Source organism: Daphnia magna, linkage group LG8 (genome assembly GCF_020631705.1).
Source record: "Daphnia magna isolate NIES linkage group LG8, ASM2063170v1.1, whole genome shotgun sequence".
Lineage (NCBI taxonomy): Eukaryota > Metazoa > Arthropoda > Branchiopoda > Diplostraca > Daphniidae > Daphnia > Daphnia magna.
The window spans coordinates 10,476,292-10,536,936 of NC_059189.1; the positions used below are offsets into that span (position 1 = coordinate 10,476,292).

The following is a 60,645-nucleotide window of genomic DNA, read 5'->3' on the forward strand; positions in this document are numbered from 1 at the left end:
CGCAAATTTGATTCATGTGCGAAAGTGTGAATCACTACACCGACCATTAAAGCGACAAATCTACAGTAGTGCATAATGTGCAGGTGAGTGATCTACTGAGCTGGAAAGGGAAAAATTGGGTTTGATTCTTTTGTCATTGAATAGCCCAAGGTTGTTCGTCTATGAAAGGTCATTGTACGAGATTGGGTCAAAAGAACGGCCATATCTCTGAAATCACGTGGAAATCTTTCGACCTTCAAAATTATGTTCCTCTACCCTCAACTTTTATTCCGGGAAACCAGAATGCAGAACGTGTCAACGTGTATATAAGGCGGTAACCAACTTTTTATTTCACAATCGTGCAAGGGTCTTCCACTGCATCTGTACTGTTGCTTCAACCCCATCTCAGGACTTCGCTTGCTTGGTAAGTTTTAATCTTTGCTGTTTGTTTTGTTTGTCTTTAGTAGTAACAAGTTCACATGGTTGTACTTTGAAAATTCAAAGGTCGAAAACTATGTAAGCTCAAGTGCTTTTTAAACTACATCCTTTTATAATGTAATTGCCAATTTATGAAAATTTGAATGTTCTCAATTTAACACTGAATTTTGTTTAAAATCACGAATTTTCATTCCAGTTTTTACAGGCCCCTTCAGTGCTGAATTCCGACACTGATCTTGTGGGACTTGCCATTCGTCGTCAACTATAATTCAATCATCCTTTTGAAAATTCCTTGTTGTTGGATTGGATCCATCAATTGTTCGTCCATTTCATGTTAATGGTTAACTATTGGCTATTTTAAAATCCCATTGATTCATTTTCATAGCTGGTTAATTACCAACGTACCCGAGGATAGAAAGTGTGGTGGATTCTAAGGAGCGTCGATCTACCGATATCATGTCCCTGCCAAATCAAAGACAATCAGTTCCGGCAAAGCGTATCTGATCAAAATGCGAGTTCGGTCGCCACGGTGAGCTTAGTGTTCATTTACTAAAGTACGCCGGTCGGATGCAAAACGGCCCTCCACACTAGAGAAAAGTAATGTTTTACAATTTTTCATCCTTTTGATCTATTTTCATAGTTGTAGCTGGATTTCACATTTAGTCCGTGTATACTACGTTTCTCCTTCTGATAAACAAAATTAACTTAAATAAATAGTATTTCATTGTTAGGCAATCAATTATCCATATAATAATTTCAATGCTTTCAGGTCGTACCAAGAGGGAGAGGAATATTTATCACTGAATGTGAGTCTTACTTTGGACACAAAAGCAGGAAAGGTACATTCTACGACGATTCACGTCTACGCTTGTTGCTTGGACGAAAAGAACAAAGGATTTTTGATTCTGCATAAAATATACAACTTAAAACCGAAAGGATACGCCTTAATTTAGGGCTCGGCCCCACGATGTTCGGGCACGATCGTCGCGATCAGATTAAGCCTTAATCTGATGTCTTTGTACTATTATGAGAATCGACAGAAACAAACAGCAGTTTTTTTATAAATGCTATTACAGGAGCAAATTCCAAGAACTGCTATTTGAAAATCTCAATGAATTTTTTCTTGTCTACTTTCTTGATTGACCGCCTGAAATTCATTTTCCATGCTGAATAACTGTTAGTTCTTAGGGCTTGTATCCAATCTTGCCTACCTGTTGAGTATGTAACAAAGTTATATTAGTTTCTGGGTGTGCTTGTTGCCCCTATTTTATTAGCCTCAATTGTAGAATGTTAGTGTACAAAACTGCCCAGCATGTAAATGTCACTGTAAAATTTATAAAAATAAGATTATTAAGCATTTAAGTATTAGGAAAAGAACAAGCATTGAGACCAGTGTAGGTTTACTTGCTTATTTAATTACTTTATTAACTTTCTTGCTCTTAGATTTGTGATGATTTCCCAGTACGTTTTTGGCTTTGTTGTTATAGTATGACCATCATATTGTTACCAGAGTCACAATACTATTTCCTTATACCTTGTTTTGATCACATAGACGCCAAAGTTAAGACGTTCATGACCAAACATATTTCGTTTTAAAAAATGGCAATCTAATTATAAACCAAAATGGTAATTCATATTATACTGTATGTATGATATTTCAGGAGTAGAAGACATTTGTTTATTCTCAAAACCATGGTACCTGTACTTTGAAAAAAAAAATTACATTAAATTTGTTACAAGAAATGGTATAACAGTGTTCAGTTGGTGATTGCTTGAAATTGATATGCTAAAACATAGACCACTGGTTCCTCCACTATGGCTATTTTCCCTCTTAGAAAAGGGACAAAAAAGCGAGGGTTTTGGGTCGGGGAATGGTCGGGGGTGCATGAGTGATTTTCCGCCTGGTGGGACTGCCATCTCTCGACAAATGGATTTTCTGCGCGGAGTGGAACAACACACCCGCAAGAGGCGCTCTCACCAGGCGGAAAATCACTCTTTCGCCCTGACCGCCCCGACCCAAAAACCCGGGTTTTTTATAGTAATCCCCGCAAGAGGGTACCCCTTTTCTGAAAGGGAAAATAGCCATAGTGGAGGAGCCAGGAGTCTATGACATTTTTTGGATTTTAATTTAAAAATGCTTGTATAATTTAAAAAAATAAAAATGGTCCAAGAATTTCTGAAAGTCTTTAACTTTCCACTTCTGCTAGACTGTTCCACATTATATATAAAAAGCGGAATTTGTTCTTTGGAAGTGATTGCCATGGTGATTGCACTGCTCATCTCAAATAAATTGTTTTAAGATCAAACGACGACAATTTAATTATTATTATTATATTATAAATTAGGGCTGCAAACAATGGCGAATCGACCAGCCAAAATGTAAACAATCTACGTCCATTTACGAGACGCAAACGTCTGGACGCCAATTCGCCACACAGAAACCCGGAAACCATTTGCTCTTCCGGAAAAACTGACGACTGAGGCTGTGAGTAATCAAGTAGAGCAAGTTAGTTATATCGATGGGCAAACAGTTTGTTTAAGAAACGTTCAAACTGGACGAACTAGTGTCAAGTTAAACGTCATCTAGCGGTAGTAAATTACCTTTGGGAAACAAACAAATAAAAAAGAAAAAAGAAGCTCCATTCGGATTTTAAATTATAATAAGTATCTTAATCAGAGTTACGGGGAAAAAAAAAAAAAATAAAATAAATGAAAAATTGATATAGTTTGGCAACGCTGTGTGAGGTGCAATAGGTGTTACCTTAATACATATGTAGTGCGACCATGTTGATAGCCTCACACGGCCTGTGGAAAAACCAGTCCGTTGCCAGGCGACGCACAAAGCCCCGCCTTGAAAACAACTTCGCGGCCTGATTTTTCCCTATCTTCATGACCGACGCGCCATCTCTCTGAAAAAAATCTCCCAAAACTTCGAGTCGCTCTTAGATTGCTCCGTGTTCCTTTATCGTTGAGCCGATAATTGACACGACCCCTTCGTTAATCTCCGCGTTATCTCCTCTACAACATGACGTCAAGTTTTGCGCCACAGCATCTAAAATAAGAAAACGTATAAAAGATACGTACGAGACCCTGAAATCGACTCGAATGGGCCGACTAAACTGTTCCGCACTCCTTTGCCATTCAGCCGATAAAAACGGGGACTCGACCGGGAGCTGCTGCGTTATTTCCTCTACAAAAGGAGACCAATCTCAGCGGCACAGCATCTAAAATAAAAAAACGAACGAAAGATTTGTGTAGACACCCCTGAAATCGCCGCGCCATCAGCGCCATCTCTGGGGTAAAGTCTCACAAAAAGTGTCGGTCGATCCACCGGTCGTTGTAGAAGGGTAGGGTGCCTGTATCAGGGGGTTGGGAAATGCGAGTTTTGATAGAATCCCTATCGGGAAATTGCTGTACTAGGGGCCCTCACTCCGTTCAGGAAGTTCCCGATAGGGTACGGCATGGTCGCCAATTCGCCAAAATATCTCGGAAACCGTATACATGTCCTATGAGGCGTGCGCTGATCATCAACGCCTTCATCCCGCCTTCCCACTTTTGTCAAAATCGGCCAAAAACGACATCTCATGAAATTCTCCAAAAATCAGACGGCATAATCGAAATTGAACGCTGATTTCGATTTAGTCATTGGTTTTCTCGTTAAACTAGCCGTTTTAAAAATTAACGAAAACAGTGCTGTTGGCGCACCAACTTAATTTATGGTTTTTAACGTTTAAATAAAAAACTAAAAGACCGATAGAAAAATAAACCTGATTTCCGTGATTTTCATTCCATTCTGAATCGAAATCATGTATTTTAAGCAAAATTTGAAATTTGGCAAAAATTGAAAAAGTGGGAAGGCCAATAGGAAAAAACCTGATTTTCGTGATTTTCATTCAATTCTGAATCGAAATTATGTATTTTAAGCCAAATTTGAAATTTGGCCAAAAATGAAAAAGTGGAAAGGGTTATAGCCTTCCCACTTTTGTCAAAATCGGCCAAAAACGACATCTCTTGAAATTCTCCAAAAATCAGATGGCATAATCGAAATTGAACGCTGATTTCGATTTAGTCATTGGTTTTCTCTTTAGACTAGCCGTTTTAAAAATTAAAGAAAACAGTTCTGTTAGCGCACCAACTTCATTTCTGGTTTTTAACATGTAAATGAAAAACTATAAGACCAATAAAAAAATTAACCTGATTTCCGTGATTTTCATTCAATTTTGAATCTAAATCATGTATTTTAAGCCAAATTTGAAATTTGGCCAAAAATGAAAAAGTGGGAAGGGTATAGCCTTTCCACTTTTGTCAAAATCGGCCAAAAATGACATCTCTTGAAATTCTTCAAAAATCAAACGGCATAATCGAAATTGAACGCTGATTTCGATTTAGTCATTGGTTTTCTCTTTAGACTAGCCGTTTAAAAAATTAACGAAAACAGTTCTGTTAGCGCACCAACTTCATTTATGGTTTTTAACTTGTAAATGAAAAACTATAAGACCAATAAAAACATAAACCTGATTTCCGTGATTTTCATTCAATTCTGAATCTAAATCATGTATTTTAAGCCAAATTTGAAATTTGGCCAAAAATGAAAAAGTGGGAAGGGTATTGCCTTTCCACTTTTGTCAAAATCGGCCAAAAATGACATCTCTTTAAATTCTCCAAAAATCAGACGGCATAATGGAAATTGAACGCTGATTTCATTTTAGTCATTGGTTTTCTCTTTAGACTAACCGTTAAAAAAATTAACGAAAACAGTTCTGTTAGCGCACCAACTTCATTTATGGTTTTTAACATGTAAATGAAAAACTATAAACCAATAGAAAAATAAACCTGATTTACCTGATTTTCATTCAATTCTGAATCTAAATCATGTATTTTAGTATGTATTTCATTTTTTAAAAATGAAAAAGTGGGAAGGGTAGGGGAGACTGGAGTAAGCCAGGACGGTTTTCGTTTTCCCCCTATATCTCCCAAACTAATCATTAAATTAATTTATTATTTTGTTTTTATGTATTCCATACGGTAATGTTTAAAGTTTACTGAAACTTTATGTTGGAGACTGCCGAATCAGGTAATTTCTCAACGTATATTTTTATCTAATTTTGTTTTCTTTTAGGCCTAACACCGGAGTGTCAGCGTTTTATGTATATTTTTTCTGGCCTAGCACCGAAGTTCCAGCGTATGTATATTTATGTATTGGCCAACCTGTCACCTTATAGGGTGACAGTATAACGAAGAAGTTTGCCGTAAAGGACGGAAAAGAATGGCGGTTATTGCCGCGACACAGCAGCAATAATTATAGATCAAGAAAAGTTTAGAATATTATTATTATTACTTTTGAAGTCTTGAATTGAAGTCTTGAATTGCAGGATCGGCGGAGGTGGCAGCGTGGAAACAAGTCGTGGATGGAGCCGGAAGAGCAGCAACGGCGTTAACGAGTGACAACAACAATGGCGATAACCACACAGCAACAGCCGGGACGAGTGCGACAAAAAACCAACAATGAAAAGACAATCAAAAACAACAATACCAATGAAGTAGACGAAGCCGGGAAAATCGGTGGAAAAATAGTGTGTATTAATGAGGCCTATTTCAGGCCCCTTATATACCAATTATAAAAACACCGTTGACAGAGAATTAATCTAAACGTAACAATAATTTTGGCGCTGGCGTAGATGTCGTCTCGATCTTCTATTCTTCTTTCCGCGCGTGACCTTGTGAGGTGAATGAACTGAGAAACGAATTAACCGGTTAACCTTGTAACCATGGTAACGGAATAACCGGTTAATTATAGTTGCCGATCTCTATTTATTTGTTAACAATTACTGGTGGCGCCATCTTGTGGCGGGTCTTCTGATAATTCTAGTTTGGTGGTCTTGAACTCGATGCCACCTTGTCGAATCTTATCATCTAGCCGATACTTATGGACCAGTCCTAGTTGGTTATCTAACTGAGTCTATCACTAGTTGATGCGTATCAACTAGTTGATATTGATGGACTAGTTGAAGCGACTCCATCTAGTAGTCAGCTCCGATACCAGGTGCCCTCTCGGCAGGATCTTACTGGCGCCATCTAGCGTCGATATAGTAAACTAAAAGATATTTTGGCAGGGCGTTAGTGGCGCCATCTAACGTTGGATTTCTGAATCAAATACCCAGCTCCTAGTGGCGCCATCTAGCGATAGCTACCCGAACTATTTCTGAACTTAAATTCCGTGTGGCGCCATCTAGTGAGGAATACAGTAATTAATTTTTGACTAGATTCGTGTGGCGCCATCTAGCGACGATTTCAGGAACTGGTCTCTGATTGGTTCCGTGTGGCGCCATCTAGTGACAACTTCTCTTACTATTCTATTTTTTCCTGTTTTTGTATTTGAAACGTTGTTATGATCTTAACTTTTGTTATGATCTTAACTCTTTTATCCCTCATCTCACATCTAATTTCTACGGTCTTTTGTCTTCTTGTTACGCCGATCTATCTCATTACTTCTCCGTTTGACTTCCTTTCTAATTGTCCGTCCCTGAACCATCAGGTTCGGGTTCTGGAATTTCTAACATAATGTACCCCCCATATTTTTTATATAATTTAATAATAAACCATTTTCCCATATAAGACCTTTAAAGTTTTCTTAGATTTGTGGGAGGAGCCTATTTTGAGGGGTAAGTGAGGACACTAGGGTGGGTGGTGAGGGATGTCCTCCGTTTTCGCCTAAAAATTCATTAAAAAAATTTGTAAAAATTGAAATAGCGTCCCACTGCATAGACTCTAAAAGTTAATAAATGTTTCAATTTGACTATTGTGTTAATAAAATTTTTTTCTTATATGATAAAAACCCTTATTACAAGATAGGTGGGGGTTGGGCTTATTGTAATCGATTAATATGCTGAATAATCGATTGCTTGTGATCATCGTAAGGAACAGTAATGGCGTCATGAGCTCGGTGATGATTGATGGGCTTGAAGGCCAAACCCGCCCACTAAAGTCCCATTTTAGTCAAAAACAGCTGTCCCGATTTCCCGATAAACACTATTTTTTTAAAACGTTAATATTATCTACAGTAATTGATCGAAAATTATAATTTTTGTTTTTAACAATAAAGAAATGATTAAGCTTCATTTCCATATTAAATTTACATGCCATTTAAGATTATTTTTTTCTAGAAACATTATAAGCCAAATTTGAAATTTGGCCAAAAATGAAAAAGTGGGAAGGGAAGTGGGAAGGCCTTTCCACTTTTGTCAAAATCGGCCAAAAATTACATCTCTTGAAATTCTCCAAAAATCAGACGGCATAATGGAAATTGAACGTTGATTTCAATTTAGTCATTGGTTTTCTCTTTAGACTAGCCGTTTAAAAAATTAACGAAAACAGTTCTGTTAACGCACCAACTTCATTTATGGTTTTTAACATGTAAATGAAAAACTATAAGACCAATAGAAAAATAAACCTGATTTCCGTGATTTTCATTCAATTCTGAATCTAAATCATGTATTTTTAAGCCAAATTTGAAATTTGGCCAAAAATGAAAAAGTGGGAAGGGTATAGCCTTTCCATTTTGTCAAAATCGGCCAAAAATGACATCTCTTGATATTCTCAAAAAATCAGACGGCATATTTAGCAAATAAATAAACAACTTGTACTGCCATGTAGCGATTTCGATAGACGACGCCTTCAAGGGAGGAGGAGTCTACAACATATTGAATTTATCGATCGATTGTTAGGCCGATTTCGATCAGCATTGTATATTAATGAATGACAACTTGACGAGATCTTGACACGCACGTTGGAAGTGTACGCGTGTTTGCACCTCGATGAGCGTTGCACAATAACAAAGCTCCGTTGGTGAGCGTATTGATTAATAAAGGTATTTAAGGCATTATCCAATTAGTCATGCCATAATGTCTCACTTTGTTGGCAGCTAGGTGAAGTCCTTGAGTGCCTCAAGGACTTTGTTTTGTTTTAGCAGTATTTTTTCCTTCAACAATTAATCTTGCATCTCCAACCGTGGAATGAGTTACATGTGACTCGAGACAAACAAACAGTGCAATTGCAACAATATAATTAGTCAGCGGTAAACAACACATTCTATCTGAGAATAGTTTAGACTTTTTGAGCGTATCTTTTGTTTATCACATGTTGCATTTTAATTACTGTTATTTTTAAATTTATATCCATGGTTTTTCTTCGACTAGATATAAATTTGCCATATCTTCATGCCAACCACAAGGATTCTGCTTTTGCACACACCTTCATTATTAATGTGTTTCTTCAGGTATGGTCACTATCAGCAGCTTTACACACAGTGTGCATCGTGAATACATCAATCCCAGAGAAAACATTCCAATGGAAAATATTGAGAATTTCTGCCCTTCTATCCTGAACTAAACAATGCTGGTTTGTATAAATAGGCATAAAAAAACCTATCAACAGTATTTTTAGTTTGCAGTTTGCTTTAACATACAACTCTATGGCATGTTGATATTGTCGCGGGTGAAAAGGGAGATTGGTTATCTCTTCACAGAGATGAGTCATCCGCTCCTTGGACAACGCTGCGATCGTGGTGAAGAAATTATCGGGAGAAGTCCGCTCTAAGAAAGATACGCAGATATGCAGTCCGGGAGGGGAGTAATTCGCGCGACGGTATAAAACGCTGCCCCGAATCTGCGTTAGATGAGTCTCCATCGGGTGAGCTCCCGGAGCTGGGCTCCGTAAGAGGAGTTCCCTGGTTTCCCAAGAGGTCTTCAGACGCTTCTCCAACTTTTGGTAATGGTTATCCCTTTTGTTTGAGTTAAACCATTGTTTAGAATTGATGTCATCACTTGTTGTATTCGTTTGTTCTTGTCCAAATACAACTCGTGTGACAATATTAGCTAAATTTTTATTATTTATAGTATTAGACGGTAAAAAAATTCTTCTCTCGGAAGTTTATGACTTTGGACTTGCTTGAGATGACCCTTGAGCCAAGAAGCTTTTCCTGCTTTGTGTGGACAGGAATATTAGAGGCATTGATGTCTGAAACCAACAAGTGTCTTGCAAAGAAAGTAAAAAGAAACATTGATGTTGGTCATCCTCTAAGTGATGCTGAAGCCTGGTAAGAAGAAAGAAGAGTATGAGTATTAGTGAGTGGTAAAATACATGATTTAGATTCAGAATTGAATGAAAATCACGGAAATCAGGTTTATTTTTCTATTGGTATTATAGTTTTTCATTTACATTTTAAAAACCATAAATGAAGTTGGTGCGCTAACAGAACTGTTTTCGTTAATTTTTTAAACGGCTAGTCTAAAGAGAAAACCAATGACTAAATCGAAATCAGCGTTCAATTTCGATTATACCGTCTGATTTTTGGAGAATTTCAAGAGATGTCATTTTTGGCCGATTTTGACAAAAGTGGAAAGGCTATATACCCTTCCCACTTTTTCATTATTGGCCAAACTTCAAATTTTGCTTAAAATACATGAATTCGAATCAAAATTGAATGAAAATCACGAAAATCAGGCTTATTTTCCTATTGGTCTTATAGTTTTTGATTTAATCCTTAAAAACCCTAAATTAAGTTGTTGCGCTAACAGCACTGTTTCGTTAATTTTTGAAACGGCTGGTTTAACGAGAAAACCAATAACTAAATCGAAATCAGCGTTCAATTTCGATTAATCCGAGTGATTTTTGGAGAATTTCAAGAGATTTCGTTTTTGGTAGATTTTGACAAAAGTGGGAAGGCTATACCCTTCCCACTTTTTCATTTTTGGCCAAATTTCAAATTTTGCTTAAAATACATGAATTCGAACCAAAATTGAATGAAAATCACGAAAATCAGGTTTATTTTCCTATTGGTCTTATAGTTTTTGATTTAATCCTTAAAAACCCTAAATTAAGTTGTTGCGCTAACAGCACTGTTTCGTTAATTTTTGAAACGGCTGGTTTAACAAGAAAACCAATTACTAAATCGAAATCAGCGTTCAATTTCGATTATTCCGTGTGATTTTTGGAGAATTTCAAGAGATGTCGTTTTTGGTAGATTTTGACAAAAGTGGGAAGGCTATACCCCTTCCCAGTTTTTCATTTTTGGCCAAATTTCAAATTTTGCTAAAAATACATGAATTCGAATCAAAATTGAATGAAAATAACGAAAATCAGGTTTATTTTCCTATTGGTCTTATAGTTTTTGATTTAATCCTAAAAACCCTAAATTAAGTTGTTGCGCTAACAGCACTGTTTCGTTAATTTTTGAAACGGCTGGTTTAACGAGAAAACCAATAACTAAATCGAAATCAGCGTTCAATTTCGATTATTCCGTGTGATTTTGGAGAATTTCAAGAGATGTCGTTTTTGGTAGATTTTGACAAAAGTGGGAAGGCTATACCCTTCCCACTTTTTCATTTTTTAAATTTCAAATTTTGCTTAAAATACATGAATTCGAAACAAAATTGAATGAAAATCACGAAAATCAGGTTAATTTTCCTATTGGTCTTATAGTTTTTGATTTAATCCTTAAAAACCCTAAATTAAGTTGTTGCGCTAACAGCACTGTTTCGTTAATTTTTGAAACGGCTGGTTTAACGAGAAAACCAATAACTAAATCGAAATCAGCGTTCAATTTCGATTATTCCGTTCGATTTTTGGAGAATTTCAAGAGATGTCGTTTTTGGTAGATTTTGACAAAAGTGGGAAGGCTATACCCTTCCCACTTTTTCATTTTTGGCCAAATTTCAAATTTTGCTTAAAATACATGAATTCGAATCAAAATTGAATGACAATCACGAAAATCAGGTTTATTTTCCTATTGGTCTTATAGTTTTTGATTAAATCTTTAAAAACCCTAAATTAAGTTGTTGCGCTAACAGCACTGTTTCGTTAATTTTTGAAACGGCTGGTTTAACGAGAAAACCAATAACTAAATCGAAATCAGCGTTCAATTTGGATTATTCCGTGTGATTTTTGGAGAATTTCAAGAGATGTCGTTTTTGGTAGATTTTGACAAAAGTGGGAAGGCTATACCCTTCCCACTTTTTCATTTTTGTCCAAATTTCAAATTTTGCTTAAAATACATGATTTAGATTCAGAATTAAATGAAAATCACGGAAATCAGGTTTATTTCTCTATTGGTCTTATAGTTTTTCATTTACATGTTAAAAACCATAAATGAAGTTGGTGAGCTAACAGAACTGTTTTCGTTTATTTTTTTAACGGCTAGTCTAAAGAGAAAACCAATGACTAAATCGAAATCAGCGTTTAATTTCGATTATGCCGTCTGATTTTTGGAGAAATTTAAGAGATGTCATTTTTTGCCGATTTTGACAAAAGTGGAAAGGCTATATCCTTCCCACTTTTTCATTTTTGCCCAAATTTCAAATTTGGCTTAAAATACATGATTTAGATTCAGAATTGAATGAAAATCACGGAAATCAGGTTAATTTTTCTATTGGTCTTATAATTTTTCATTTACATTTTAAAAACCATAAATGAAGTTGGTGCGCTAACAGAACTGTTTTCGTTAATTTTTTAAACGGCTAGTCTAAAGAAAAAAAATGACTAAATCGAAATCAGCGTTCAATTTCGAGTATACCGTCTGATTTTTGGAGAATTTCAAGAGATGTCATTTTTTGCCGATTTTGACAAAAGTGGAAAGGCTATACCATTCCCACTTTTTCATTTTTGACCAAATTTCAAATTTGGCTTACAATACATGATTTAGATTCAGAATTGAATGAAAATCACGGAAATCCGGTTTATTTTTCTATTGGTCTTATAATTTTTCATTTACATTTTAAAAACCATAAATGAAGTTGGTGCGCTAATAGAACTGTTTTCGTTAATTTTTTAAACGGCTAGTCTAAAGAGAAAACCAATGACTAAATCGAAATCAGCGTTCAATTTCGATTATACCGTCTGATTTTTGGAGAATTTCAAGAGATGTCATTTTTGGCCGATTTTGACAAAAGTGGAAAGGCGGGATGAAGGCGTTGATGATCAGCGCACGCCTCATAGGAAATCAGGTTTATTTTTTTATTGGTCTTATAGTTTTTCATTTACATGTTAAAAACCATAAATGAAGTTGGTGCGCTAACAGAACTCTTTTCGTTAATTTTTTTAACGGCTTGTCTAAAGAGAAAACCAATGACTAAATCGAAATCAGCGTTCAATTTCGATTGTGCCGTCTGATTTTTGGAGAAATTCATGAGATGTCATTTTTGGCCGATTTTGACAAAAGTGGGAAGGCGGGATGAAGGCGTTGATGATTAGCGCACGCCTCATAGGACATGGATACGGAGTCTGTTTTGCCGGAAGAGCAAACGTTTTCCGAGATATTATGGCGAATTGGCGACCAGGCCGTACCCTATGGGGAACTTCCTGAACGGAGTGAGGGCCCCTAGTGAAAAAACCTGTCCGTTGCCGGGCGACGCACAAAGCCTCGCCTTGAAAAAATAACTTCGCGGTTGATTTTTCCCTCTCTTCATGACCGACGCGCCATCTCTCTGACAAAAAATCTCCAGAAATGTCGAGTCGCTCTTAGATTGCTCCGCATTCCTTTATTGTTGAGCCGATAATTGACAGGACCCCTTCGTTAATCTCCGCGTTATCTCCTCTACAACACGACGTCAAGTTTTGCGACGCAGCATCTAAAATAAGAAAACGTATAAAGGATACGTACGAGACCCTGAAATCGACTCGAGTTGGCTGACTAAACTGCTCCACACTCCTTCGTCGTTCAGCCGATAAAAACGGGGACTCGACCGGGAGCTGCTGCGTTATTTCCTCTACAAATGGAGACCAATCTCAGCGGCACAGCATCTAAAAAAAAAACGAACGAAAGATCAGTGCGGACACCCCTGAAATCGCCGCGCCATCAGCGCCATCTCTGGGGTAAAGTCTCAGAAAAAGTGTCGGTCGATCCACTGGTCGTTGTAGAAGGGTAAGGGTGCCTGTATCAGGGGGTTGGGAAATGCGAGTTTTGATCGAATCCCTATCGGGAAACTAGGGGCCCTCACTCCGTTCAGGAAGTTCCCGATAGGGTACGGCCTGGTCGCCAATTCGCCATAATATCTCGGAAACCGTTTGCTCTTCTGGCAAAACAGACTCCGTATACATGTCCTATGAGGCGTGCGCTGATCTGGTTAAAAACCATAAATGAAGTTGGTGCGCTAACAGAACTGTTTTCGTTAATTTTTTATGGTTTTTAACATGTAAATGAAAAACTATAAGACCAATAGAAAAATAAACCTGATTTCCGTGATTTTCATTCAATTCTGAATCTAAATCATGTATTTTAAGCCAAATTTGAAATTTGGCCAAAAATGAAAAAGTGGGAAGGGTATAGCCTTTCCACTTTTGCCAAAATCGGCCAAAAATGACATCTCTTGAAATTCTCCAAAAATCAGACGGCATAATCGAAATTGAACGCCAATTTCGATTTAGTCATTGGTTTTCTCTTTAGACTAGCCGTTTAAAAAATTAACGAAAATAGTTCTGTTAGCGTACCAACTTCATTTATGGTTTTTAAAATGTAAATAAAAAACTATAAGACCAATAGAAAAATAAACCTGATTTCCGTGATTTTCATTCAATTCTGAATCTAAATCATGTATTTTAAGCCAAATTTGAAATTTGGCCAAAAATGAAGAAAGGGGGGGGGGAAAACCTTTCCACTTTTGTCAAAATCGGCCAAAAATGACATCTCTTGAAATTCTCCAAAAATCAGACGACATAATCGAAATTGAACGCTGATTTCAATTTAGTCATTGGTTTTCTCTTTAGACTAGCCGTTTAAAAAATTAACGAAAACAGTTCTGTTAGCGCACCAACTTCATTTATGGTTTTTAACCAGATCAGCGCACGCCTCATAGGACATGTATACGGAGTCTGTTTTGCCTTTTTTAGCAAACGGTTTCCGAGATATTATGGCGAATTGGCGACCATGCCGTACCCTATCGGAAACTTCCTGAACGGAGTGAGGGCCCCTAGTAAAAAGTGGATCAAACGGCGTTCCGTAGTTGCCCCTTTTTATGTAGACGACCATGATCGAAACAATGGAGCTCACACGGCCTGTGAAATAACCTGTCCGTTGCCGGGCGACGCACAAAGCCCTCTCCTTGAAAAATAACTTCACGGCCTGATTTTTCCCTATCTTCATGACCGACGCGCCATCTCTCTGACAAAAAATCTCCAGAAATGTCGAGTCGCTCTTAGATTGCTCCGCATTCCTTTATTGTTGAGCCGATAATTGACAGGACCCCTTCGTTAATCTCCGCGTTATCTCCTCTACAACACGACGTCAAGTTTTGCGACGCAGCATCTAAAATAAGAAAACGTATAAAGGATACGTACGAGACCCTGAAATCGACTCGAGTTGGCTGACTAAACTGCTCCACACTCCTTCGTCGTTCAGCCGATAAAAACGGGGACTCAACCGGGAGCTGCTGAGTTATTTCCTCTACAAATGGAGACCAATCTCAGCGGCACAGCATCTAAAAAAAAACGAACGAAAGATTAGTGCGGACACCCCTGAAATCGCCGCGCCATCAGCGCCATCTCTGGGGTAAAGTCTCAGAAAAAGTGTCGGTCGATCCACCGGTCGTTGTAGAAGGGTAGGGGTGCCTGTATCAGGGGGTTGGGAAATGCGAGTTTTGATAGAATCCCTATCGGGAAATTTTTTTAGAACCACGAAACAAATTTCACATTAGAACAGAAGTAAGAATATATTATTATTTGATAGGTAATATTAATGAATTTCTTACCATTTAACGAATTTTATTTAGGATTAGCGAAATGCATAAAATTTTTACAGTGTTACTCAGCCAAAGCTTTAAATTTGCATTCAGTGTGTTGGCTGCGTTTTCCATCCACGTTGGGAAGTACACTTTTTTATTAAGAAGTTAATCTATTGTGGCATTGTAAAAAAATTAACACAATTATCAAACAGGTAACTTATTTCACAAAATTTTAATGTTATAGCCCTGACATCACTCTTTTATTTTCCCTTTTCCAGGTATCGGAATCCCACTAGGTTGACCGGGGCAACAACCAACAATTGAATAGTCAATTAGAAAGCAACCTTCTAAGCCTAGAATCAATAACTAAGAATAAACCATTAAAGCTAATTAGGTATTTTTCAATGTAAAAATGTAATTAAATAATCAAATAATCAAAACAATTTGTTCGTGTCACTCTTCACTCATTGTATTTGCTTTATGTTGTTTATGAATAAAACACTTGCTGCTTACTCTTAAAACACATTGAGTTTTTATTTAAAATGTACTTGTGTTTACATACATTCTTGGTAATTTAAAACGTTGGAATAATAATAATGAGAAGTTAGAATTCAAATTTGAATTACGCGCGTCATCAAAATGGCCGCCGCAATGGATGCCGGGAAGGGGCCAAGGGGGGTACATTTTATTGGAATTTGTGGTTCTTAAACTATAAAAATCGAAGTAAAATATAACATCAAAACATGCTAGAGATAATAAAGAATCTTAATAATATATTTTCTGTTTATTTTGGTGTATATTAGTAACCAAACAACGTACCCAAAAATGTCTGTTTTTGACCCTCCCCCCCCCCTAAAATGTCATAAAATAAAATAATTAATTACGTTCTAAGTTTTCCTTATGAATAAGTACTTTAGCATAATCAGATAACTTAAAAAGACTAATTGTGTCAAATAACTCATTACCGACATCACAAACTACACTACTCATGACATAAAAAACGAAAACAGTTTGACACTACAGTCACTAGTCACAGTCAATCACTTTACGTATGCTACGGTACATTGTAAACAAGTACCTTTCAAAAAGTTTCCTGGAAAAATAACAGCTTTTTTGGAGATAAAATAATTTGTATTATATCAGCACAGAGGTATAGTACACGATTCCAAAAGATTTTGTAATAAAACTAACTACAACTTAATTAAATATATTATTTTTCATTTCCCTCCCTATAGGGCCCGAGAGGAAAAATACCCCAGGTCGGAATTCAGCCTTGGCAACTCAGCATCCGATCTTGGTCTATTATGTATTTCCATATACGTTTCTTCCCTGAATGACCAATCGTCCCCAAATTTTGTACAAAATTCTGTCGAAATTTGATACGTGGTATAGTGGCTTTTTCATTTGATTCTATTCCAGTTTTAAAAAATTAATTTGCGTAATTGTTACCTAGCTGGTTGCCGAATCCTAGGCAGTGAATTCGCTTTTGTTTGCGTAACCTTATAACTGTCAATGCATTGCAGTCAGTGCAGAAGGCTGTATAACAATCACTAAACAGTAAGTTTTTTTCTTTAACGAAATGTTTTAAACAGTAGATTTTTATATATTTTTTTATATTGCAAATTTAAATATATTTAAATATATTTATTTATTTATTATATTAAAAATATTTAAATATAAAAATATGTAAATTAGTTTTTATAGTTGAATGCCAATTACTCTCTAATTCAAAACTAGTTTATTGGTCCAATAATTGACGCCAATAATTGACGCTTCTGCGAAAAAGCCTAAGTTGAAAGACTTGGCTTGTTATTACCGATTATTTTGATAACGGTGACGTCATGACTCGTAAGTGTGAAAGAAGACAAGACGGAGAACGAAGCAAACACTATAAATTGATTGAAATTTAGAAATCTTGGATCCAAAATCTGTTTATCTTTGGCCCACGTTACATGTCTATAGACAATTTTTTTCAAAAAAATTGCCCGAAGGACATTACCAGTGTATCGTATTTGGGTATTAAAATAAAATTATTTTAAAATAAAATACTTAAAATACGTATTTTATTCGGTATTTGTATTTGGGCTGTTTCTTATTTAAAGTATTTGTATTTGTATTGGTCGTTTACGCTGAAAGTGAATAGAATACAAATACAAATACAAAATACTTTTTTTTCAAAGATTTGAAGTTTGTAAATTGGCAACAGTGTATGAATCGAAAGTAACTTCATTTTGGCAGCATTATTGCACCTGCAAAACGTTTTGCAATAGCTTTTTCTAGTTTTAAAACTTTCAATTGCATTTTTCGTCGTCTGTTTGTCTCGTGTGTGTTTTCATTAAACCACAAGTTTCTTTAACGTATATCTCTAGTTCTCTACAAATCGGATGGTTTCTTATTACTGTGCGTTCTGAAGAACTTGTATAATACCCACGGTAAATGTTTAAGTTATTGAACATTCTTAAAATACGTAATGGCATAAACTAATAACTTGGCATATCCTCTGATTCAGTGACAAGAATGTCGACAAGACAGAACCTTGGACAGACAGTTAAAAATAAAGGAGTAAGAGGCAAATAAGAATGGAGCAGTTGGACATCCTACGATGCGCATTCTTCGCAAATGCGAAAATCAAATTTGTGTCCAATCTGTGGTACGCTGTCTACAGCGTCTTATGGGAAAACCAACCATTTCACTTTAAAAATATTGTTTTCTTCTCTATAACTATGTTTTACCTCGGTATAGCTGGTGTTTTGTTGTTCACTCTATAAACGTAAAACTTGTAAGTTTAACAAGATGAAATGTTGCGTACGAAACTGTGAAAAGAATCACAAGGATGGAGTTAAATTTTTAAGTTTTCCTAAAAAGAAAATTCACTGTTCAAACGAAGTACAACAACTCCAGAATTTGCGAAGGAAAGCGTGGGAGGTTTTTACACAAGCTAGCTAAAGAATTCGGGTTCTTCTGCTAGCCGGGTCGATCACAAAAAAGGACTCTTAAACAAAAATTAACTACAAATAAATTAGACTTAAAAGGAGATGGAGGGAAAAATTTGGTTATCACCAAATGAATTATAACCAAATGAATGACGAATCCACTGTTAGGTACAACAGTGAGGTAAAACATAGTTATAGAGAAGAAAACAATATTTTAAAAGTGAAATGGTTGGTTTTCCCATAAGACGCTGAAGACAGAGTACCACAGATTGGACACACATTTGATTTTCGCATTTGCGGAGAATGCGCAACGTAGGATGTCCAACTGCTCCATAAAAGAAAAAAAGTATTTTGTATTTGTATTTGTATTTGTATTTTATTTTATTTGGTATTTGAGGTTTTGGGAGAAAAAATGTATTTTGAAGGACGAGTATTTTAAAATATAGTATTTGTATTTTTAAAATACTCGTTTTTTTTTCAAATACGATACACTGGACATTACCGAAGGAATCTTGTTTAAAAATATTGTATTTAACATATCGTTATACAAAAAAGTGAACTATGTGGCTAAAAATATTTCAAAAAATAAAAAAAAATAAATTATTGTAAAAATTTCATTTCCTACTTAACAGAATTGAAAATACGATCATATTCCCTATCTCTCCCATGTAAAGTCGGCCTACTCTGGCAACTAGCGCCACCCAACGTCCTGAAATCGGGCCCAAACGGGAAGGGCCCAGTGGAGACACCTTCTCAACCTATTATACCATGCCAATACGGTGTGGCTAACCAAGTCAACTCTGTGTTGTACATTCGTGACTTTTGAGATTCGAACTGCTTGCAAGAAATTACTGAAGTTGATAACAAACAAGGAAACAAGTGAAGACGGCAGATTCATTAGTAGAATCATCTGTCATCTCAAGCAAGATTGTAACTATACAACTGAACAAGAAGTGAAGAGGTCTATTGAAGGAATTCAACACAAATTGGATATTCATGCAGAACATAGGAAAACCAGCTATTTCAAACAACTAGTTACTAAATACATCCAACTGACAGTACCTAATGGATTGACCCATCCAACATGAGCCATTTTATACCTGCTCATCAGATTAGCATATTGCTCAATTAAACATATTTACCACACATCAGATGGGTACATTCTGCAAAACCTTAACAGTGGGACTAACAAATATTTCCATCAGCACCTTGAACATGCTGAAACCCAACAAGTGTCTAGTAAGAAAATAACACAATCAATGCCTGAAACTGTAATAGTTTCTTGTTATTCCTTCACTTCAGAAAGTGAAGAGAATAACATGCAAGCTATCAAAAGCCATGAAATAGTTCATCAAAAATCATGTCTAACTGCAAGCAATATTCCCACATTTGCTAGACAAAAACAATGCTCCATCAAAAACCTTTCCTTGAATGGTTTATTTAAAAAAAAATATGGGAAGGATTCCACATCAAAAATTTTGACTGAATATTATGTACTGCATGAAGTTTTGTGGACTCTTCATCGATCTTGTGGGAATAAAAACACCACTGTGAAATCCACAGAAAGTGGCAATCACACTAAAGTGCTTACTGTTGCTGGCCTTCCATCCTTTTGTGTGAATTGTTTTAACCCTTTAGTGAAGGCCCTGGAGGAGATCAACTTCTTTCTCAACAACTCAGGCCCCCAAGAGCAAACATTAACTTATCAAGCATATACAGTAGCACTCAGTGATGTTGTAACAGAGTTCAATCAATCAGTTGCAGACTACGAAAAGGGTGTTGCTCAGCAAAAGGCTACAAGTACTATAAGTCAACTTTTGCTACGTCTAAAATCATGGACATTCACTATTAGAGCAATAGCTGCAATGCACACAACAATAATGCAAATGTCTTCGTCTGTGGCGGACAATAATACTCGCATCACCCACCTGTTATCAGTTGTATACGACTCAGCCCAAAAAGCGCAAGTTACCAACTACTGTACGCTTTATCCGGTTCTGCTGAAAATCCTATTTGCATCGCTGGAACCTTTTTTTAACATGGTTGATCTGTGGCTAGATCGAGGGGTAATCGTGGACCCTTACCAGGAGTTTGGCATTTTACGCAATGAAGCCGTTTCACCTCAAGATGAGCGTTTCTGGTCTAAAGTCTTTGTGTCTCGTACCACTCAACCTTTGATTAGCTTTCTAAAGCCTTTAATGGACGATATCTTGTTGGGAGGCCGTTCTGTTGAACTTCTAACTCAACTTAAAAGAAAGTCAATGCGTGTTAATGGTGGTTGTCCAGCAGGCACGCTGATGCAAACCTTTAGAAACCGCTTCAGTAGGTTCGCATCAGGCTATTTCGAATGTGGAAAACTTCTCCATTCGTCAAATGTCACGGTGACGACCAAGAAGGATCTTAAACAGGAAGTTAGGAATCCGCTCTTGGCCAAGGCTTTTGAAACTCTCCGGAATCATTCCAACCGAAGCAAACGTTCTAAAGATGACGGAGTTTGTGTACCATTGGAATTCTATCCCCTTTTACCTTTGCTGGAAAGAAGTCTACTGGAACCGTTGCGCAGTCGCCAGCGTCTGGTATGCAGGGCACTTCTCGATACCTTATACGAAGACTGTTGCCTCAAATTACACATCTTGACTATTCGTCGTATTCACTTGATGCAAGCCGGAGACCTAATGGGTCGCTTTTGCCAACAACTTTTCCAAAAGGTTCGATAGTTTAATTTAAATTTTTTTTTAAATTTTATAATTTGCTTGTTCATTTACTTCCTTTGAAAGTCAGTTTATAGTTTACGCTGAAATTATTTAGATTGCTTTCTCTGTTTTTGCAGCTCGAAACCGGTGAAAAGTGGGACAACGAATCAAGCCTTACGTTATCTCTGCTCAACTGTATCTCTTCTAGAATGGACCAATGTGGCTCCTACCTTTCTGTAACCATTAAAAGAGGAAGCATTCAACAAACACCAGCAAATTTGGTGGATGTACAAATCAATTACAAAGTTCCGTGGCCAGTCAACTTGGTTATCACACAAGATTCGATATTCCACTACAATAGCGTGCTCCGTTTTCTTATGCAAATTAAGCAAGGAATGTTTTCACTTCAACACTTATCGTTCAAAGGTAACCTTAATTAAAAACACAACTTAGCTGACCCCTCACAATTTCTGTCACATTCAGATCTCAGTTGTATGGACGTTGCAAACGTTACCCACCCAAGGCAACAGGAACTGTTATCAGCTAACCGTCAGCATAGATTGCAACTGTTACGGGCTTGGCTGCTTTATTTTATTTCTAGTGTGGACAACTACATAATGGAGTGTGTTTTAGAATCATCACATATTCGATTGGATATGCAACTAGAAAATGCAGTTCATCTTGGTCAAATAATCGACAGCCACCAAGAATATGTTATTTCTATACATAAACAATGCCTGCAACAACCGTCGGGGGCCTTTTTGCGCGATGCCATCAACGAGGTATAACAAGTGTAGAAGTTGGGAAGTACCCATATTTTCTGATCAGACAATTCCTACAACAGGTGTTATCCATTGCACGTGAAGTAGTGATTGCTTGGAAGAATGGACTCGAGCTGGAGAAGTTAAATAAACTTGAGGAAAATTACGTGAGGCATCATCAATTTGTGGCAGCTGTCCTGGGCACTGATAGCGTCCATTCCATGCTTCCTCATGGTAATTACACGTTTTTCGTTACGCACCTACAATGGATATATTATGATTAGATCTTCTTTATATTTCACAGTCGAAACCCTTGCAGCTGCCTTAATCCATAGTTGCCCAGCAACTCGGTAAACTAAGCCACTTTCATGATTCTACATTTTTTTCCCACCTAGTGCCTTTTAATTATTAATTTCGAAGCATTTGGAAACTAGATCGTACTAATCAAACGCAAATGAGCACTAATCGCTCAAATTACTCCCGAGGAATAAATAATTGTCAATCTCACATCTAAAATTAACTACTTTGGTAAGTGGTGTAATGCTCTACTTTCCCTCAATGAACTGGCGCTTTTGCTCGTGTGAAAGCAGCCGAAGTCCGATGACAGCTACAACCTTTACAGTACTGACGGAAAAGAAAGATGTTGTCTTGTTTTTCCTTGGGAAAAGCACCAACAAGTCCAAATTAAGTGATTTTTTTCCTCTCTCTTTGAATGGCGTGATTTGCATTTGTTCTTTATGACGGTTACGGACTCGTTTTTGTTCTTTGATTCGTTCACACTTATCTGAACTGTCTTTCAAAAGATGTGTGTGGGTACCTTACGTTGATAGAGGTATCAGAAGTTAGTTGAAAACTACCAATTCATTTTTCTCCGATCGATGATCGATGTTGCTAAACTAATTGCGGTATGTTCCCTACAGCAAGTTGATGCGAACGTTGTTGTTATGTTGTTCGTTTCTTACTCAACGCTTCCAACATGCGAATTCCATTTTCAACACAATATCAATAAAAAATGTATCCGGGTAAGACAAGTTATAAATTCAAAAACTGACAGGAAGCATCAGTTACTTACAGGAAACTCCTTCTTCTCGTAATCAAATCTTTTAAACTCAAACTTGAGCTCTTCTTAGATTATCTATCCAAATGGAAGATAGATATGGACCTTGCTCCCCTCCGAGCTCAGCTGGCAAAATTTCTCGCGATACAGCTTGATGCAAGATGGACAAGTTATTTCCACAGCTGAAAATCTAGTTAAAAGTTTTAAAAACAAAAAAGAAATTATTAACAACCACGTAAGGATGTAATTGAGATTTATGGCTACATTTTGTTGTCAGACTAGCTTTGCTTAAGTTGTTCTTTACGAATACCAGGAGGGATGAAAACTGGTACTTTTGTTTGTTCTAACTGATGTTACATGTCATTTAATGCACTCGGATAAATAGTCAAAGGTGCAGTTCGAACGTTCATCTGATGTTGTCTTAAAACAACTTGAAGAAACTTGAACGTGCACCTTGGGTAGATTAAGATGGCACTACCTTTGCCCTCGACGTTTCACGTAAGAATGGCTTCAGAAGCGACATAGCTGCATCGACGTACCACTGGATGGGATAAACACAATTTCAGGCACAATGGCTTCAACGATGATTTTTGGCTATCTTAAAATCAAAATGTTCTGCTTACAGGCGGCCCAACGCAGTGAATCGCTTTGAAACGCACCGGATAGCTATGCAAGTAAAGACATGTACATGTTTTTAAAAAAATAAGAAAAACGTGAACTTTGATATGCAATACGTAACATAGTACACTACCAATATTCCAATCCGTGGGCTATGGAGTGAAGGACAGCAGGCTGGAGTTTGCTATACTAGATTTTTATCATTTATAACATTACATATTAATTGACAGCTAGCTTATCAGTCCATTAAAAAAATAAAAAAATAAAATAAAAAAAATAAAATAAAAATGTCGACAAACCTGCCGAAAGGAAAACTGACTCCAGTCAATTATGAGAACTAAGCCTCTATCTTGAACCACTGAATCCTGTAGCAGCAGATCAAGTGAAATATGAATGGCCTGTAACATAAATGCATTTCGTTTCTTTTTTTAACCATAAAAGTATGTATAACTTAGCCTCTAAAGGCGTGACTCTGCTAGCGAACTCCGATATGACTTCACGTATAACATTTACTACGTATGTACTAAATACATTAACACTGTCTTTAGAGTGCTCTGACTGGTCTCTTAAGTACCGAGAGGTTGGCAACTCCAAGGCGATGTGTAGGTAACTCAGAAACTTTCGTTCATTTTGGCCACAGTTGCCAACCCGGTAAGTTACAAAAGACCACGTAAATGATGGCCTTTGTCGTGTCAGTTGACTACCTAAACTTCCAACAGCTGAAAAACAAACAAACAAAGCAATGAAAGTAGACCTAAACGTACCTTTTGTATAGTTGAGACCGAGTATCGGCTCCTATACGATGGAGACAAAATACGGCAACAATAAGTATTGGAATGCTAAAATGGGTATAGTTTCAAATAACGTTAGCCAAATATTACGGATCCCATTCAGCAGCGAACAAAACCATGATACGACGTCCTCGACGATCTCGCTGCTGCAGCACTCCAGGTAGCCCATCTTCCAAGGCTTGCTTTACCTACAGCGTGTCAATAACGCACAGCACATATACACAAACAGACAAAAGTAAATAAATTAAAATTATTATTGTAAATTAAATTCAGCATAAATCCTGCTAGCTGCTACCCATGCGAGGGCATTTTTAATAAATCTTGTTAGTATCTAATGTTAATATCAACAACTTAACATGTAACTCGAACATTTTTCAAAGTTTTAAATAATTTTTTTAAAGTGATTCCGCCTATAATTTCGGCAAGTTCAAACCTCTTAGTGCATAGCAGTCTCCCAGTAAAATGTAACCTGGTGTAACTAGAGATTAAACTGAAAATAATAGGATATGGGTCATCTTGGAAACTGTATAGGCTTTCACATTGAGCTAAACATACTCAAAAAGAAAAAAAAAATGTAATTACTGCAACTCAGGGAGAATTAAGTTCTTTTTTATGCTATTGAGAACTGGCACTATATACAATTTTCTTTTATTTTTCATATATAATTTTTTTCCCCAAAAAGTTGAAAGTAAAATATTAATGAACTATATGTCATGCATTCTATAAAACTCTTCTACTATACTTTACTAGTAGATTAGTAATACCTACCTCGACATTGTCGACGCCATAGTCAGAAATTAGTTCGTGATTGCGACGCAGGAAACTGTAGTAGTTGTTATACACCAGCATGGCGTCTGGAACATTCATTTTTCTTGCTGCCAGAAATCGGATTAGGAATTCATCATCAGATCGTAGACTCCCTATAAATGTAATCGACGGATTCGTTAGTTAAGCCTTTCAACTATGATCAGTAAACAAAACATCTCTGTTTGTTGATTTCTTTGGCTTCTTTGGCCGAGACGAACATTGATACAACGTAACGTATTGCTGTAGAAGAGCACTACATTTTTTTCACTCTAACTGCAGAGATCTTTAAGACAGGTTTTCTTTTGTTTGATGTTTATAAAATTTTTCCTGCTGTTATTAAAGATTTAGTTCTGGGTTGTCTGAATAGCCACAATAAATAAGTTTGTTCGAAAAAAACACTGACAAACAATAATAATAATAATAAAGAAGAAAACTGCGAATAACTCAATTTGCTATTACCGGCATCGGGACGAGCAAGAACTAAGCTTCTGAAACTTTCTAAAGCAACACTGCGTGCCAATGGTGTGTCAGTTGTTTCAATGTTTATGTCGAAATTCCTGTTTGTTTCAGCAGTGCCCCAGAAGAAATCGTAAAACTCAGACATATCGAAGTCTTCGTATCAGTTCTTTTGGCTATTGCCTTTTCATTTCACCCGGATTTCGAGGACGCGACATCTGTGTCACAACTTTCTCTGTCACGTTCACGAAAGAATGCGCTAGCACTCATCAATTTCTTCGACGAAATACTCCTAAATGACACTCTGCAGGCTAGCACGTACCACCTACCTTCCTGCTCACAAACAGACTGCCTACAGCTGAATAGAGGAGCCCAAGTGGAATCCAGGTAAGAAGCTAAATTTTGCTGTGCTACTTCTTTCCTTTCAACCAGACAATCCAACGGCCATCTATGGATTACCAAGTAGACGTCATACCACAACTTTCGGCATCAGGTTGGATTTGCGCCAGGTGGGAAAAAAAATCTTATTTTTCATCGATTTTCAAATTATTATTACGATGCGAATTTCAGTACCATGCTTAGCAATCACCATGGTAGACAATTACAGTGCATTTTGACTGACATGGAAACCAGAAACCAAGGAGACGTAATATTTATTTGTAAAAAGGGATGGTGTTCTGTTGTTCACGTACTCCCGTTGCGACGAGAACCAGTTTTTCAGCTTTTTGACTGGGATAGTGGGATCCCGTATAACTAGATGAATTTGTTATGTAAGAAATGTTGTCATGCTTGTGGAGTAATGCGATGTTTATTATCTAATCGGTTTTGTCTTGTTGCTATTAATAGTATGCCATAAAGAATGAACGTTTGTGTTTTATAATTATCATACACAGTTAAAGTTCTAAAAAACATTAAAATTGAGGCCCAAACCTTTTCGTTCTATAAATTATGTCGTAACCGACCTTTAATTACCTTTCGCTTCCCTTAATTATTATATTCACATGACCACCTGTACCTCGACGTCCATCCATCGATTTTCGATAGCTTTCTTCTGCCAACCAATTCTCTGCTTGGCTCGAATAATATCCTAATCTATCGTGAAACAAAAGGTGCACTTGTTTGTGTTAAAACCCGCAATAGTCTGAATGGACGTATGTTAAAGGTTCGACTATAGTTAAGAAAATATCAATATACAGTCAGTAGTGTACATTAATGTATACGTCAACATTGTAGCTAGACTATGATTTTCTTAGTTTTAATTTTAAAATGTTAGCATAATGATAAACATCTTGAGTGCATTTACGCGTAAAATTTGATGCTGTGATTCCAATGTCAATGGAAAAAAGTTTCAGGAATCAAAGTTTCTTTTTTATAGAGGAAGGGAAGCATTAGTTCTCGAAATTTAACACTTCCTTTGCTTAGCACGTTGTCGTTGTTATACGGTTGACGATTGTTTGACATTTCTTATTTATTAATTTATATTTTGTATGATTGCGCGTTATTGCCTGACTCGAGGGATTTTATTTTATGGTTGTTAGCCTATATGTATTTGTCGTTTCTGCTTCTTATTGCGAGAAATCATGCACGTTTTCGCGCTGTTTCTTTGCGGGATCAAACAAAAGAACTTGAACACTAGTCTACTCCATTGAAATAGGGGCCTTATCATTGGGTCCAAGAGTTAGTAGCATCCGTAAAACATAGTAGGCTCTGCTTGCCGTTCCAATAATATATTCAGGCCGAATGCAGTCGATGGAAGTTGGCAGTGCTAGTCGTTAGGGCAAAGTGCTTGGGCGATTGTTGGCCTTGGCTCTTACAAAACGTAGGCTATATTTGAGAGGTGTTGTTTGCGTAGGCTCAACAGGTGTCATCAATTTAGGAGAGAATCAAGAACTTTGAATTTCACCAGGTTTTGTTTTTATGTTGTAATTTCTGAGATTTTCATAACAACACTCTGTTGAACATTTTGCACTATCTCCATAGAATTGTGTTAAAAAAAGAATCAGAAAAAAGTAAGTGAAATAATCAAATAGATAAAAGCGGTAGCAATGTCTGATTTTTATCCCAATGTCCGTTTTTAGTGCTTTTACAGCTTTATTCCCTGATCATAATCAGCCTTGACTTCTGCTTCATGGTATGCAAAGCGTTAGTCATGTGGCTTTGCATCTTCTATCGAACCCTGTTTCCTGCTGAACTAAAACCTATTTCTGGAAAGATTGTTCTGGTACCAGAATCCTGCTAGTTATTTGATATAATATGATTTGTAGTTGTAAAAAGATAAATTTTATATTTTTTTGACAGATTACAGGTGCAGGACGTGGCATTGGCAGAGAAGTTGCATTACAATTTGCACAGCTTGGATGTTTAATTGTTTGCTGGGATGTCAACTTAGAAGCTGCTCAGGAAACTGCCAAAGAAGTTGAAGCTATCGGTGGCAAAGCATGTGCATTTCATTGTGATGTTTCACAACAGCAGGATGTTGAAGAAAAAGCTAAACAAGTAAAAACAGTGGTACCACATGTTGACATTATAATCAACAATGCTGGCATCATGCCTTGTCATCCCTTCCTTAGTCACAGCATCCAAGAAATTGATCGATGCATTGACATCAATGTGAAAGGTTGCATTTGGGTAATTGTTAGTTTTGTTACTCTATAGTTATTGAAACTTTCTTATGGTGCTATTGAAATGTCTCTTAGGACAGGCTTCTGCCCTTATTTTATAATTTTTTTTTGTACTGATACCATTACGTACTGATTTAATTTTATTTAGCCGATGAAAAAGCTACCATATTACTCAGAAAAAAAACCATTGTATTACAGTCAGCCAAGAGCTTCCAACCACTGTCCAGAAACTAAACGAGTTTATTTTTCAATGTTTAGGTTGTACGAGAGTTTCTTCCAGGAATGATAGAGCGTAAACAAGGTCATCTGGTTTCCATGTCCTCAATTGCTGGCGCAATGGGGTGTGAAAACGTTGTTCCATACAGCGCATCAAAATTTGCTGTACGGGGAATGATGGAAGCATTGACTGAAGAAATGCGACGGGACAGTCGCAATTTAGATATCAAATGCACTACCATCTGTCCCTTCGTTGTAGGTAGGTGAAAGGGTTTTATTAAATAGTAAAGTGAGTAATGCTTATTTTTATTTTTACTATTACCTGCAGACACAGGACTTTGTCAAAGACCTCGCGTCAAGTAAAATGAATAGTGGTAAATTTTAGAGCGCACGTTTGATTTAATATGTTATTATTGAACGTAGGTTTCCTAGTTTCTTACGCGTTACGAATGTAAAAGATGCAGCTAGCATTATCGTTCGAGCTGTGAGACGTGGAGATGCACTTGTTTTCATGCCCGAATATGTATATTACTTTTGGCTTCTTATCAAGTAAGTCATTTATAATATCCATGTAGTTTTTCTGCGTAAAATTTATACGGCTTCATCTCTAGAATCTTACCATCCCAAGTGTACGATTATGTCGTAGATTTTTTCGACACTGGATTGGAACCGCATGACGAATGAAAATTGTCGAATCTCCTCAATAATCTACAGATTTCGGTCCTTATCACCCTCAGCCAAAATTGGGGGTGCTGCTGGTCGCTCATTGTAATTTTAATTGTGTGTGTATTGTGGGTCCATCAATTATACTGCGCTATGAAATTTAATAATAAAATCTGACATGACCAGTAATAGGTTTGTAAGAAGACGATTCGCGCGTCGGATTATGTGGGGTAAGGTACAGTATCCTGCACAAAAAGGTGAACACTGATTTATTTTGAAAAAGCCATCTGTGGGTAGAAAATATTAATAGTTAACCTTTTTAAGGAGAGGTAGGGCGGTTTTGGCGCAAAATCATCATAAGGGGGGTTGGGTTATGTCAGTCCAGACACTTTTTTTTGCCCTAGGTATTAAATGTCTGGAAAAGTGTAGACTGTATCATCAGTAGACTCCACTACCCCCCGGCTATGTAGAACTATTTTTGCAATACAAAATAGAGTCTTTCCATTACTCGTTATTGTCATTATCGGGTCGGGTAATCGGGTAGCATATGGAAACACAAAATTATTTTTATTAGTTCCAACCATTTCTAAAATTGGCACAAGTAAATTCACAGTTCGCAACACAGAGTAATATTAAGCCTGGGACAGGACTGACACTTGACAGGTATGATAACCACTACTAAAAACGCAAAAAATACTAAACAGCATACCTAGCCTTTTACTTGAATTAATTTTCATGGATAAACTAGGGATGGTTAATTATTTAAAATGACTGGAGAAGACGCAGAATGTCTTAAAGTGTAGTATTCTAAAACATTTCCTGTATTGGATAAGTATTACTGGGTAAATAAATCAAAACTCACTTTTTTCCTATCTCCCCCTGCAATCGAAACCCCCCTCGATTTTTAAAAACTTTGCAACGCAGCATCCGAAACTGGTCTATACCCTTCCCACTTTTTCATTTTTTGCCAAACTTCAAATTTTGCTTAAAATACATGATTTAGACTCAGAATTGAATGAAAATCACGGAAATTAGGTTTATTTTTCTATTGGTATTATAGTTTTTTATTTTAAAGTTAAAAGCCATAAATTAAGTTGGGGCATTAACAGCACTTTTTTCGTTAATTTTTAAAACGGCTAGTTTAACGAGAAAACCAATGACTAAATCAAAATCAGCGTTTAATTTCTATTATGTCGTGTGATTTTTGGAGAATTTCAAGAGCTGTCATTTTTGGCCGATTTTGACAAAAGTGGGAAGGCTATGTTAGAAATTCCAGAACCCGAACCTGATGGTTCAGAGACCGACAATTTAAAAGAGAATCTAAACGGAGAAAACATGACGATGACCGGCGTAACAAAAGAACAAAGACCGAAGAAGATTAATTTGAGACAACGAACAAATGAGCTGCTCTTTTATGGACATATGACAACGTCCGGTTCAAAATATGAAACTAGAATAGTAAGAAAAACTATCACAAGATGGCGCCACTTGGATATGGTTATATGTAATCTAGTTCGAATACTCGCCACTAGATGGTGCCACTTTGATATAGTTATATATAATCTAGTTCGAATACTCGCCACAAGATGGCGCTACAGGGAACTCGTAAGACAACACGTGGTTCATGGAAACATCGCTAGATGGCGCCACCAAGAACTGAGTATCTGGTTCAGAAATCCAGCGCTAGATGGCGCCACAAAGATCCTGTTGCAAACTGTGGCTGGTGCCGAAAATGACCACTAGATGGCGCCACATAAGACTGACACAGTGCCATCTAGTGCGAGATCATTTAACTAGAATTATCGTAGAACCCGTCATGAGCCACCAGTAATTATTCACAAACAATCGAGATCAGCAACTATGATTAACTTGTTACTTCATCAACATGGTAACAAGGTTAACCAGTTAATTCGTTTCCATAGCAACCGGGTTCGTTCACCTCACAAGGTCACGCGCGGAAAGAAGAATAGAAGTTCGAGACGACATCTACGCAAGCGCCAAAATTATTGTTACGCGTAATTATTTCTTTGTCAACGTTGTTTTTGTAAACGGTAGGGGAGAGTGGGGGCAATTGATACACTTTTTGCTTTTTTGTATTTTTTGAAAAAAAAACTAAAAAGTTTAATATAAAAACTATATAGAATTCTAGCCTATTATCTCAGCTACTAAACGATATTTTTTTTATGAGAAAAGATTAATTTTAATAGTAGTAAATTGTAAAAAACTGAAGTCGCTTCGAGTGTTTCAATTGCCATGGTAGCAGGGCAATTGAAACGGTGTGTCGACGCAATCGCAACGTGGGTTTTCCCATAAGGAAGCTTCTTCATACCCACATAAAATGAAAATCACGATATGTCAGCAGCCACAACTGCTAGTGTGATCAAATTTTACCATTAGGTACAATGCGATATACAGATTTTTAAAATATGCTTATGGTATATCGTAATTTAGTTTAAAATTTTTAAATAATTAAATTTAAAAAAAAACCATTAAGCAACATGCTTTTTAAAATAAATCCCAAACAGCAAATACAAGTATTATAGTTGTGTTAACATGATGATTTACATTTGTTTAAATGAATTACGTCAAATACTTGCAAAAAAAAATGCAACCACTCGCAGACAGGGAATATAAACAAAGTGTTTCAATTGCCCTGCAATAGGGTCATCGTTACATTTAATTATTTTAAATTATTTAAGAGTGCAGGGAAAAATTAAATGACATTAAATTGTAGAAAAATGAATTTCAAATCATCTGAAACTAATTTTATTACTAAAACGTAGCGTTTTAGGGGTTAAAACAAAAAAATTGAAAACGCAAAATTAACAGACGGAGAACAAAAAACAGTTTTTTCGAGATATCTTAAAAAGTTTTAAATAAAAAAACTCGTAAATTTTTCTAAACTTGTAAACCCCCTCATTCTATTAACCATAATTTTTTCAAGAAAATTTCTCTTATACGGCGAGAGAAACAATTTTTGTTTCAATTGCCCTGTGTCTCAATTGCCCCCACTCTCCTCTATAAAAGGGGCTGTAATAGGCCTAATTAATACAAAAAAATTTTCCACCGATTTCCCGCCTGGTCTATTCAATGATAATATCACTGTTTAAAATCCATTACTTGTTTCGCTTTGCTTGCTGTTCGCCGTCTGCCTTTGCCGCCTTTTTTGTCTGTGCTACCTTTGCTGCCATTGCCGCCGAATTTGCGCCTTGCTACCGTTCCTCAGGCCGCCACCGAACATCTAGCCGGAATTATCCAGTCATCCGCACCTCAGATGAAAACCAAGCCATTAGTAATTTATAAAATTAATATTCTCATCTTTTCTTGTATCCTTCAGTTATCGCTGTTTGTGTCGCGGCCATAACCCGCCTTCGTCTTCCGTTCTTTACGGCAAATTCTTCTCTCTATACGCTGGCACCCTAGAACGGTGTTAGGCCAAAAAATATATACATACAGATTCATACGCTGACACCATCAAGGTGTTAGGCCAGGGAATAAACAAATTCATACGCTGGCACTTCGGTGCTAGGCCTAAAAAATAGACGAACCAAAAACATACGCTAACACTACGGTGTTAGGCCTAGAAAATATAAAATACACTTAGAGATACTTACCCTGAGTCGGCAGTCTCCGACATTAAATCTCACAAGATTTGACAGGCCCTTCCCACTTTTTCATTTTTTGCCAAACTTTAAATTTTGCTTAAAATACATGATTTCGATTCAGAATTGAATGAAAATCACGGAAATCAGGTTTATTTTTCTATTGGTCTTATAGTTTTTTATTTCAACGTTAAAAACAATAAATAAAGTTGGTGCGCTTTTAGCACTGTTTTCAATAATTTTTAAAACGGCTAGTTTAACGAGAAAACCAATAACTAAATCGAAATCAGCGTTCAATTTCGATTATGCAGTGTGATTTTTGGGGAATTTCAAGAGATGTCGTTTTTGGCCGATTTTGACAAAAGTGGGAAGGCTATACCCTTCCCACTTTTTCATTTTTGGCCAAATTTCAAATTTTGCTTAAAATACATGATTTAGACTCAGAATTGAATGAAAATCACAGAAACCAGGTTTATTTTTCTATTGGTCATATAGTTTTTCATTTAAATGTTAAAAACCATAAATTAAGTTGGTGCGCTAACAGCACTGTTTTCGTCAATTTTTCAAAACGGCTTGTTTAACGGGAAAAGTAATGACTAAATCGAAATCAGCGTTTAATTTCAATTATGCAGTGTGATTTTTGGGGAATTTCAAGAGATGTCCTTTTTGGCCGATTTTGACAAAAGTGGGAAGGCTGTACCCTTCCCACTTTTTCATTTTTTGCCAAATTTCAAATTTTGCTTAAAATATATGATTTCGATTCAGAATTGAATGAAACTCATAGAAATTAGGTTTATTTTTCTATTGGTATTATAGTTTTTTATTTTAAAGTTAAAAGTCATAAATTAAGTTGGGGCATTAACAGCACTTTTTTCGTTAATTTTTAAAACGGCTAGTTTAACGAGAAAACCAATGACTAAATCAAAATCAGCGTTTAATTTCTATTATGCCGTGTGATTTTTGGAGAATTTCAAGAGCTGTCATTTTTTGCCGATTTTGACAAAAGTGGGAAGGCTATGTTAGAAATTCCAGAACCCGAACCTGATGGTTCAGAGACCGACAATTTAAAGGAGAATCTAAACGGAGAAAACATGAAGATGACCGGCGTAACAAAAGAACAAAGACCGAAGAAGATTAATTTGAGACTACGAACAAATGAGCTGCTCTTATATGGACATATGACAACGTCCGGTTCAAAATATGAAACTAGAATAGTAAGAAAAACTATCACAAGATGGCGCCACTTGGACATGGTTATATGTAATCTAGTTCGAATACTCGCCACCAGATGGCGCCACTTTGATATGGTTATATGTAATCTAGTTCGAATACTCGCCACAAGATGGCGCCACAGGGAACTTGTAAGACAACACGTGGTTCATGGAAACATCGCTAGATGGCGCCACCAAGAACTGGGTATCTGGTTCAGAAACGCTAGATGGCGCTACAAAGATCCTGTTGCAAACTGTGGTGCCGAAAATGACCACTTGATGGCGCCACATAAGACTGACACAGTGCCATCTAGTGCGAGATCATTTAACTAGAATTATCGTAGAACCCGTCATGAGATAGCGCCACCAGTAATTATTCACAAACAATCGAGATCAGCAACTATGATTAACTGGTTACTTCATCAACATGGTAACAAGGTTAACCAGTTAATTCGTTTCCATAGCAACCGGGTTCGTTCACCTCACAAGGTCACGCGCGGAAAGAAGAATAGAAGTTCGAGACGACATCTACGCAAGCGCCAAAATTATTGTTACGCGTAATTATTTCTTTGTCAACGTTGTTTTTGTAAACGGTATAAAAGGGGCTGTAATAGGCCTAATTAATACAAACAAATTTTCCACCGATTTCCCGCCTGGTCTATTCATTGATAATATCACTGGTTAAAATTCATTACTTGTTTCGCTTTGTTTGCTGTTCGCCGTCTGCCTTTGCCGCCTTTGTTGCCTGTGCTACCTTTGCTGCCATTGCCACCGAATTTGCGCCTTGCTACCGTTCCTCAGGTCGCCACCGAACATCTAGCCGGAATTATCCAGTCATCCGCACCTCAGATGAAAACCAAGCCATTAGTAATTTTTAAAATTAATATTCTCATCTTTTCTTGTATCCTTCAGTTATCGCTGTTTGTGTCGCGGCCATAACCCGCCATCGTCTTCCGTTCTTTACGGCAAATTCTTCTCTCTATACGCTGGCACCCTAGAACGGTGTTAGGCCAAAAAATATATACATACAGATTCATACGCTGACACCATCAAGGTGTTAGGCCAGAGAATAAACAAATTCATACGCTGGCACTTCGGTGCTAGGCCTAAAAAATCGAAGAACCAAAAACATACGCTAACACTACGGTGTTAGGCCTAGAAAATATAAAATACACTTAGAGATACTTACCCTGAGTCGGCAGTCTCCGACATTAAATCTCACAAGATTTGACAGGCCCTTCCCACTTTTTCATTTTTTGCCAAACTTTAAATTTTGCTTAAAGTACATGATTTCGATTCAGAATTGAATGAAAATCACGGAAATCAGGTTTATTTTTCTATTGGTCTTATAGTTTTTTATTTCAACGTTAAAAACAATAAATAAAGTTGGTGCGCTTTTAGCACTGTTTTCAATAATTTTAAAACGGCTAGTTTAACGAGAAAACCAATGACTAAATCGAAATCAGCGTTCAATTTCGATTATGCAGTGTTATTTTTGGAGAATTTCAAGAGATGTCGTTTTTGGCCGATTTTGACAAAAGTGGGAAGGCTATACCCTTCCCACTTTTTCATTTTTGGCCAAATTTCAAATTTTGCTTAAAATACATGATTTTGATTCAGAATTGAATGAAAATCATAGAAATTAGGTTTATTTTTCTATTGGTCTTTTAGTTTTTCATTTAAATGTTAAAAACAATAAATTAAGTTGTTGTGTTGTTTGTTAAATCTCACAAGATTTGACAGGCCCTTCCCTCTTTTTCATTTTTTGCCGAACTTTCAATTTTGCTTAAAATACATGATTTCGATTCAGAATTGAATGAAAATCACGGAAATCAGGTTTATTTTTCTATTGGTCTTATAGTTTTTCATTTAAATGTTAAAAACCATAAATTAAGTTGGTGCGCTAACAGCACTGTTTTCGTCAATTTTTCAAAACGGCTTGTTTAACGAGAAAACCAATGACTTAATCGAAATCAGCGTTTAATTTCAATTATGCAGTGTGATTTTTGGGGAATTTCAAGAGATGTCCTTTTTGGCCGATTTTGACCAAAGTGGGAAGGCTGTACCCTTCCCACTTTTTCATTTTTTGCCAAATTTCAAATTTTGCTTAAAATACATGATTTCGATTCAGAATTGAATGAAAATCATAGAAATTAGGTTTATTTTTCTATTGGTATTATAGTTTTTTATTTTAAAGTTAAAAGCCATAAATTAAGTTGGGGCATTAACAGCACTTTTTTCGTTAATTTTTGAAACGGCTAGTTTAACGAGAAAACCAATGACTAAATCAAAATCAGCGTTTAATTTCTATTATGCCGTGTGATTTTTGGAGAATTTCAAGAGCTGTCATTTTTGGCCGATTTTGACAAAAATGGGAAGGCTATGTTAGAAATTCCAAAACCCGAACCTGATGGTTCAGAGACCGACAATTTAAAAGAGAATCTAAACGGAGAAAACATGACGAAGATCGGCGTAACAAAAGAACAAAGACCGAAGAAGATTAATGTGAGACAAGGAACAAATGAGCTGCTCTTATATGGACATATGACAATGTCCGGTTCAAAATATGAAACTAGAATAGTAAGAAAAAGTATCACAAGATGGCGCCACGGTTAATCTAGTTCGAATACTCGCCACCAGATGGCGCCACAGGGAACTTGTAAGACAACACGCGGTTCATGGAAACATCGCTAGATGGTGCCACCAAGAACTAGGTATCTGGTTCAGAAATCCAGCGCTAGATGGCGCCACAAAGATCCTGTTGCAAACTGTGGCTGGTGCCGAAAATGACCACTAGATGGCGCCACATAAGACTGTGCCATCTAGTGCGAGATCATTTAACTAGAATTATCGTAGAACCCGTCATGAGATAGCGCCACCAGTAATTATTCACAAACAATCGAGATCAGCAACTATGATTAACTGGTTACTTCATCACCATGGTAACAAGGTTAACCAGTTAATTCGTTTCCATAGCAACCGGGTTCGTTCACCTCACAAGGTCACGCGCGGAAAGAAGAATAGAAGTTCGAGACGACATCTACGCAAGCGCCAAAATTATTGTTACGCGTAATTATTTCTTTGTCAACGTTGTTTTTGTAAACGGTAGGGGAGAGTGGGGGCAATTGATACACTTTTTGGTTTTTTGTATTTCTTGAAAAAAAACTAAAAAGTTTAATATAAAAACTATATAGAATTCTAGCCTATTATCTCAGCTACTAAACGATATTTTTTTTTATGAGAAAAGATTAATTTTAATAGTAGTAAATTGTAAAAAACTGAGGTCGCTTCGAGTGTTTCAATTGCCATGGTAGCAGGGCAATTGAAACGGTGTGTCGACGCAATCGCAACGTGGGTTTTCCCATAAGGAAGCTTCTTCATACCCACATAAAATGAAAATCACGATATGTCAGCAGCCACAACTGCTAGTGTGATCAAATTTTACCATTAGGTACAATGCGATATACAGATTTTTAAAATATGCTTATGGTATATTGTAATTTAGTTTAAAATATTTAAATAATTAAATTTAAAAAAAAACCATTAAGCAACATGCTTTTTTAAATAAATCCCAAACAGCGAATACAAGTATTATAGTTGTGTTAACATGATGATTTACATTTGTTTAAATGAATTACGTCAAATACTTGCAAAAAAAATGCAACCACTCGCAGACAGGGAATATAAACAAAGTGTTTCAATTGCCCTGCAATAGGGTCATCGTTACATTTAATTATTTTAAATTATTTAAGAGTGCAGGGAAAAATTAAATGACATTAAATTGTAGAAAAATGAATTTCAAATCATCTGAAACTAATTTTATTACTAAAACGTAGCGTTTTAGGGGTTAAAACAAAAAAATTGAAAACGCAAATTTAACAGACGGAGAACAAAAAACAGTTTTTTCGAGATATCTTAAAAAGTTTTAAATAAAAAAACTCGTAAATTTTTCTAAACTTGTAAACCCCCTCATTCTATTAACCATAATTTTTTCAAGAAAATTTCTCTTATACGGCGAGAGAAACAATTTTTGTTTCAATTGCCCTGTGTCTCAATTGCCCCCACTCTCCTCTATAAAAGGGGCTGTAATAGGCCTAATTAATACAAAAAAATTTTCCACCGATTTCCCGCCTGGTCTATTCAATGATAATATCACTGTTTAAAATCCATTACTTGTTTCGCTTTGCTTGCTGTTCGCCGTCTGCCTTTGCCGCCTTTGTTGCCTGTGCTACTTTTGCTGCCATTGCCGCCGAATTTGCGCCTTGCTACCGTTCCTCAGGCCGCCACCGAACATCTAGCCGGAATTATCCAGTCATCCGCACCTCAGATGAAAACCAAGCCATTAGTAATTTATAAAATTAATATTCTCATCTTTTCTTGTATCCTTCAGTTATCGCTGTTTGTGTCGCGGCCATAACCCGCCTTCGTCTTCCGTTCTTTACGGCAAATTCTTCTCTCTATACGCTGGCACCCTAGAACGGTGTTAGGCCAAAAAATATATACATACAGATTCATACGCTGACACCATCAAGGTGTTAGGCCAGAGAATAAACAAATTCATACGCTGGCACTTCGGTGCTAGGCCTAAAAAATAGACGAACCAAAAACATACGCTAACACTACGGTGTTAGGCCTAGAAAATATAAAATACACTTAGAGATACTTACCCTGAGTCGGCAGTCTCCGACATTAAATCTCACAAGATTTGACAGGCCCTTCCCACTTTTTCATTTTTTGCCAAACTTTAAATTTTGCTTAAAATACACGATTTCGATTCAGAATTGAATGAAAATCACGGAAATCAGGTTTATTTTTCTATTGGTCTTATAGTTTTTTATTTCAACGTTAAAAACAATAAATAAAGTTGGTGCGCTTTTAGCACTGTTTTCAATAATTTTTAAAACGGCTAGTTTAACGAGAGAACCAATGACTAAATCGAAATCAGCGTTCAATTTCGATTATGCAGTGTTATTTTTGGAGAATTTCAAGAGATGTCGTTTTTGGCCGATTTTGACAAAAGTGGGAAGGCTATACCCTTCCCACTTTTTCATTTTTGGCCAAATTTCAAATTTTGCTTAAAATACATGATTTCGATTCAGAATTGAATGAAAATCATAGAAATTAGGTTTATTTTTCTATTGGTCTTTTAGTTTTTCATTTAAATGTTAAAAACAATAAATTAAGTTGTTGTGTTGTTTGTTAAATCTCACAAGATTTGACAGGCCCTTCCCTCTTTTTCATTTTTTGCCAAACTTTAAATTTTGCTTAAAATACATGATTTCGATTCAGAATTGAATGAAAATCACTGAAATCAGGTTTATTTTTCTATTGGTCTTATAGTATTTTATTTAAATGTTAAAAACCATAAATTAAGTTGGTGCGCTAACAGCACTGTTTTCGTCAATTTTTCAAAACGGCTTGTTTAACGAGAAAACCAATGACTAAATCGAAATCAGCGTTTAATTTCGATTATGCAGTGTGATTTTTGGGGAATTTCAAGAGATGTCGTTTTTGGCCGATTTTGACAAAAGTGGGAAGGCTATACCCTTCCCACTTTTTCATTTTTGGCCAAATTTCAAATTTTGCTTAAAATACATGATTTCGATTCAGAATTGAATGAAAATCATAGAAATTAGGTTTATTTTTCTATTGGTCTTTTAGTTTTTCATTTAAATGTTAAAAACAATAAATTAAGTAGTTGCGCTAACAGAACTGTTTCCGATCATTTTTTAAATGGCTAGTTTAACGAGAAAACCAATTACTTAATCGAAATCAGCGTTTAATTTTGATTATGCCGTGTGATTTTTAGAGAATTTCAAGAGATGTCGTTTTTGGCCGATTTTGACAAAAGTGGGAAGGCAATACCCTTCCCACTTTTTCATTTTCTGCCAAACTTCAAATTTTGCTTAAAATACATGATTTAGACTCAGAATTGAATAAAAATCACTGAAATCAGTTTTATTTTTCTATTGGTCTTATAGTTTTTCATTTAAATGTTAAAAACCATAAATTAAGTTGGTGCGCTAACAGCACTGTTTTCGTCAATTTTTCAAAACGGCTTGTTTAACGAGAAAAGTAATGACTAAATCGAAATCAGCGTTTAATTTCAATTATGCAGTGTGATTTTTGGGGAATTTCAAGAGATGTCGTTTTTGGCCGATTTTGACAAAAGTGGGAAGGCTATACCCTTCCCACTTTTTCATTTTTGGCCAAATTTGAAATTTTGCTTAAAATACATGATTTCGATTCAGAATTGAATGAAAATCATAGAAATTAGGTTTATTTTTCTATTGGTCTTTTAGTTTTTCATTTAAATGTTAAAAACAATAAATTAAGTTGTTGCGCTAACAGAACTGTTTCCGATCATTTTTTAAATGGCTAGTTTAACGAGAAAACCAATTACTAAATCGAAATCAGCGTTTAATTTTGATTATGCCGTGTGATTTTTAGAGAATTTCAAGATATGTCGTTTTTGGCCGTTTTTGACCAAAGTGGGAAGGCAATACCCTTACAACTTTTTCATTTTTTCCAAACTTCAAATTTTGCTTAAAGTACATGATTTAGACTCAGAATTGAATGAAAATCACGGAAATCAGGTTTATTTTTCTATTGGTCTTATAGTTTTTCATTTAAATGTTAAAAACCATAAATTAAGTTGGTGCGCTAACAGCACTGTTTTCGTCAATTTTTCAAAACGGCTTGTTTAACGAGAAAAGTAATGACTAAATCGAAATCAGCGTTTAATTTCAATTATGGAGTGTGATTTTTGGAGAATTTCAAGAGCTGTCATTTTTGGCCGATTTTGACAAAAATGGGAAGGCTATGTTAGAAATTCCAGAACCCGAACCTGATGGTTCAGAGACCGACAATTTAAAAGAGAATCTAAACGGAGAAAACATGACGAAGACCGGCGTAACAAAAGAACAAAGACCGAAGAAGATTAATGTGAGACAAGGAACAAATGAGCTGCTCTTATATGGACATATGACAATGTCCGGTTCAAAATATGAAACTAGAATAGTAAGAAAAAGTATCACAAGATGGCGCCACTTGGATATTTTTATATGTAATCTAGTTCGAATACTCGCCACCAGATGGCGCCACAGGGAACTTGTAAGACAACACGTGGTTCATGGAAACATCGCTAGATGGCGCCACCAAGAACTAGGTATCTGGTTCAGAAATCCAGCGCTAGATGGCGCCACAAAGATCCTGTTGCAAACTGTGGCTGGTGCCGAAAATGACCACTAGATGGCGCCACATAAGACTGACACAGTCCCATCTAGTGCGAGATCATTTAACTAGAATTATCATAGAACCCGTCATGAGATAGCGCCACCAGTAATTATTCACAAACAATCGAGATCAGCAACTATGATTAACTGGTTACTTCATCACCATGGTAACAAGGTTAACCCGTTAATTCGTTTCCATAGCAACCGGGTTCGTTCACCTCACAAGGTCACGCGCGGAAAGAAGAATAGAAGTTCGAGACGACATCTACGCAAGCGCCAAAATTATTGTTACGCGTAATTATTTCTTTGTCAACGTTGTTTTTGTAAACGGTAGGGGAGAGTGGGGGCAATTGATACACTTTTTGGTTTTTTGTATTTCTTGAAAAAAAAACTAAAAAGTTTAATATAAAAACTATATAGAATTCTAGCCTATTATCTCAGCTACTAAACGATATTTTTTTTATGAGAAAAGATTAATTTTAATAGTAGTAAATTGTAAAAAACTGAGGTCGCTTCGAGTGTTTCAATTGCCATGGTAGCAGGGCAATTGAAACGGTGTGTCGACGCAATCGCAACGTGGGTTTTCCCATAAGGAAGCTTCTTCATACCCACATAAAATGAAAATCACGATATGTCAGCAGCCACAACTGCTAGTGTGATCAAATTTTACCATTAGGTACAATGCGATATACAGATTTTTAAAATATGCTTATGGTATATCGTAATTTAGTTTAAAATATTTAAATAATTAAATTAAAAAAAAACCATTAAGCAACATGCTTTTTAAAATAAATCCCAAACAGCGAATACAAGTATTATAGTTGTGTTAACATGATGATTTACATTTGTTTAAATGAATTACGTCAAATACTTGCAAAAAAATGCAACCACTCGCAGACAGGGAATATAAACAAAGTGTTTCAATTGCCCTGCAATAGGGTCATCGTTACATTTAATTATTTTAAATTATTTAAGAGTGCAGGGAAAAATTAAATGACATTAAATTGTAGAAAAATGAATTTCAAATCATCTGAAACTAATTTTATTACTAAAACGTAGCGTTTTAGGGGTTAAAACAAAAAAATTGAAAACGCAAATTTAACAGACGGAGAACAAAAAACAGTTTTTTCGAGATATCTTAAAAAGTTTTAAATAAAAAAACTCGTAAATTTTTCTAAACTTGTAAACCCCCTCATTCTATTAACCATAATTTTTTCAAGAAAATTTCTCTTATACGGCGAGAGAAACAATTTTTGTTTCAATTGCCCTGTGTCTCAATTGCCCCCACTCTCCTCTATAAAAGGGGCTGTAATAGGCCTAATTAATACAAAAAAATTTTCCACCGATTTCCCGCCTGGTCTATTCATTGATAATATCACTGTTTAAAATCCATTACTTGTTTCGCTTTGCTTGCTGTTCACCGTCTGCCTTTGCCGCCTTTGTTGCCTGTGCTACCTTTGCTGCCATTGCCGCCGAATTTGCGCCTTGCTACCATTCCTCAGGCCGCCACCGAACATCTAGCCGGAATTATCCAGTCATCCGCACCTCAGATGAAAACCAAGCCATTAGTAATTTATAAAATTAATATTCTCATCTTTTCTTGTATCCTTCAGTTATCGCTGTTTGTGTCGCGGCCATAACCCGCCATCGTCTTCCGTTCTTTACGGCAAATTCTTCTCTCTATACGCTGGCACCCTAGAACGGTGTTAGGCCAAAAAATATATACATACAGATTCATACGCTGACACCATCAAGGTGTTAGGCCAGAGAATAAACAAATTCATACGCTGGCACTTCGGTGCTAGGCCTAAAAAATAGACGAACCAAAAACATACGCTAACACTACGGTGTTAGGCCTAGAAAATATAAAATACACTTAGAGATACTTACCCTGAGTCGGCAGTCTCCGACATTAAATCTCACAAGATTTGACAGGCCCTTCCCACTTTTTCATTTTTTGCCAAACTTTAAATTTTGCTTAAAATACATGATTTCGATTCAGAATTGAATGAAAATCACGGAAATCAGGTTTATTTTTCTATTGGTCTTATAGTTTTTTATTTCAACGTTAAAAACCATAAATTAAGTTGGTGCGCTTTTAGCACTGTTTTCAATAATTTTTAAAACGGCTATTTAACGAGAAAACCATTGACTAAATCGAAATCAGCGTTCAATTTCGATTATGCAGTGTTATTTTTGGAGAATTTCAAGAGATGTCGTTTTTGGCCGATTTTGACAAAAGTGGGAAGGCTATACCCTTCCCACTTTTTCATTTTTGGCCAAATTTCAAATTTTGCTTAAAATACATGATTTCGATTCAGAATTGAATGAAAATCATAGAAATTAGGTTTATTTTTCTATTGGTCTTTTAGTTTTTCATTTAAATGTTAAAAACAATAAATTAAGTTGTTGCGCTAACAGAACTGTTTCCGATCATTTTTTAAATGGCTAGTTTAACGAGAAAACCAATTACTAAATCGAAATCAGCGTTTAATTTTGATTATGCCGTGTGATTTTTAGAGAATTTCAAGATATGTCGTTTTTGGCCGTTTTTGACAAAAGTGGGAAGGCAATACCCTTACAACTTTTTCATTTTTTTCCAAACTTCAAATTTTGCTTAAAGTACATGATTTAGACTCAGAATTGAATGAAAATCACGGAAATCAGGTTTATTTTTCTATTGGTCTTATAGTTTTTCATTTAAATGTTAAAAACCATAAATTAAGTTGGTGCGCTAACAGCACTGTTTTCGTCAATTTTTCAAAACGGCTTGTTTAACGAGAAAAGTAATGACTAAATCGAAATCAGCGTTTAATTTCAATTATGCAGTGTGATTTTTGGGGAATTTCAAGAGATGTCGTTTTTGGCCGATTTTGACAAAAGTGGGAAGGCTATACCCTTCCCACTTTTTCATTTTTGGCCAAATTTCAAATTTTGCTTAAAATACATGATTTCGATTCAGAATTGAATGAAAATCATAGAAATTAGGTTTATTTTTCTATTGGTCTTTTAGTTTTTCATTTAAATGTTAAAAACAATAAATTAAGTTGTTGCGCTAACAGAACTGTTTCTGATCATTTTTTAAATGGCTAGTTTAACGAGAAAACCAATTACTTAATCGAAATCAGCGTTTAATTTTGATTATGCCGTGTGATTTTTAGAGAATTTCAAGAGATGTCGTTTTTGGCCGATTTTGACAAAAGTGGGAAGGCAATACCCTTCCCACTTTTTCATTTTCTGCCAAACTTCAAATTTTGCTTAAAATACATGATTTAGACTCAGAATTGAATAAAAATCACTGAAATCAGGTTTATTTTTCTATTGGTCTTATAGTTTTTTATTTAAATGTTAAAAACCATAAATTAAGTTGGTGCGCTAACAGCACTGTTTTCGTCAATTTTTCAAAACGGCTTGTTTAACGAGAAAAGTAATGACTAAATCGAAATCAGCGTTTAATTTCAATTATGCAGTGTGATTTTTGGGGAATTTCAAGAGATGTCGTTTTTGGCCGATTTTGACAAAAGTGGGAAGGCTATACCCTTCCCACTTTTTCATTTTTGGCCAAATTTGAAATTTTGCTTTAAAATACATGATTTCGATTCAGAATTGAATGAAAATCATAGAAATTAGGTTTATTTTTCTATTGGTCTTTTAGTTTTTCATTTAAATGTTAAAAACAATAAATTAAGTTGTTGCGCTAACAGAACTGTTTCCGATCATTTTTTAAATGGCTAGTTTAACGAGAAAACCAATTACTAAATCGAAATCAGCGTTTAATTTTGATTATGCCGTGTGATTTTTAGAGAATTTCAAGATATGTCGTTTTTGGCCGTTTTTGACAAAAGTGGGAAGGCAATACCCTTACAACTTTTTCATTTTTTTCCAAACTTCAAATTTTGCTTAAAGTACATGATTTAGACTCAGAATTGAATGAAAATCACGGAAATCAGGTTTATTTTTCTATTGGTCTTATAGTTTTTCATTTAAATGTTAAAAACCATAAATTAAGTTGGTGCGCTAACAGCACTGTTTTCGTCAATTTTTCAAAACGGCTTGTTTAACGAGAAAAGTAATGACTAAATCGAAATCAGCGTTTAATTTCAATTATGCAGTGTGATTTTTGGGGAATTTCAAGAGATGTCGTTTTTGGCCGATTTTGACAAAAGTGGGAAGGCTATACCCTTCCCACTTTTTCATTTTTGGCCAAATTTCAAATTTTGCTTAAAATACATGATTTCGATTCAGAATTAAATGAAAATCATAGAAATTAGGTTTATTTTTCTATTGGTCTTTTAGTTTTTCATTTAAATGTTAAAAACAATAAATTAAGTTGTTGCGCTAACAGAACTGTTTCTGATCATTTTTTAAATGGCTAGTTTAACGAGAAAACCAATTACTTAATCGAAATCAGCGTTTAATTTTGATTATGCCGTGTGATTTTTAGAGAATTTCAAGAGATGTCGTTTTTGGCCGATTTTGACAAAAGTGGGAAGGCAATACCCTTACAACTTTTTCATTTTTTTCCAAACTTCAAATTTTGCTTAAAGTACATGATTTAGACTCAGAATTGAATGAAAATCACGGAAATCAGGTTTATTTTTCTATTGGTCTTATAGTTTTTCATTTAAATGTTAAAAACCATAAATTAAGTTGGTGCGCTAACAGCACTGTTTTCGTCAATTTTTCAAAACGGCTTGTTTAACGAGAAAAGTAATGACTAAATCGAAATCAGCGTTTAATTTCAATTATGCAGTGTGATTTTTGGGGAATTTCAAGAGATGTCGTTTTTGGCCGATTTTGACAAAAGTGGGAAGGCTATACCCTTCCCACTTTTTCATTTTTGGCCAAATTTGAAATTTTGCTTAAAATACATGATTTCGATTCAGAATTGAATGAAAATCATAGAAATTAGGTTTATTTTTCTATTGGTCTTTTAGTTTTTCATTTAAATGTTAAAAACAATAAATTAAGTTGTTGCGCTAACAGAACTGTTTCCGATCATTTTTTAAATGGCTAGTTTAACGAGAAAACCAATTACTTAATCGAAATCAGCGTTTAATTTTGATTATGCCGTGTGATTTTTAGAGAATTTCAAGAGATGTCGTTTTTGGCCGATTTTGACAAAAGTGGGAAGGCAATACCCTTCCCACTTTTTCATTTTCTGCCAAACTTCAAATTTTGCTTAAAATACATGATTTAGACTCAGAATTGAATAAAAATCACTGATATCAGGTTTATTTTTCTATTGGTCTTATAGTTTTTTATTTAAATGTTAAAAACCATAAATTAAGTTGGTGCGCTAACAGCACTGTTTTCGTCAATTTTTCAAAACGGCTTGTTTAACGAGAAAAGTAATGACTAAATCGAAATCAGCGTTTAATTTCAATTATGCAGTGTGATTTTTGGGGAATTTCAAGAGATGTCGTTTTTGGCCGATTTTGACAAAAGTGGGAAGGCTATACCCTTCCCACTTTTTCATTTTTGGCCAAATTTCAAATTTTGCTTAAAATACATGATTTCGATTCAGAATTGAATGAAAATCATAGAAATTAGGTTTATTTTTCTATTGGTCTTTTAGTTTTTCATTTAAATGTTAAAAACAATAAATTAAGTTGTTGCGCTAACAGAACTGTTTCCGATCATTTTTTAAATGGCTAGTTTAACGAGAAAACCAATTACTAAATCGAAATCAGCGTTTAATTTTGATTATGCCGTGTGATTTTTAGAGAATTTCAAGATATGTCGTTTTTGGCCGTTTTTGACAAAAGTGGGAAGGCAATACCCTTACAACTTTTTCATTTTTTTCCATACTTCAAATTTTGCTTAAAGTACATGATTTAGACTCAGAATTGAATGAAAATCACGGAAATCAGGTTTATTTTTCTATTGGTCTTATAGTTTTTCATTTAAATGTTAAAAACCATAAATTAAGTTGGTGCGCTAACAGCACTGTTTTCGTCAATTTTTCAAAACGGCTTGTTTAACGAGAAAAGTAATGACTAAATCGAAATCAGCGTTTAATTTCAATTATGCAGTGTGATTTTGGGGAATTTCAAGAGATGTCGTTTTTGGCCGATTTTGACAAAAGTGGGAAGGCTATACCCTTCCCACTTTTTCATTTTTGGCCAAATTTGAAATTTTGCTTAAAATACATGATTTCGATTCAGAATTGAATGAAAATCATAGAAATTAGGTTTATTTTTCTATTGGTCTTTTAGTTTTTCATTTAAATGTTAAAAACAATAAATTAAGTTGTTGCGCTAACAGAACTGTTTCCGATCATTTTTTAAATGGCTAGTTTAACGAGAAAACCAATTACTTAATCGAAATCAGCGTTTAATTTTGATTGTGCCGTGTGATTTTTAGAGAATTTCAAGAGATGTCGTTTTTGGCCGATTTTGACAAAAGTGGGAAGGCAATACCCTTCCCACTTTTTCATTTTCTGCCAAACTTCAAATTTTGCTTAAAATACATGATTTAGACTCAGAATTGAATAAAAATCACTGAAATCAGGTTTATTTTTCTATTGGTCTTATAGTTTTTTATTTAAATGTTAAAAACCATAAATTAAGTTGGTGCGCTAACAGCACTGTTTTCGTCAATTTTTCAAAACGGCTTGTTTAACGAGAAAAGTAATGACTAAATCGAAATCAGCGTTTAATTTCAATTATGCAGTGTGATTTTTGGGGAATTTCAAGAGATGTCGTTTTTGGCCGATTTTGACAAAAGTGGGAAGGCTATACCCTTCCCACTTTTTCATTTTTGGCCAAATTTCAAATTTTGCTTAAAATACATGATTTCGATTCAGAATTGAATGAAAATCATAGAAATTAGGTTTATTTTTCTATTGGTCTTTTAGTTTTTCATTTAAATGTTAAAAACAATAAATTAAGTTGTTGCGCTAACAGAACTGTTTCCGATCATTTTTTAAATGGCTAGTTTAACGAGAAAACCAATTACTTAATCGAAATCAGCGTTTAATTTTGATTATGCCGTGTGATTTTTAGAGAATTTCAAGAGATGTCGTTTTTGGCCGATTTTGACAAAAGTGGGAAGGCAATACCCTTCCCACTTTTTCATTTTCTGCCAAACTTCAAATTTTGCTTAAAATACATGATTTAGACTCAGAATTGAATAAAAATCACTGAAATCAGGTTTATTTTTCTATTGGTCTTATAGTTTTTTATTTAAATGTTAAAAACCATAAATTAAGTTGGTGCGCTAACAGCACTGTTTTCGTCAATTTTTCAAAACGGCTTGTTTAACGAGAAAAGTAATGACTAAATCGAAATCAGCGTTTAATTTCAATTATGCAGTGTGATTTTTGGGGAATTTCAAGAGATGTCGTTTTTGGCCGATTTTGACAAAAGTGGGAAGGCTATACCCTTCCCACTTTTTCATTTTTGGCCAAATTTGAAATTTTGCTTAAAATACATGATTTCGATTCAGAATTGAATGAAAATCATAGAAATTAGGTTTATTTTTCTATTGGTCTTTTAGTTTTTCATTTAAATGTTAAAAACAATAAATTAAGTTGTTGCGCTAACAGAACTGTTTCCGATCATTTTTTAAATGGCTAGTTTAACGAGAAAACCAATTACTTAATCGAAATCAGCGTTTAATTTTGATTATGCCGTTTGATTTTTAGAGAATTTCAAGATATGTCGTTTTTGGCCGTTTTTGACAAAAGTGGGAAGGCAATCCCTTACAACTTTTTCATTTTTTTCCAAACTTCAAATTTTGCTTAAAGTACATGATTTAGACTCAGAATTGAATGAAAATCACGGAAATCAGGTTTATTTTTCTATTGGTCTTATAGTTTTTCATTTAAATGTTAAAAACCATAAATTAAGTTGGTGCGCTAACAGCACTGTTTTCGTCAATTTTTCAAAACGGCTTGTTTAACGAGAAAAGTAATGACTAAATCGAAATCAGCGTTTAATTTCAATTATGCAGTGTGATTTTTGGGGAATTTCAAGAGATGTCGTTTTTGGCCGATTTTGACAAAAGTGGGAAGGCTATACCCTTCCCACTTTTTCATTTTTGGCCAAATTTGAAATTTTGCTTAAAATACATGATTTCGATTCAGAATTGAATGAAAATCATAGAAATTAGGTTTATTTTTCTATTGGTCTTTTAGTTTTTCATTTAAATGTTAAAAACAATAAATTAAGTTGTTGCGCTAACAGAACTGTTTCCGATCATTTTTTAAATGGCTAGTTTAACGAGAAAACCAATTACTAAATCGAAATCAGCGTTTAATTTTGATTATGCCGTGTGATTTTTAGAGAATTTCAAGATATGTCGTTTTTGGCCGTTTTTGACAAAAGTGGGAAGGCAATACCCTTACAACTTTTTCATTTTTTTCCAAACTTCAAATTTTGCTTAAAGTACATGATTTAGACTCAGAATTGAATGAAAATCACGGAAATCAGGTTTATTTTTCTATTGGTCTTATAGTTTTTCATTTAAATGTTAAAAACCATAAATTAAGTTGGTGCGCTAACAGCACTGTTTTCGTCAATTTTTCAAAACGGCTTGTTTAACGAGAAAAGTAATGACTAAATCGAAATCAGCGTTTAATTTCAATTATGCAGTGTGATTTTTGGAGAATTTCAAGAGCTGTCATTTTTGGCCGATTTTGACAAAAATGGGAAGGCTATGTTAGAAATTCCAGAACCCGAACCTGATGGTTCAGAGACCGACAATTTAAAAGAGAATCTAAACGGAGAAAACATGACGAAGACCGGCGTAACAAAAGAACAAAGACCGAAGAAGATTAATGTGAGACAAGGAACAAATGAGCTGCTCTTATATGGACATATGACAATGTCCGGTTCAAAATATGAAACTAGAATAGTAAGAAAAAGTATCACAAGATGGCGCCACTTGGATATTTTTATATGTTATCTAGTTCGAATACTCGCCACCAGATGGCGCCACAGGGAACTTGTAAGACAACACGTGGTTCATGGAAACATCGCTAGATGGCGCCACCAAGAACTAGGTATCTGGTTCAGAAATCCAGCGCTAGATGGCGCCACAAAGATCCTGTTGCAAACTGTGGCTGGTGCCGAAAATGACCACTAGATGGCGCCACATATGACTGACACAGTCCCATCTAGTGCGAGATCATTTAACTAGAATTATCATAGAACCCGTCATGAGATAGCGCCACCAGTAATTATTCACAAACAATCGAGATCAGCAACTATGATTAACTGGTTACTTCATCACCATGGTAACAAGGTTAACCAGTTAATTCGTTTCCATAGCAACCGGGTTCGTTCACCTCACAAGGTCACGCGCGGAAAGAAGAATAGAAGTTCGAGACGACATCTACGCAAGCGCCAAAATTATTGTTACGCTTAATTATTTCTTTGTCAACGTTGTTTTTGTAAACGGTAGGGGAGAGTGGGGGCAATTGATACACTTTTTGGTTTTTTGTATTTCTTGAAAAAAAAACTAAAAAGTTTAATATAAAAACTATATAGAACTCTAGCCTATTATCTCAGCTACTAAACGATATTTTTTTTTATGAGAAAAGATTAATTTTAATAGTAGTAAATTGTAAAAAACTGAGGTCGCTTCGAGTGTTTCAATTGCCATGGTAGCAGGGCAATTGAAACGGTGTGTCGACGCAATCGCAACGTGGGTTTTCCCATAAGGAAGCTTCTTCATACCCACATAAAATGAAAATCACGATATGTCAGCAGCCACAACTGCTAGTGTGATCAAATTTTACCATTAGGTACAATGCGATATACAGATTTTTAAAATATGCTTATGGTATATCGTAATTTAGTTTAAAATATTTAAATAATTAAATTTTAAAAAAACCATTAAGCAACATGCTTTTTAAAATAAATCCCAAACAGCGAATACAAGTATTATAGTTGTGTTAACATGATGATTTACATTTGTTTAAATGAATTACGTCAAATACTTGCAAAAAAATGCAACCACTCGCAGACAGGGAATATAAACAAAGTGTTTCAATTGCCCTGCAATAGGGTCATCGTTACATTTAATTATTTTAAATTATTTAAGAGTGCAGGGAAAAATTAAATGACATTAAATTGTAGAAAAATGAATTTCAAATCATCTGAAACTAATTTTATTACTAAAACGTAGCGTTTTAGGGGTTAAAACAAAAAAATTGAAAACGCAAATTTAACAGACGGAGAACAAAAAACAGTTTTTTCGAGATATCTTAAAAAGTTTTAAATAAAAAAACTCGTAAATTTTTCTAAACTTGTAAACCCCCTCATTCTATTAACCATAATTTTTTCAAGAAAATTTCTCTTATACGGCGAGAGAAACAATTTTTGTTTCAATTGCCCTGTGTCTCAATTGCCCCCACTCTCCTCTATAAAAGGGGCTGTAATAGGCCTAATTAATACAAAAAAATTTTCCACCGATTTCCCGCCTGGTCTATTCAATGATAATATCACTGTTTAAAATCCATTACTTGTTTCGCTTTGCTTGCTGTTCGCCGTCTGCCTTTGCCGCCTTTGTTGCCTGTGCTACCTTTGCTGCCATTGCCGCCGAATTTGCGCCTTGCTACCGTTCCTCAGGCCGCCACCGAACATCTAGCCGGAATTATCCAGTCATCCGCACCTCAGATGAAAACCAAGCCATTAGTAATTTATAAAATTAATATTCTCATCTTTTCTTGTATCCTTCAGTTATCGCTGTTTGTGTCGCGGCCATAACCCGCCTTCGTCTTCCGTTCTTTACGGCAAATTCTTCTCTCTATACGCTGGCACCCTAGAACGGTGTTAGGCCAAAAAATATATACATACAGATTCATACGCTGACACCATCAAGGTGTTAGGCCAGAGAATAAACAAATTCATACGCTGGCACTTCGGTGCTAGGCCTAAAAAATAGACGAACCAAAAACATACGCTAACACTACGGTGTTAGGCCTAGAAAATATAAAATACACTTAGAGATACTTACCCTGAGTCGGCAGTCTCCGACATTAAATCTCACAAGATTTGACAGGCCCTTCCCACTTTTTCATTTTTTGCCAAACTTTAAATTTTGCTTAAAATACACGATTTCGATTCAGAATTGAATGAAAATCACGGAAATCAGGTTTATTTTTCTATTGGTCTTATAGTTTTTTATTTCAACGTTAAAAACAATAAATAAAGTTGGTGCGCTTTTAGCACTGTTTTCAATAATTTTTAAAACGGCTAGTTTAACGAGAAAACCAATGACTAAATCGAAATCAGCGTTCAATTTCGATTATGCAGTGTTATTTTTGGAGAATTTCAAGAGATGTCGTTTTTGGCCGATTTTGACAAAAGTGGGAAGGCTATACCCTTCCCACTTTTTCATTTTTGGCCAAATTTCAAATTTTGCTTAAAATACATGATTTCGATTCAGAATTGAATGAAAATCATAGAAATTAGGTTTATTTTTCTATTGGTCTTTTAGTTTTTCATTTAAATGTTAAAAACAATAAATTAAGTTGTTGTGTTGTTTGTTAAATCTCACAAGATTTGACAGGCCCTTCCCTCAAATTCATTTTTTGCCAAACTTTAAATTTTGCTTAAAATACATGATTTCGATTCAGAATTGAATGAAAATCACTGAAATCAGGTTTATTTTTCTATTGGTCTTATAGTATTTTATTTAAATGTTAAAAACCATAAATTAAGTTGGTGCGCTAACAGCACTGTTTTCGTCAATTTTTCAAAACGGCTTGTTTAACGAGAAAACCAATGACTAAATCGAAATCAGCGTTTAATTTCGATTATGCAGTGTGATTTTTGGGGAATTTCAAGAGATGTCCTTTTTGGCCAATTTTTACAAAAGTGGGAAGGCTGTACCCTTCCCACTTTTTCATTTTTTGCCAAATTTAAAATTTTGCTTAAAATACATGATTTCGATTCAGAATTGAATGAAAATCATAGAAATTAGGTTTATTTTTCTATTGGTCTTTTAGTTTTTCATTTAAATGTTAAAAACAATAAATTAAGTTGTTGCGCTAACAGAACTGTTTCCGATCATTTTTTAAATGGCTAGTTTAACGAGAAAACCAATTACTAAATCGAAATCAGCGTTTAATTTTGATTATGCCGTGTGATTTTTAGAGAATTTCAAGATATGTCGTTTTTGGCCGTTTTTGACAAAAGTGGGAAGGCAATACCCTTACAACTTTTTCATTTTTTTCCAAACTTCAAATTTTTTCTTAAAATACATGATTTCGATTCAGAATTGAATGAAAATCACGGAAATCAGGTTTATTTTTCTATTGGTCTTATAGTTTTTTATTTCAACGTTAAAAACAATAAATAAAGTTGGTTCGCTTTTAGCACTGTTTTCAATAATTTTTAAAACGGCTAGTTTAACGAGAAAACGAATGACTAAATCGAAATCAGCGTTCAATTTCGATTATGCAGTGTGATTTTTGGAGAATTTCAAGAGATGTCGTTTTTGGCCGATTTTGACAAAAGTGGGAAGGCTATACCCTTCCCACTTTTTCATTTTTGGCCAAATTTCAAATTTTGCTTAAAATACATGATTTCGATTCAGAATTGAATGAAAATCATAGAAATTAGGTTTATTTTTCTATTGGTCTTTTAGTTTTTCATTTAAATGTTAAAAACAATAAATTAAGTTGTTGCGCTAACAGAACTGTTTCCGATCATTTTTTAAATGGCTAGTTTAACGAGAAAACCAATTACTTAATCGAAATCAGCGTTTAATTTTGATTATGCCGTGTGATTTTTAGAGAATTTCAAGAGATGTCGTTTTTGGCCGATTTTGACAAAAGTGGGAAGGCAATACCCTTCCCACTTTTTCATTTTCTGCCAAACTTCAAATTTTGCTTAAAATACATGATTTAGACTCAGAATTGAATAAAAATCACTGAAATCAGTTTTATTTTTCTATTGGTCTTATAGTTTTTCATTTAAATGTTAAAAACCATAAATTAAGTTGGTGCGCTAACAGCACTGTTTTCGTCAATTTTTCAAAACGGCTTGTTTAACGAGAAAAGTAATGACTAAATCGAAATCAGCGTTTAATTTCAATTATGCAGTGTGATTTTTGGGGAATTTCAAGAGATGTCGTTTTTGGCCGATTTTGACAAAAGTGGGAAGGCTATACCCTTCCCACTTTTTCATTTTTGGCCAAATTTGAAATTTTGCTTAAAATACATGATTTCGATTCAGAATTGAATGAAAATCATAGAAATTAGGTTTATTTTTCTATTGGTCTTTTAGTTTTTCATTTAAATGTTAAAAACAATAAATTAAGTTGTTGCGCTAACAGAACTGTTTCCGATCATTTTTTAAATGGCTAGTTTAACGAGAAAACCAATTACTAAATCGAAATCAGCGTTTAATTTTGATTATGCCGTGTGATTTTTAGAGAATTTCAAGATATGTCGTTTTTGGCCGTTTTTGACAAAAGTGGGAAGGCAATACCCTTACAACTTTTTCATTTTTTTCCAAACTTCAAATTTTGCTTAAAGTACATGATTTAGACTCAGAATTGAATGAAAATCACGGAAATCAGGTTTATTTTTCTATTGGTCTTATAGTTTTTCATTTAAATGTTAAAAACCATAAATTAAGTTGGTGCGCTAACAGCACTGTTTTCGTCAATTTTTCAAAACGGCTTGTTTAACGAGAAAAGTAATGACTAAATCGAAATCAGCGTTTAATTTCAATTATGCAGTGTGATTTTTGGGGAATTTCAAGAGATGTCGTTTTTGGCCGATTTTGACAAAAGTGGGAAGGCTATACCCTTCCCACTTTTTCATTTTTGGCCAAATTTCAAATTTTGCTTAAAATACATGATTTCGATTCAGAATTGAATGAAAATCATAGAAATTAGGTTTATTTTTCTATTGGTCTTTTAGTTTTTCATTTAAATGTTAAAAACAATAAATTAAGTTGTTGCGCTAACAGAACTGTTTCCGATCATTTTTTAAATGGCTAGTTTAACGAGAAAACCAATTACTTAATCGAAATCAGCGTTTAATTTTGATTATGCCGTGTGATTTTTAGAGAATTTCAAGAGATGTCGTTTTTGGCCGATTTTGACAAAAGTGGGAAGGCAATACCCTTCCCACTTTTTCATTTTCTGCCAAACTTCAAATTTTGCTTAAAATACAGGATTTAGACTCAGAATTGAATAAAAATCACTGAAATCAGGTTTATTTTTCTATTGGTCTTATAGTTTTTTATTTAAATGTTAAAAACCATAAATTAAGTTGGTGCGCTAACAGCACTGTTTTCGTCAATTTTTCAAAACGGCTTGTTTAACGAGAAAAGTAATGACTAAATCGAAATCAGCGTTTAATTTCAATTATGCAGTGTGATTTTTGGGGAATTTCAAGAGATGTCGTTTTTGGCCGATTTTGACAAAAGTGGGAAGGCTATACCCTTCCCACTTTTTCATTTTTGGCCAAATTTGAAATTTTGCTTAAAATACATGATTTCGATTCAGAATTGAATGAAAATCATAGAAATTAGGTTTATTTTTCTATTGGTCTTTTAGTTTTTCATTTAAATGTTAAAAACAATAAATTAAGTTGTTGCGCTAACAGAACTGTTTCCGATCATTTTTTAAATGGCTAGTTTAACGAGAAAACCAATTACTTAATCGAAATCAGCGTTTAATTTTGATTATGCCGTGTGATTTTTTGAGAATTTCAAGAGATGTCGTTTTTGGCCGATTTTGACAAAAGTGGGAAGGCAATACCCTTCCCACTTTTTCATTTTCTGCCAAACTTCAAATTTTGCTTAAAATACATGATTTAGACTCAGAATTGAATAAAAATCACTGAAATCAGGTTCAGAAATCAGGAAATCAGGTCAAAAACCATAAATTAAGTTGGTGCGCTAACAGCACTGTTTTCGTCAATTTTTCAAAACGGCTTGTTTAACGAGAAAAGTAATGACTAAATCGAAATCAGCGTTTAATTTCAATTATGCAGTGTGATTTTTGGGGAATTTCAAGAGATGTCGTTTTTGGCCGATTTTGACAAAAGTGGGAAGGCTATACCCTTCCCACTTTTTCATTTTTGGCCAAATTTGAAATTTTGCTTAAAATACATGATTTCGATTCAGAATTGAATGAAAATCATAGAAATTAGGTTTATTTTTCTATTGGTCTTTTAGTTTTTCATTTAAATGTTAAAAACAATAAATTAAGTTGTTGCGCTAACAGAACTGTTTCCGATCATTTTTTAAATGGCTAGTTTAACGAGAAAACCAATTACTAAATCGAAATCAGCGTTTAATTTTGATTATGCCGTGTGATTTTTAGAGAATTTCAAGATATGTCGTTTTTGGCCGTTTTTGACAAAAGTGGGAAGGCAATACCCTTACAACTTTTTCATTTTTTTCCAAACTTCAAATTTTGCTTAAAGTACATGATTTAGACTCAGAATTGAATGAAAATCACGGAAATCAGGTCTATTTTTCTATTGGTCTTATAGTTTTTCATTTAAATGTTAAAAACCATAAATTAAGTTGGTGCGCTAACAGCACTGTTTTCGTCAATTTTTCAAAACGGCTTGTTTAACGAGAAAAGTAATGACTAAATCGAAATCAGCGTTTAATTTCAATTATGCAGTGTGATTTTTGGGGAATTTCAAGAGATGTCGTTTTTGGCCGATTTTGACAAAAGTGGGAAGGCTATACCCTTCCCACTTTTTCATTTTTGGCCAAATTTGAAATTTTGCTTAAAATACATGATTTCGATTCAGAATTGAATGAAAATCATAGAAATTAGGTTTATTTTTCTATTGGTCTTTTAGTTTTTCATTTAAATGTTAAAAACAATAAATTAAGTTGTTGCGCTAACAGAACTGTTTCCGATCATTTTTTAAATGGCTAGTTTAACGAGAAAACCAATTACTAAATCGAAATCAGCGTTTAATTTTGATTATGCCGTGTGATTTTTAGAGAATTTCAAGATATGTCGTTTTTGGCCGTTTTTGACAAAAGTGGGAAGGCAATACCCTTACAACTTTTTCATTTTTTTCCAAACTTCAAATTTTGCTTAAAGTACATGATTTAGACTCAGAATTGAATGAAAATCACGGAAATCAGGTTTATTTTTCTATTGGTCTTATAGTTTTTCATTTAAATGTTAAAAACCATAAATTAAGTTGGTGCGCTAACAGCACTGTTTTCGTCAATTTTTCAAAACGGCTTGTTTAACGAGAAAAGTAATGACTAAATCGAAATCAGCGTTTAATTTCAATTATGCAGTGTGATTTTTGGGGAATTTCAAGAGATGTCGTTTTTGGCCGATTTTGACAAAAGTGGGAAGGCTATACCCTTCCCACTTTTTCATTTTTGGCCAAATTTCAAATTTTGCTTAAAATACATGATTTCGATTCAGAATTGAATGAAAATCATAGAAATTAGGTTTATTTTTCTATTGGTCTTTTAGTTTTTCATTTAAATGTTAAAAACAATAAATTAAGTTGTTGCGCTAACAGAACTGTTTCTGATCATTTTTTAAATGGCTAGTTTAACGAGAAAACCAATTACTTAATCGAAATCAGCGTTTAATTTTGATTATGCCGTGTGATTTTTAGAGAATTTCAAGAGATGTCGTTTTTGGCCGATTTTGACAAAAGTGGGAAGGCAATACCCTTCCCACTTTTTCATTTTCTGCCAAACTTCAAATTTTGCTTAAAATACATGATTTAGACTCAGAATTGAATAAAAATCACTGAAATCAGGTTTATTTTTCTATTGGTCTTATAGTTTTTTATTTAAATGTTAAAAACCATAAATTAAGTTGGTGCGCTAACAGCACTGTTTTCGTCAATTTTTCAAAACGGCTTGTTTAACGAGAAAAGTAATGACTAAATCGAAATCAGCGTTTAATTTCAATTATGCAGTGTGATTTTGGGGAATTTCAAGAGATGTCGTTTTTGGCCGATTTTGACAAAAGTGGGAAGGCTATACCCTTCCCACTTTTTCATTTTTGGCCAAATTTCAAATTTTGCTTAAAATACATGATTTCGATTCAGAATTGAATGAAAATCATAGAAATTTGGTTTATTTTTCTATTGGTCTTTTAGTTTTTCATTTAAATGTTAAAAACAAAAAATTAAGTTGTTGCGCTAACAGAACTGTTTCCGATCATTTTTTAAATGGCTAGTTTAACGAGAAAACCAATTACTAAATCGAAATCAGCGTTTAATTTTGATTATGCCGTGTGATTTTTAGAGAATTTCAAGATATGTCGTTTTTGGCCGTTTTTGACAAAAGTGGGAAGGCAATACCCTTACAACTTTTTCATTTTTTTCCATACTTCAAATTTTGCTTAAAGTACATGATTTAGACTCAGAATTGAATGAAAATCACGGAAATCAGGTTTATTTTTCTATTGGTCTTATAGTTTTTCATTTAAATGTTAAAAACCATAAATTAAGTTGGTGCGCTAACAGCACTGTTTTCGTCAATTTTTCAAAACGGCTTGTTTAACGAGAAAAGTAATGACTAAATCGAAATCAGCGTTTAATTTCAATTATGCAGTGTGATTTTTGGGGAATTTCAAGAGATGTCGTTTTTGGCCGATTTTGACAAAAGTGGGAAGGCTATACCCTTCCCACTTTTTCATTTTTGGCCAAATTTGAAATTTTGCTTAAAATACATGATTTCGATTCAGAATTGAATGAAAATCATAGAAATTAGGTTTATTTTTCTATTGGTCTTTTAGTTTTTCATTTAAATGTTAAAAACAATAAATTAAGTTGTTGCGCTAACAGAACTGTTTCCGATCATTTTTTAAATGGCTAGTTTAACGAGAAAACCAATTACTAAATCGAAATCAGCGTTTAATTTTGATTATGCCGTGTGATTTTTAGAGAATTTCAAGATATGTCGTTTTTGGCCGTTTTTGACAAAAGTGGGAAGGCAATACCCTTACAACTTTTTCATTTTTTTCCAAACTTCAAATTTTGCTTAAAGTACATGATTTAGACTCAGAATTGAATGAAAATCACGGAAATCAGGTTTATTTTTCTATTGGTCTTATAGTTTTTCATTTAAATGTTAAAAACCATAAATTAAGTTGGTGCGCTAACAGCACTGTTTTCGTCAATTTTTCAAAACGGCTTGTTTAACGAGAAAAGTAATGACTAAATCGAAATCAGCGTTTAATTTCAATTATGCAGTGTGATATAATAATAACTGAAGGATACAAGAAAAGATGAGAATATTAATTTTATAAATTACTAATGGCTTGGTTTTCATCTGAGGTGCGGATGACTGGATAATTCCGGCTAGATGTTCGGTGGCGACCTGAGGAATGGTAGCAAGGCGCAAATTCGGCGGCAATGGCAGCAAAGGTAGCACAGGCAACAAAGGCGGCAAAGGCAGACGGTGAACAGCAAGCAAAGCGAAACAAGTAATGGATTTTAAACAGTGATATTATCAATGAATAGACCAGGCGGGAAATCGGTGGAAAATTTTTTTGTATTAATTAGGCCTATTACAGCCCCTTTTATAGAGGAGAGTGGGGGCAATTGAGCGCAATTGAGACACAGGGCAATTGAAACAAAAATTGTTTCTCTCGCCGTATAAGAGAAATTTTCTTGAAAAAATTATGGTTAATAGAATGAGGGGGTTTACAAGTTTAGAAAAATTTACGAGTTTTTTTATTTAAAACTTTTTAAGATATCTCGAAAAAACTGTTTTTTGTTCTCCGTCTGTTAAATTTGCGTTTTCAATTTTTTTGTTTTAACCCCTAAAACGCTACGTTTTAGTAATAAAATTAGTTTCAGATGATTTGAAATTCATTTTTCTACAATTTAATGTCATTTAATTTTTCCCTGCACTCTTAAATAATTTAAAATAATTAAATGTAACGATGACCCTATTGCAGGGCAATTGAAACACTTTGTTTATATTCCCTGTCTGCGAGTGGTTGCATTTTTTTGCAAGTATTTGACGTAATTCATTTAAACAAATGTAAATCATCATGTTAACACAACTATAATACTTGTATTCGCTGTTTGGGATTTATTTTAAAAAGCATGTTGCTTAATGGTTTTTTTTTAAATTTAATTATTTAAATATTTTAAACTAAATTACGATATACCATAAGCATATTTTAAAAATCTGTATATCGCATTGTACCTAATGGTAAAATTTGATCACACTAGCAGTTGTGGCTGCTGACATATCGTGATTTTCATTTTATGTGGGTATGAAGAAGCTTCCTTATGGGAAAACCCACGTTGCGATTGCGTCGACACACCGTTTCAATTGCCCTGCTACCATGGCAATTGAAACACTCGAAGCGACCTCAGTTTTTTACAATTTACTACTATTAAAATTAATCTTTTCTCATAAAAAAAAATATCGTTTAGTAGCTGAGATAATAGGCTAGAATTCTATATAGTTTTTATATTAAACTTTTTAGTTTTTTTTCAAGAAATACAAAAACCAAAAAGTGTATCAATTGCCCCCACTCTCCCCTACCGTTTACAAAAACAACGTTGACAAAGAAATAATTACGCGTAACAATAATTTTGGCGCTTGCGTAGATGTCGTCTCGAACTTCTATTCTTCTTTCCGCGCGTGACCTTGTGAGGTGAACGAACCCGGTTGCTATGGAAACGAATTAACTGGTTAACCTTGTTACCATGGTGATGAAGTAACCAGTTAATCATAGTTGCTGATGTGATTTTTTGAGAATTTCAAGAGATGTCGTTTTTGGCCAATTTTGACAAAAGTGGGAAGGCTATACCCTTCCCACTTTTTCATTTTTGGCCAAATTTCAAATTTTGCTTAACATACATGATTTCGATTCAAAATTGAATGAAAATCATAGAAATTAGGTTTATTTTTCTATTGGTC

General features: G+C 34.9%; 3 protein-coding genes and 2 long non-coding RNA genes across 9 annotated transcripts; 3 read left to right on the top strand and 2 right to left on the bottom strand.

Annotated features, from left to right (window-relative positions):
* The first annotated feature begins 8,166 nt into the window (after positions 1-8,166).
* LOC123475301 lies at positions 8,167-8,751 on the top strand. Its single transcript, XR_006650331.1, has 3 exons — positions 8,167-8,284; positions 8,339-8,491; positions 8,613-8,751. It is a non-coding gene; the product is annotated as an uncharacterized LOC123475301 (long non-coding RNA).
* A 10,064-nt stretch (positions 8,752-18,815) lies between these two features.
* Positions 18,816-22,022, top strand: LOC116928352 (gamma-tubulin complex component 5). Its single transcript, XM_032935421.2, has 5 exons — positions 18,816-20,769; positions 20,892-21,180; positions 21,238-21,536; positions 21,599-21,749; positions 21,820-22,022. Exons 1-5 carry the CDS (start codon positions 19,321-19,323, stop codon positions 21,867-21,869), a joined length of 2,238 nt encoding a protein of 745 aa, XP_032791312.1. The 5' UTR covers positions 18,816-19,320; the 3' UTR covers positions 21,870-22,022.
* Positions 21,324-25,702, bottom strand: LOC116928354 (clavesin-1). Of its 5 annotated transcripts, none has more exons than XR_006650962.1 (11): positions 25,248-25,702; positions 24,750-24,901; positions 24,072-24,169; positions 23,955-23,985; positions 23,490-23,612; positions 23,324-23,379; positions 23,196-23,238; positions 23,051-23,113; positions 22,588-22,762; positions 22,333-22,483; positions 21,324-21,775 (listed from the first exon to the last, which is right to left on the bottom strand). XR_006650962.1 is itself a non-coding variant. In XM_032935424.2 (10 exons), the coding sequence occupies exons 1-9, from the start codon at positions 25,390-25,392 to the stop codon at positions 22,625-22,627; spliced, it is 849 nt and encodes a 282-aa protein (XP_032791315.1). In that variant the 5' UTR covers positions 25,393-25,699; the 3' UTR covers positions 21,324-21,775; positions 22,588-22,624. The 5 variants fall into 5 exon arrangements, 3 of the variants coding, with proteins under 3 accessions (XP_032791315.1, XP_032791318.1, XP_032791317.1); XR_006650961.1 differs by having other exon boundaries at positions 22,024-22,483; XM_032935424.2 differs by lacking the exon at positions 22,333-22,483 and having other exon boundaries at positions 25,248-25,699.
* A 971-nt stretch (positions 25,703-26,673) lies between these two features.
* Positions 26,674-28,933, top strand: LOC123475601 (epidermal retinol dehydrogenase 2-like). The gene is made up of 8 exons (XM_045178530.1): positions 26,674-27,150; positions 27,225-27,253; positions 27,323-27,465; positions 27,543-27,872; positions 28,124-28,340; positions 28,410-28,440; positions 28,505-28,630; positions 28,693-28,933. Coding segments are annotated over exons 2-8 (921 nt in total). The 5' UTR covers positions 26,674-27,150; positions 27,225-27,252; the 3' UTR covers positions 28,766-28,933.
* On the bottom strand, positions 28,736-29,484 carry LOC123475602. Its single transcript, XR_006650963.1, has 2 exons — positions 29,060-29,484; positions 28,736-28,989 (listed from the first exon to the last, which is right to left on the bottom strand). It is a non-coding gene; the product is annotated as an uncharacterized LOC123475602 (long non-coding RNA).
* Between the last annotated feature and the right edge of the window lie 31,161 nt (positions 29,485-60,645).

Bases quoted from the DNA above. Each gene is read 5' to 3' on its own strand.
- LOC116928352 (XM_032935421.2), top strand. From the start codon at position 19,321: ATGCCTGAAACTGTAATAGTTTCTTGTTATTCCTTCACTTCAGAAAGT. The intron at 20,770-20,891 runs GTTCGATAGTTT...CTGTTTTTGCAG, and splicing joins GCCAACAACTTTTCCAAAAG to CTCGAAACCGGTGAAAAGTG. The intron at 21,181-21,237 runs GTAACCTTAATT...TGTCACATTCAG, and splicing joins TCAACACTTATCGTTCAAAG to ATCTCAGTTGTATGGACGTT.
- LOC116928354 (XM_032935424.2), bottom strand. From the start codon at position 25,392: ATGTCTGAGTTTTACGATTTCTTCTGGGGCACTGCTGAAACAAACAGG. The intron at 23,380-23,489 runs GTTTGTCGACAT...ATAAAAATCTAG, and splicing joins GTCAGTTTTCCTTTCGGCAG to TATAGCAAACTCCAGCCTGC. The intron at 23,239-23,323 runs GTAGTGTACTAT...TTACTTGCATAG, and splicing joins GCCCACGGATTGGAATATTG to CTATCCGGTGCGTTTCAAAG.
- LOC123475601 (XM_045178530.1), top strand. The intron at 28,441-28,504 runs GTAAAATGAATA...TATTGAACGTAG, and splicing joins TGTCAAAGACCTCGCGTCAA to GTTTCCTAGTTTCTTACGCG. The intron at 28,631-28,692 runs GTAAGTCATTTA...CTTCATCTCTAG, and splicing joins TACTTTTGGCTTCTTATCAA to AATCTTACCATCCCAAGTGT.